This window comes from Phoenix dactylifera, chromosome 10, assembly GCF_009389715.1.
Source record: "Phoenix dactylifera cultivar Barhee BC4 chromosome 10, palm_55x_up_171113_PBpolish2nd_filt_p, whole genome shotgun sequence".
NCBI classification, from domain to species: Eukaryota; Viridiplantae; Streptophyta; class Magnoliopsida; order Arecales; family Arecaceae; genus Phoenix; species Phoenix dactylifera.
The window spans coordinates 12,673,630-12,745,718 of record NC_052401.1 but is presented as its reverse complement, the minus strand read 5'-3'; the positions used below and the strand labels follow the sequence as shown (position 1 = coordinate 12,745,718).

Sequence of the window (72,089 nt, the reverse complement as noted above, 5' to 3'; positions counted from 1 at the left end):
GACTTGCCTGCTGATTTAATAGTTATAGATATGCATGACTTTGACATAATCCTCGGTATGGACTGGTTAGCATCACAATTTGCCACCATTAATTGCCATGAGAAACGGGTAAACTTTCAGATCCCCGGAGATACCGAATTCAGCTTCGTAGGGAGTGGTGCTTATACCTCCCCTCGAGTTGTCTCCGCTATGCAAATTAAGCGGCTGCTTAGAAAGGGGAGTATGGCGTATATTGCCACAGTGGTTGACACCAGACAATCAGATCAAAGATTGGAAGATATTCGAGTAGTGAATGAATACCCTGATGTCTTTCCGGAAGACCTTCCTGGCTTGCCACCAGATAGAGAAATTGAATTTGCAATTGATTTAATTCCTAGTACCACACCAATCTCTAAGACCCCCTATAGAATGGCTCCAGCTGAAATGAAAGAATTAAAGGAGCAGTTGCAGGATCTTCTTGATAAGGGTTTCATCAGACCTAGTGTTTCACCTTAGGGAGCTCCAGTCTTATTTGTAAAGAAGAAAGATGGTAGTATGAGATTATGTATTGATTATCGAGAGATAAATAAAGCAACAATAAAGAACAAGTATCCTCTACCAAGAATTGATGACTTATTTGATCAGTTAAAGGGTGCTCAGATATTCTCTAAAATTGATCTTCGTTCTGGGTACCATCAATTAAAGATAAGGGCTGAAGATGTGCCTAAAACTGCTTTTCGTACTCGCTATGGGCACTATGAATTTTTGGTCATGCCTTTTGGACTGACAAATGCCCCTGTAGCTTTTATGGATCTGATGAACAGGGTGTTCAGACCCTTTCTGGACAAATTTGTAGTAGTCTTTATTGATGATATCTTGATCTATTCTGGGAGTCAGGCCGAGCATGAGCAACATTTGAGGTTAGTACTGGAAACCCTAAGACAAGAGCAGTTGTATGGTAAGTTGAAGAAAAGTGAATTCTGGCTAGACAGTGTGATGTTCCTAGGGCATGTAATATCTAAAGAGGGTATCTATGTGGATCCAAAGAAGATCGAGGCAGTGGTCAACTGGAGCAGACCCAATAGTGTTACTGAGATTCGCAGCTTCTTGGGCCTAGCAGGATATTATAGACGATTTGTTGAGGATTTTTCCTCTATTGCTGCATCTTTGACCCGACTAACTCGTAAAGGAGTTAAGTTTGAGTGGTCAGGTAAATGTGAACAGAGCTTCCAGGAGCTTAAGCAACGTTTGGTGTCCGCTCCCATCCTTACCCTTCCCTCTAGTGGCGAAGGTTATACCATCTACAGTGATGCCTCAAAGAAAGGATTGGGTTGTGTACTGATGCAAAATGATAAGGTTATTGCATATGCTTCCCGACAATTAAAGTCATATGAGGAGAACTACCCCGTTCATGATCTGGAACTTGCTGCTGTTGTGTTTGCATTAAAAATTTGGAGACATTATTTATATGGTGAATCTTGTAAGGTGTACACTGATCACAAAAGTTTGAAATACCTTTTTACCCAGAAAGAACTAAACATGAGACAGAGAAGATGGTTGGAGTTACTGAAGGATTATGATTTGACTATTCATTACCATCCAGGAAAAGCTAATGTAGTCGCAGATGCACTAAGCAGAAAATCCACTGGTAGTATTGCTGCCTTACTCACCTCTCAGAGGAAAATTCTGGAAGATCTGAGGAGAGCAGAAATTGAGGTATGTTGGCATGACTCCGATGCACAATTGGCAAACTTACGTGTCCAACCTACCTTGATAGAGAAGATCAGGATTGCTCAAGCAGATGACCCTCAGTTGCAAAAGCTTAGAAGTGATATTGAATCAGGTTCTCAATCAGAATTCAGACTTCATGAGGATGGATCATTGAGATACAGGAACAGAATGTGTATTCCAAATGACTCCGATTTAAAGAATGAAATTATGAAGGAAGCTCATAATACTGGATATACAGTGCATCCTGGGGGTACTAAGATGTATAAGGATTTGAAAGGTACATTTTGGTGGAATAATATGAAGAGAGAAATTGCACAATTTGTGGCTCGGTGTTTGACATGTCAGCAAGTTAAAGCAGAGCATCAAAGACCGGCAGGGTTGTTGCAGCCCCTACCACTTCCTGAATGGAAGTGGGAACACATCACTATGGACTTCGTCTCCGGGTTGCCTCGCACTCTTAAAGGTTATGATGCTATATGGGTGATTGTGGACAGATTGACAAAGTCGGCACACTTTTTGGCATTCAAAGTAGGAATGACCTTGGAAAAGTTTGCAGAGCTCTACATTGAACAAATAGTGAGGTTGCATGGAGTACCCGTATCCATTGTTTCCGATAGGGACTCGCGGTTTGTATCTCACTTTTGGAGTAGTTTGCATAAAGCCTTGAGGACCACTCTGAGCTTCAGCACAGCTTTCCACCCTCAGACTGATGGCCAATCAGAAAGAACCATTCAAACCTTGGAAGATATGCTAAGAGCTTGTGTAATGGATATGAAAGGTTCTTGGGACCGTCACTTGCCTTTGGTTGAGTTTGCATATAATAACAGTTACCAGGCAAGTATTCAAATGGCACCTTATGAGGCTCTATATGGAAGAAAGTGTAGATCACCTATCTGTTGGGATGATGTTGGTGAAAGAAAAATTATGGGCCCCGAGATTGTGCAACAAACAGTGGAGAAGATCCAGCTGATCAGGGAACGCCTTCGGATAGCTCAGAGCAGACAGAAAAGTTATGCAGATAATAGAAGAAGGAAATTGGAATTTCAGGTCGGAGATCATGTGTTTCTGAAAGTGTCTCCTACTAAAGGGGTGATGCGATTTGGAATACGCGGAAAACTTAGTCCACGCTATGTCGGCCCCTTTGAGATTCTGGAAAGAGTAGGAGCAGTGGCTTACAAATTGGCACTCCCACCGTCACTGTCTGGAGTTCACAATGTTTTTCATGTTTCCATGCTAAGAAAGTATATTCCAGATATGAGCCATGTGGTAGAAGTGGCTCCCTTGCAGCTTAGAGAAGATTTGACATATCCTGAGCAGCCTGCACGTGTGGTTGATAGAAGAGAGCAAGTGTTGAGGAGGCGCACGATTCCTTATGTTAAGATCCAGTGGAGCCATCACTCAGAACGAGAGGCCACGTGGGAGCTGGAGGACGAGATGAAGGAAAAATATCCGGACCTTTTTGCAAGCTAAGGTATGTTAAATTTCGAGGACGAAATTTTTTTTTAGGGGGGAAGAATGTGAGACACGGGGCTGAAGTCGGCAGCCCTCGCCGACTTCAGCCCCGATTCATTTGGGGAAGGAGCCGGAACAGAGGATCGCGTGGGCGATCCTCTCCGGCTCCTCCGGAAGGGCAAACAAGGCAAGGGCGCCGCGAGAGTCCCGCGGCGCCCCTCCTAGTCCATCCACGGCCGATTCACGGCCGTGGATCTCGCTTGACCGCTGCGATTTTCGCGGCGGAGAACGGTTGCGATGGGGCTATAAAGCCCCATCTACTTCTTCCCTAGGGCACCACCGAACCCCCTCCTCTTCTCCTTCTCCTCTCCCTCTCCTCCCTCTGTTCTTACCTCCCAAGTGGCCGGCGTGCCGCCCGATCAACCACCACCACCATCCGAGCCTCCCCTGTTTCGAGACCTCCTTCCTCTTCGGAAAGCACCGCCGCCGCCACCGCCGCTTGACACCGGATCGAGCTTCCCTTGGCTGAGACCCACCACCTCCGTCGACCGCCGGTGAGCATCCCTCCTCCTTGCCTTCGTTCCCATGCCAAATAACATGATGCTTTCTTTCCCTGTTTCGGCCCCAAACCGAGATCTTCCCGGTTGCTCCTTCACACCGGTCGCCGCAGCGGCCGCCGGCCACCACTGCGGTCGGCTGGCCGTCGACCGGGCGTCAGCCTCCGGCCACCCAGGCCGGCCACCCCGCCGGCCCTCCCTCTCTCCTCCGTCTCTCCTTCTCCCCCTATTCGTGGGGGGGGGTTTGGGGAAGGAGGAGGCCCATCACGGGCCAAACTGGGCCGTTGGGCCCAGTCCCCTGCAGGCCGAACTTGGGCCCAGTCCCCTGCAGGCCCAACTTCGGCCCAGTCCCCTGCAGGCCCAACTTCGGCCCAGTCCAGTCCGGTTGGGCCCAGTGGGGCAGTATCCTTGTGGGCCCAACTTGGGCCCAGTTCAGACCCAAGCCCGGAACCCGAACCCGGATCCGAAACCCGGAACCCGAAACCCGAACCCATTGGGCCGTGCCCAATATGGGCCTATCGGGCCATGCCCATTATGGGCTAACTATGGGCCCTGTTGGGCCGTGTCCAATAATATTATTTTTGAATTTTTTTTGCTTAATTCTGACATTAACAAAGAATTAATTAAACTTTAACAGGTGAACCTGATCCGTCTACCTGAAGTAGGAATCAAGCGAGAAGAGGTAAGTGACTTAATACTTCAAGTGTGATTTTCAAATAAATATATTAAATTCTGAAATATGTTTTGTATTTAGTAAAATGGGTCTGGCATTTCATTTTGCTCTGAAATCCGTAAACTATGACTGAAAAATTTATGAAATCTGTTTTTATATATATATATTCTCAGCATGGCTATGATCTGTTCTGTTCTGCTCTGGCCCCGCCAATGGGGATTATACGTTGGACCTGTCGACTTGTATTCTGTGAGGAACCGGTTTCGACACCGCGCCACCAGTGATTAGAATAGTGGTTTCTGGACACCGTTTCCACCGGTGACTAATAATAGTGGTTTCTGGCACTCTGTGCAACCCATGCCACTGGGTTACGTGGCCCTAGCCTATCATGTTGAGATTATGATATCAGAGTTTTATAAAAACAAAAAATGATATTATTTGTGATTTGTTTCAAACATTATCCTGTATTTTGATCTGATATGCTCTGACCCCACTCTGGGGTATTTTGTTGCTTACTGGGCTAGTGTAGCTCATTATTCTGTTTTCTCCATTTTTCAGATCCAGAGGCTTGATCGCACGGGATTGGGGAGTGCGTTAGAGTTTCCAATGATTCTTCAGTTATTGGCATTTTAGTTAGTTTAGTTTGGACATTTGAATTATGTTGGCATATGTTATTTTGGAGTTTTGTAAGACTACTTTTGAATGATTTTAAGTATTTTGTCAATTTTAAGCATCTGCTATTAATCCTTAAATAAAGTCTTGAACATCTGTATCTGCTTTGATGTAATCCGATGCCTTGCACGCCTGCGCGGCCCGCCGTGCGGGCGTGTGGCGTCTGCCGTGCCTCGGGCTCGGGGCGTGACATCCAGGATCAAGAAACTGGAGCTCTGATACCAGTTTGTTGGAAATATAGGAAGAGAGATTAGAGAGGAAAGGATGGAGAGGAAGAATATTTCAGATTTTTTTCTATTCACTTTGGCTCTTGCCTTGCTTACAAAACTATAAGACTTACATGTATTTATAGGACTTCTAGGTACATGAATAAACCTAAGTACATGAACCACTTAAATGCACATAGAAAATCCAAAAGATATGAACTACTTAAATACATATACATGAATCACCACTCTCAAGGTGACCCTTCACATATTCATGAATCCTCCCAAAAGTCATTCATTAAATTAAGTTTACTTTTCAACATGGCCTGCACGCATGAGATTGGCTCATGCGCGTTGCATCATGAACTTACTGAACTAATGCCAGAACTATGAAGAGCAACCAACAATTGTTAAGAGTTGCAAAAAATTACCTCTTATGAGATTTTGTACCTTAATTTCTTCATAAATTTTCTTTTGCAGCTTGGTCTGGTTATTGGAATCAAACAACAAGTGATGAAGATGGGCAATTTATCTTAGTCTGAGAGAGGACCTCAGACCATTTTACATGCACTTGATGAAGTACGTTTGAATCATTATGTCGGGGGGAACTTCAAATATTTATGAAGATTTGCTGCATTATGAAAGCTAAAATGAATGTAGTGTATTGATGCTTTCAGTCACCTTTGGCTTCCTTTTCCTTGGTCTTGTTCTTCCTGGTCTTCATGAAGAAGAATCATGAGCAACAAGGGGATTGAAACAAGAACTTACATTGTCTTGGTTTTGGCTTTCAAGCAATCAGTGGCTCAAGTTACATAGGCTAACCAATGACATGTGAGCCACTTTTCTCCGCTGCAACTTTTATAAAGAGAAGATGCCTAGAAAGTCCATGCTCCACTGTTTTGTCATCCAATCTAAATAGTTTTTTGCAGGAAATTGACATAGTGAAATAATAATTACTTGGATGTTATTAAACTCAATTTGTTGTATCTTGATTTGCTTAATTCTGAATAAATTTTCTATTCTAATTTCTATCCCGTTGAATGTTTCCTGCTTTCATTCTTCATGCCGATACTCAAACCTGTTTCTAATTATGCTGATAAACTATAGGTGAGAAAAGTATCAAATTCCATGATATTTAATGCATCATAATTTGCATATTATTTGCATGGTGAGCCAAAGTAGCTAGTATAAATTTCATGTGAGAATTATTTCAAGAGAAAGGAGCAGAAATAAGCTGCAAAAAACCCTTTTTTTTTGTCGAGTCTAGCTCTTTGGTTTATATTCTTAGATAGGGAAGAAATGCAGGAAATGCTATTTGTCCTAAGTATGAAGCATATAATTTCCTATTTAACTGTTACCACCATTTACATGACAATGTTTATAATGCAAATAAATTGAATTACACAAACAGGTTCAACCTAAATTATGTGGAGAATTTAGATGTTGGCACAGTATAATATCGTTTACTTGCCCTTGATTTAGTTTATCACTTCTTAATGCACTCAAAAATTTGTTTCTCAGGCTTCATATTCAAATTTGCATGTCACACTCATCATTGTTCCTCAGAGCCATCTTGTCTATATATTGGAGTTGTGAAGTCATCAGCTATGGCATATTGGATTTAAATCAAATCATCCTATGGCTCATCTTGAATTCTCTTTTCCATACAATACATAAAAAAAGAAATCTCTTTTACATCCAATAAATGAATTTTTTGTTCAATAAAGCTAGTATTATTTGAAGTGAAATTGTAAAGAATAGTAGTTCTACGGTGAAATCACATCTATTTGAACAATCACTTAATTGTGCTAATAATGACAATATAGTTAACAGAAGCTGTAGATTATAGGAGCATGAATAAAGAGACTCGATAATGTTGATGCTTGCGATGGTATTGACATTAAGGAAAAGAGTAAGAATAGACTATTCATGTTATACATGAATCAAGAATTGAGATACCTAAACAAGAATTTCTGATCAGGTTCATGGTAAGGACTAACATGAGAGCATGATGTATATAGGGGTGGCAATGCTTAACCATTGAACCATTTTATTTGTTTCACCCCGTTGCAAATCGGATTAGATTTTTTGTTTAATAAAATGGTCAGGTTCGGGAGTGGATTTTTGATCCATTTAGTTAATAGGTCAGATTTGGATTGACAAATTTTTTATCTATATCTTATTCAACCCAATCTGATTGCCAAAAAAAAAAAAAACTTACCATGTCTCATGTCCGTCAGTATTTTCCTGTGGATTGGGGTTGAGTGTTTAATAAAAATTTGGGCTTCAGCTTTTTCTAGGCCCGGACTTAGCCCACTAAGCTTGTTTTATAAGCCTGAGTCTAGATTGACAGCCCATATATGGACACCCTTGGCACCGACCGCACATTGGCAAGTTTGGGAAAAAAATTCTTTGCTCACTTCAACTGGGATAACATAAAAATCGCTATTACTTGCAATCTTTCTCTGAACATTGATTTTTCCCCTCTGAAATTGGAACAGGCCAAGCAAGAAGTCACCGACTCCATATCACATTGCAAATTCTCAGGAGATTCATTGTTAAATAAGTAAGAATCCTTTGAATAAAGTGATAGTAGGATTCGGAATCATATCACCATTATAGACATAGAATATCCTGTTGGCACCGGAGAGCCAGATCCTTGAACTAGGTTTTTATTCAAGATGTTTTATACAACGAAATCATAATAGGTTTCATTTTTTCCTTAAAAAGTTTTTGTTATTTTGTATATTTAGTGGGAGACTTTTTTGCAGTTAGACTTCTGTTTTTAAATAAATATTTTATGTGTAATAAGATTTTAAGTTGATTAGAAGGAGTTTCAGAACTCCCGATGTCTTTAGAAGGGACAAAGGAAGAGATGTTAGACTCTACAATTAATTATGCATTATAGTTTTTTGGAAAAAGCCACACATCCCAATTACCCGGAGGACAGGAGGGATGAAGGAGACTCGTCGCAAAATGCTCTCTTTGTAGGACACGTGCAGACTTATATTTAGTCTCCATTAATTGTACACTGAAAAAAATTTAAATACAAATATAGAATCAAAAAATCTAAATAATATATTTTGAGCAATTTTTATGAATAAGATTTTGGATTGTTACAAAAAGAACCTGAGCAAACCTATCCCATAAGCTGTATATGTGGATTAGGAGACATGGGAGTGCTAACCCTTTTTAGAGTTGATTGTGGGTCAATCATTGTGTCTGTGATTGTTTTTTATTAAATTTGAACCCTTAGTTTAATAAGAATGTTATAATATAAATTATGGAAGTATCTAAGAATTCTTAACCTAGTAAGGACACCAAGACCAAGATGGGAGGAGCATATGTAAGGATACATTGCGCACTGAAAAGGTCTTGCATACCTATACATGCCAAAAAAAATTTAAATAATACCTTCTAGTTAGCCTTTGAATATTTACATAGAGCTAAAAAATCTAAATAATAATTTATAGTTAGCCTTTTTAGATGAAATCTAAAGTTTATATGAGGATCCATGCAGGTGTACATATATTTACTCCTTAAATATTAGCTCCATAAATAATAATCGACCACAACATAAATTTTCATTCTATAAACTAGAAGTCCAATAAAAGAAACACAGAGTTTATTCCTAGGTTCTCCAGTGTACAGCCCATAAATCATTATCCAAACTATTCCTTAGCATCTAAAACGATAACAAAAAGAAAAAGAAAAGAAAAGAGCTAATAGCCCAGTAGCACCTTTAGTTGGAACAAGCATATGAATAAAATACTAAAATAAATAAAGAAATTACTTCAGATAACTATGAGTCTATAAAGAAAATCAATATAAGAGTTTCCTACTTGGCCTATGAATAATGAAATAACTTGAAGTAGGTAATCTTTTAGGAGTGAAATAGCTAGATTTTAATATAAACTATTGAGAAACCAAATACTTTTTTTATAAAAATCCAAAAATATAATTATACAGTCCCCTTCTTAATTGTTGTAACTATGCCCGTGATTAGTCTTGTGATAAAGCCCGAAAGTATATTTGGCCTTATGGTATAGGCCTGAAATCATGTTTAGCTCTGAGATGAAGGTCTAAAGGACTCTGAATATATGTTTTACCAATAACTAGCTAGGCCTAAATTGTTGCAAGACTAGAGAACAAAAATTAATTTTTCTACACTAACTCCAAAAAACAATTTTCAAACGTATGCAATTTTTATTACCATTGTGATAACATAATTCGGCAATTTTTATAAAATACTTCTATTACGATAAAATAATTCAGCAATTTTCTGTAAGATATTCTATCATGATAAATTAGTCTAACAACTTGTTTTGACGCATTTTTATACTGAAAAAAACAACTGGCCTGTGTCATTAGTATATCTCAATGCTTGACCCATATTTTAAAACTATTATTTTGTAAATTAAGCACAACATTTGTACTCATATTATAAATATTTTAAAGAAGTATTTGCATAAAATTGATTGTTCAAGAGCAATCATCATTTCCATCTACAAACTATATATTTTTAAAATTAAAATGTATAAATGACAGTCTCAATAGATGTTAGATATTGTTTGGTCTTTTTATTCCGTTCGGGTATGCTAAGAAACTTGTTAATTGACGAAAAGTGACAAGTCAAATGGCACCGAGGTAGATAAGTACACGGGTGTGCCACTGGCTTTAATGCGGTCAGAAAAGGGATGGCCGAAGGGACGATATGAAAGCAACGTAGGTCCAAATAGCTTGACCTTCAAGAACTTTTACCACCATCACACCATCATTCAAAGTAGAAGAATTTAAATGGGAATAGGGGTGTAGCTTGGGCTACGGTAGTAGAAATCTAAGTTTATACTACTCCTAAGGTAGAGCCCTACTTGTCCTTGTAACAGCCCACATCACCACTATCTTCAACAATTTCAAAGGTTCAGACCCATGATCCCGCATGTACATAACCAAGAACCAGATAATTATCCAATATCCTTCGGTCCGTGACTTATACTAGTACATCGTGGTTGATTACGGCTAGGCTCCAATCTTTTAGCCTACCTAATCATGTCATGGTTGAAGTCTACCTTTTTGGCTTGCACCTCCACACTTAGTGTGATTCACTACAGCCAAACCATATCCTATTCAGCAAGAGTCTCGTGACTTTCATCTGCTCTAACTCTATCTAACCTGGTCCATATGGTGCTCGCTCACAGTCGCCAACTGGATTGTTGAGATAAAGTGTAAACAATGCACACCCCCCTCCATCTTGTTGCCCGATAATCAAGAGGTTGACGAGATAGCTAACATCATCCATTGATGCCTATAGAACTAAAATATTGTAGTTAAGGCCTCAATCCATTGATCGGTTGTTGCACAGATGTTGAAGTAGGGCTACCACCCTTTTTGCTTCCTTGAACCTTATGCTTCCACCACACATCTTTCTTCATTGAATGTTCTTGCATACTGAATTAGCCCGCACACTGCTCAAGGGATTTTCCACATTAATCGGGATCTAACCTTATCTTTCATATTAGGGGATCTTGCTTTATCTCCCAGTAAGATGCACCTCTCCTCTAGAATTGGCCTTCGTTTCTTCTCTTTTGTGCTCATCCCTCTCTCTTCTGAATATACTTATGCCTCCCCCAAAATTCTCCTAATCATCATGGTGACTAAGACTGAGTATTGGCCAAGGCAACCCGACTGCTTTAATCAACCGACTTCTCACCGACTTACATAATCAGAATACCATCAAAATTGAGATGCACTGTCGAATTGGAATATCATTATAACCAACTTGCTGTTTGGTTAAGAGCTTCTAAATCGGCAAGTTACCATCTATTCGGTCGGCTCTCAGTTAATTCTGCACCTTCAACATCTTCCGCCTGGTTTGAGCCGATCATTATTTCCGCACCCATCAACGATGTCTATGCATAGGCCTCAAGCCCACTCCAATCATTCTACCTCCATTGCAATTGATAAAGAAGTGTTGTAGACAGAATATCTGATTATTCTGAAGCTCTGGCGGGTTGACAATGACGAAGGATGTATAAGCTTAGGTTAGGGATGATGCGAGTACCTTTAGAGTATTGGTCCAATCGGCCATGTATTCAAATTTATACAATTATCTCCAATGAAAAGTGATAAAATAGAACAGCTTTTTTCAACTTTGTGTCTCTTGCATGCCTCCTATAATGTAGGATAATACTTCTTTAAATACTTCCTATTAATGGCCCAGCCTTGAATTTCACCATCAATATTCTTAAAAATACCCCTCCAGGTTGTACTTGAATTTCAACTTTCAAGTGCTTCTATTGCTCCTCCTGGCTTTTAAAATACACTAGGATATCATTAAAAAAATCACTTCACACTGATCCAAATAGGTCTTGAACATTCTATTCAATAGATCTATAATTGATACATGGGCATCTGCTAGTCTAAAGGGCATCAGTAGGCAATAATAGCCAATCAAAATGATTGGATCATCCATTATAGATTCAATGGGAGCTACCAAGTCGGCAATCCCAAATTGAGCCATCGGCCTTAAGGGATGATGTCTAGCAAGCTATGCATGGAACTGCCTACCATAGGCTAACCGATCTATATCTTGCCCTTACCACCTCCTCCTAGCCACATATTTTGCCTTAAACTCTACCCTTAAATGAAGTTTGGCTTTTTGTCTCTGATCTCATTTACGTGTCCCATAGACCCAACATATTTAACCTCATAAAACTTTTCATATTTCCTAATCGTATCACAAAGGTCTTATATAATATCTTTATTCTCTGGAAATGTTGAAGTTGCTTCACCTGCAAGCTAAGAAACAAAAGGATCATCGGTCAAATTAGCAACAGCAAAAGATGAATCACCTCAGAGTCATCAATCCAAGCAAAGATTGGGTCACTGGCTTAGACTGAATTTGTAACACGTAGGTATCCCACTAGCCTATGAAGTCTTCATCCACAATAGGCTGAACTATAGAAGGGATGAAGGTATATTTTGTGCATGATTGTTGGTAAAAGTAAATAACTAAAGTTATTAAATCTAGATCAGAGATAAAAGGTTGATCATAAAAAGACGAGTTTAAGAAATATAAGGGTGGACATGGGATTTCCTGAATAAGGCCGAATTGATGGGCAAAGCAGCTTAGGTAGTAATGTTCAATGCATACTTCTTGTTGCTCCATTGCTCCATGGTATAACTGATATAGAGATATCTAGGAACAAGAAAATGTTTCTATAGTTCTCCTATGGCTTTTGCTTCCTCAAGAGACATGTTAGCCTAGGGAAAGATGAGCTATAAGGGGCTTGAGGCACAAAGGAAACGATAAAGAAGGGAGTTGGTGTGCTAAGTAGAGCCCTCAAAGAACTTTCTAAAATACCCATCTAAGGTAAGACTAGGTCCTACCAAATAAGTGTAATAGAGATTGAGGAGAGATGCTTCAGGGATGTTTGCGAAAGAACAAATATTTGGAAAGTAGGCACAAAGACAAAGTTGAAGAATTCAAAGAGGAACTCCACAGCTCCAGGTGCCCGAAGTAAAGTGTTTCAATCTTTGTTAAAGGAATACTAAGATCAAGGGTGCCAAGATATAGGCCGATCTTCGGCCAAAACAATGGCTAGTCGGATGTGAGCCTTTATAATTTTTACTAATCGACAAGAAATGAGAAATCTATAGATTCAGATGAGAAAGAAGGCAACATACTCGTACCTAAAGACTGGTCTATCTTGATGGCAAAAGGCTTTTGTATAAGAGGTATAGTTGGCCATTTTGCTAAAGTCGCCCTTAGGGATCTTAATTGGGAATTATGTGTTAAACACCTTACCAACGGGTCTAAGATTCAAAAGAAACCCTAAGTTTAGAAGGCTAGCTAGGGCTAAACATCACAAAATTAAGGTGTGGGGAGTTGGTCGAAGAAGAATAGAAGAAGAGAGCAGCAAAGATTAAGAGCTAGTTGGCAATAGGAGGAGACCTTGAAAAAGATAGAATGTCCAGGAGGCCATTCGCTTCCCAAATGACAGCTTTTTACTACAAGACTCAATTGAACCAAAGATCCCATGGGTGGGTCTTGGTTGACCATGGGTGTGGCAGTTCGGATTCTTCCATATCGAAGTCTTAAAACTAGTCTTTTATATAGAAAGACTACATCAAGGCAATGAGGAAAGAGAGAAGAAAGAGCATTAGGAATCGCTGAATAGAATACTGGGCCGAGAATGAGGAAAGTCGAAGGGTCCTAGATGAGTACCCATAAGTTTACTCGCTTGAGAATGCTAGAACGAGCAAAGTCCTCCCATCTCTGTTGAGCAATAGCTTGTAATGGAGCTTCAAGATTCATGATGCTTAGGTGGTTTGCGAGAGGATAGGGACATTATTAGGGATCTAAAGGCTGAAGGTTATGAAGATAGAAAGGTTGAAGAAGACAGTCAATTTATAACTAGATGGTGCCCAATGGATTCATTTTGATTACAAGATCTTTGGAGATTGGGTCATAATAGTTTTCAAGAGGTTACCTATACTACATTGGCACATGGACACTACATTGAGGGAGATGAAAGGAGTCCATGGCATGCCATACAAAGATAGAGACAAATTTAGGAGGGAAATCCTGATAGGTGAATTTATTTGAAATACCATTTGGCAATGATATTTCGCACAGGTATGGATGTGTTTGGTACATCCTATCACCCTTTTCTAACTGACAGTTGATGGGATTTAGGGGGCATTGTATACATCATGTCTTAGCTAATGATATCCAATGTGTACACATATACCCAGCCACGTGGCAGTGCTAAGGCAAGATAATAATGAAGATGCTTCAAGCCAAACATCTTACATTGATGGATTGAGATGATAACTTAGAGGCTGAAGCCTTGAAACTCTCGATTCCATCTAGGGAAATAGATCGAGTAAGCTATAGGATGGCTCGACATAGGATCTATGTAATGCCTCACAAACTAAGGAAAGCATCGACCGAGATAGACTATATAGTTGTCGAAGACACCAACCACTCAAGCTTAAGGCCGATCAAGTCAATCATAAGGGTTTCCTCCATCGACTTAGCAAGAGGATTCATGATATAGTACAAGGCATGATAGTTATCAGAACATGGAGAGTAAAGAATGGTAAGTGTCAATCACTAGAACTGTCAGAAGTGGAGGTCAAACATGGACAAGTATCGCCACTAGAAGTAGACGACTATTGGACAATTTATAACATGATGTACAAAAAGTGAAGTGATACTTTGGAGAAAAAACCCTTCGGCCAATCAAATACCTTTCATTTATCTTATTTTTATCTTTACTTTGTCCTTTCATTTATCATTAATTTACTTGCATTATTTATCCTATGTTGACCTCCTAATGGATTTTGATGAATACAAAACACTAGAGTTTAATTCCATTTATCTTAACAATTTACTTAAGAATTTTAGGTGATTAACTAAGAATATTGTTAAGAAATGTCTAGGCAAGTTCCCATATTTTTCAAGAATTTATTGAAGAATTTTTGAGTTGAAGAAAACAGATCAGGGACAGCCGAGACGTCTCCGGGTCGTCTCAGAGACGTCTCTGGCACAAACAGGAAGAATTGACACGTCTGGAGACGTCCCCGGCACCTGGCGAGGCGTCTCGCAGGGTCGGAGTCGACTTCCGACACTGCGGAGTCGACTCTCTCAGAGGCGGCAGAAAGGCCGATTTCAAGGGATGCGCGCGAGTCGTCTCCACAGGAAGCGGAGTCATCCCCGCAAGTAAAAAGCAGACTTTCTGAGTTGTCCCCAGAGAGTGCGGAGTCGACTCTCTCAGGGTATTCCAGAGGGTGTGTTTTTCGTTGACATAACTGCCGAGATGTCCCCTGAAAGAGCGGAGTCGACTCTCTCAGAGAATTCCAGAGGACATATTTTTCAGAGATAAAACAGCGGAGTCGTCCCCGAGGCAGTGGAGTCGTCCCCATGCAAAAAGCGTAAACATCCCGAGACGTCCCCGTAAAGTGCCGAGCCGACTCTCTCAGAAAAACAGAAAAACAAGAAGTCAAAGAGTCCTTCTGCGGAGTCGTCCCCGTAAAGCGCAGAGTCGACCCCAAACAACGTCAAAAGAAAGTTTATACAGCCGAGATGTCTCGCGTTGAAGCGGAGACGTCTCCGGAGCGCCTGGGACGCGACTGACACACTTTTTCAGGTTTGTTTGAATTTCAAACTTCCATATCTTTGTGTCTAACGGCTATATTTGCTTTTTGGTCTATAAAAGGGAGCTCTTGAGTGCCTTCCTACATCTTCTCACCAACCCAACACAAGATCATTCAAGAGAGAAGAAAGAAAAAAAGGTTCAAGGGAGTTAGAGCTTTCAAGAGGAGAAATCAAGTGCATTCAAGTTTTTTCAACTGATTTCGTGCTCAACCACTCACTCCCACTTGGCATTCAAAGCTCACATTCAAGCCAACGCGATCCACATCGGAAGAACCATCATTCCCCAAGCTTCCAACGGCCAAAAGGGTTCTTCCGGGTTTTAATATTTCTCATTTCTATATTCGCTTCATTAAGAGCTTTTAAATCCTTGTAAAACTTTTCATTATTGTGCTTGTTCCAGTCAAGGAACTTGGAACAAGGGAAAGGCATCCCAAGCCTAGGTGAAATTGGGAGATTGTAGGGTTCGTTGTTAGCCCGGAGTAAAACAACGAGTTGGGTAGTGCACTCGCAAAACTACCGGACTGTAATCTTGGATTATAGTGGAAATTCCCAAAGGTGCTTTGGGGAGTGGATGTAGGAGCAGTGGAAGCTCCGAACCACTATAAAACCTTGTGTTTGCAATTGACTGTTCTCATACCTCTATCTTTACTCTAGTTCATACATTTGTGTGTTTTATTTTTAATTAGACAAAAAGATTTAAAACACCCAATTCACCCCCCTCTTGGATGACCATCTCTGGGCAACAAGTGGTATCAGAGCAGGTGCTCTGTGTATTTCTTGAAGACCTAACCGTCTTAGCCAAAGATCTAGATGGAAACACCCTTCAATAATATTCCTGCTGAGGGGCAGGCAACCAATAGACCTCCACTCTTCAATGGGACAAATTATACCTATTGGAAGACTAGAATGAGGATTTTTATTCAAGCACAAGATTATGCCTTGTGGAGGGTTATAATCAAGGGACCACACGAACCATCTCACATGGTTAATGGCATTCAAGTTTCCAAACCTGAGGAGGATTGGGATGAGAATGATAATAGGATGGTTCAACTTAATGCTAGAGCCATGAACTCATTATTCTGTGCTCTAGATGTGAATGAGTTCAATAGAGTTTCCACCTGTAATTCCGCCAAGGAAATATGGGATAGGCTTGAAGTTACCCACGAGGGTATAAATCAAGTCAAAGAGTCTAAAGTGAACATTCTAGTTCACAAATATGAGTTATTTAAGATGGAACCCAATGAAACCATTTCATGCATGTTCACACGCTTCACGGACATAATAAATGGTCTAAAGAATTTAGGTAAATCTTACACTAACCCAGAACTTGTGAGTAAAATTCTCAGGTCTTTGCCAAAAGCATGAAAAGCGAAGGTCACGGCGATCGTAGAAGCCAAAGACCTCAACACATTGGGGCTTGAACAACTATTGGGCTCATTGATGACGCATGAGCTCACAATGAAGCAACATGAAGAAGATTTGCCAAAGAAGAAGACAATCGCACTCAAGGCTACTTCGAGTGTGTGTGAAGAAGAAAGTAGTGAGAGTGAAGAAGAAAGCGAAGATGAGGATTTGGGTTTAATAGTAAGGAAGTTTAAGAAATTCATGAGAAGAAAGAAACCCTTCCCAAGAAAGAAGTTTGGAGGGAGAAATGATTGGGAAAAGGAAAAAGAAAAGGAAAGAGACCCAATCATATGTTATGATTGCAAAAGACCGGGACACATCCGTTCCGAATGCCCTCAACAGAAGAAGCACTTTGGAAAGAAGAAGAAGAAGGCGTTGAAAGCAACGTGGGATGATAGTGACACATCCTCCTCCGAGGAAGAGAAGGAAGAGACCGCCAACTTGTGCTTCATGGCATTCGAAGACGATGAGGTATGTCAAAGCTCAACTACAAATTTTACATTAGAAGAGTTATATGAAGCTTTTCAAGAACTCATGAGTGATTGTAGTATGCTAGGAGCAAAGAATAAAGAATTAAAAGCCTCCAATCAAAGACTAAAGGATGATATTAAAAACCTATTGATTGAGAAGGAGAGCGTTAAAAATGTTAACACCATTGACCTAGAAAATGAAAATTCAAAACTTAGCATTGAAAATGAAACGACAAAAACACTAATTAAGGAATTGAATCTAAAAGTAAAATCCTTACTCAATTGTAATGCCTCACTTGCACAAAATGTTGAAACCCTTAAAAATGATAAGGAAGAATTGGCTAAAGAAAATTTGGTTCTTAAAAATGAGGTACATAAGTACAAACCAATTGTGGAGAAATTTACACAAAGCTCTGAAAAATTAAATCTTATTCTATCAAATCAAAGAGCTGTTTTTAATAAAGCCGGATTAGGATATAAAACTAGCAAACAACAAAAGTATCTAAAGAATTTCTTTGTGAAAGCAAAAGATGTCAAAACTGAAAAACCTACATGCTTTCATTGTGGAAAAAGTGGACATAAAGCCTATTTTTGTATTCAAAGAAAGATTCAAACTAACAAGAGTACATTTGTAAAAGGTAAAAACACAACTAAAGTTTGGGTGCCCAAGGGAACAAACTACACTAACCAAGAAGGACCCAAGAAAACTTGGGTACCTAAGAGCTTCACATGATTATTTCGCAGGTATGCCTTGCAGCCGGAAATAAAAAGAGAATGTGGTATCTTGATAGTGGTTGCTCAAGGCATATGACCGGTGACAAGAGTCTCTTCGTCACCTTGAAATCAAAAGAAGGAGGAGTAGTCACATTTGGAGACAATGCTAAAGGTCAAATCATTGGTGTTGGTAAAATCTCCATATCACCCTCCTCATTTATTGACAATGTATTGTTAGTTAATGGACTAAAACATAATTTATTAAGTATAAGTCAATTTTGTGACAAGGGCTTTAAAGTGTCATTTGAATCTTCACTATGCATAATTAGTACTCCAGTTGATAATGAGATCATACTTACAGGACATAGGCATGGAAATGTTTACATGGTAGACCTTGATGATCTCACCATGAAGGATGGCCAATGTCTTGTAGCCATGGATCCCAAAGTCAATGAGACTAGTTGGTTATGGCATCGTAGGTTAGGGCATGCTAGCATGGATTTAATTTCTAAATTGATTACAAAAGATCTAGTCAAAGGACTACCAAAAATAGACTTTGAAAAGAACAAAATTTGTGCTGCATGTCAATTAGGGAAACAAACAAGAAGTTCTTTCAAGTCTAAGAACATAGTCTCAACATCAAAACCCTTAGAACTAATTCACATGGATTTGTTTGGACCCACTAGAACTGCTAGTCTAGGGGGTAAGAAATTTGGTCTTGTAATTATTGATGATTTTTCACGTTTTACATGGATTTCATTTCTTGCACATAAAGATGAGTCCTTTTCCGCTTTTATCAAGTTTCATAATAAGGTTTCGAATGAACTCAATCTTAAACTAAAAGCAATTAGGAGTGATCATGGTACCGAGTTTGAAAATCAGCATTTTGAAAAGTTTTGTGAAGAAAACAGTATCAATCACAATTTCTCGGCACCTAGGACACCCCAACAAAATGGGGTGGTAGAAAGGAAGAATCACACACTAGCAGACATGGCTCGTACCATGTTGTGCGAATCGGATCTACCAAAGTACTTTTGGGCTGAAGCAATAAATACTGCTTGTCATATTTTAAACCGTGCTTTAGTTAGATCTATCTTAAAGAAAACGCTTTATGAGTTAATGAAAAATAAGAAGCCCAATATAAGCTATTTTCATGTTTTCGGTTGTCGCTGCATTATTTTAAACAATGGAAAGGACAATCTAAGTAAATTTAGTGCTAGATCAGATGAGGAGATCTTCTTAGGTTATTCCTCATCTAGTAGAGCATACAGGGTCTTCAACAAGAGAACTCTCGTTGTTGAAGAATCCATTCATGTTGTTTTTGATGAAGCTAATGGAGATTCTTCTAGAAAAGAAGAAGATAGTGATGCAGGTATACTTGAAGACAGAATGAAGGAGTTCTCCATACAAGACAAACAACTTGAAGATGAAGTCAAAGAAGATACAATTCAGCAAGATGAAGAAGATCAACCCCAAGCAAGAAATCAAGATCTTCCTAAGGAATGGAGGTATGCACACGGTCACCCAAGGGATCTAATCCTTGGTGATCCTTCACAAGGGGTAAGGACAAGATCCTCTCTAAGAAATACTAGTAATTATCTTGCTTTCGTTTCACAAATAGAGCCTAAATCACTAGAGGAAGCCGAAAAGGATGAAAATTGGATAAATGCTATGCAAGAGGAATTAAATCAATTTGAAAGAAATCAAGTTTGGACTCTAATGAAAAGACCCCCTAATGTTTCAATTATAGGCACCAAGTGGGTATATAGAAATAAACTAGATGAAGATGTAATAGTTATAAGAAACAAAGCTAGACTAGTTGCCAAAGGATATAATCAGGAGGAAGGAATAGATTTTGATGAAACTTTTGCTCCTGTTGCTAGGTTAGAAGCTATTAGACTACTTTTGGCATATGCATGCTTCATGGATTTTAAACTCTATCAAATGGATGTAAAAAGTGCCTTTTTAAATGGTTATATAATGGAGGAAGTTTATGTAGGACAACCTCCAGATTTTGAAAACCACTTACATCCAGATTACGTTTATAAATTGCATAAAGCATTGTATGGACTTAAGCAAGCCCCTAGGGCATGGTATGAAAGATTAAGTAATTTTCTAATTGAAAATAAATTTAAGAGAGGAAATGTAGACAAAACCCTCTTCATTAAAAGAAAAGGGAATGACTTATTGCTTGTGCAAATTTATGTGGATGATATAATTTTTGGTGCTACTAATGATAGTCTTTGTCAAGAGTTTGCCAAGCTTATGCAGGGAGAATTTGAAATGAGCATGATGGGTGAGCTCAACTTCTTCCTTGGGCTACAAATAAAACAATCAGAGGAAGGCATCTTCATCAGTCAGTCCAAATATATCAAGAAAATGTTGGAAAAATTCAAGATGAAGGATGCAAAGGAAATCAGCACACCCATGGGCTCAAGTTGCAAGCTTGACAAAGATGAAAAAGGTAAAAGTATAGACTGCAAATTGTACAGAGGTATGATAGGCTCTTTACTTTATCTTACTGCTAGTAGGCCAGATATATTATTCAGTGTTTGCATGTGTGCTAGATACCAAGCATGTCCTAAGGAATCACACTTGCATGCTGTTAAAAGAATTTTCAGATATCTAGTAGGGACATCTAATGTAGGCTTATGGTATTCTAAGCAATCTGACATAAATTTAATTGCTTATTCCGATGCTGACTTTGCCGGGTGCAAACTCGACAGAAAAAGTACAAGTGACACATGTCAATTCTTGGGTGCTAATTTAGTTTCTTGGTTTAGCAAGAAACAGAATTCAGTGGCCTTATCCACAGCTGAGGCTGAATACATTGCAGCTGGGAGCTGTTGTGCCCAAGTGCTTTGGATTAAGCAATAACTCGAAGACTTCGGTATCAAAATGGACAACATACCAGGTAGATGTGATAATACAAGTGCAATTAATTTAACAAAGAATCCTGTCCAACACTCTAAATCAAAACACATAGAAATTAGGCATCACTTTATAAGAGATCATGTGCTGAAAGATGATGTGATGATTAAGTATGTATGTACTGAAAATCAATTGGCCGATATCTTTACAAAGCCCCTTTGTAAAGATAGGTTCAACTTCTTAAGGAATGCTTTGTGCTTATTTGATCCTAGCAAATAAATTGAACTTGTAATGCAATGCTTTGCTACTCAAGCTAGTAATCCACCACAAGGTCAGAAATAGCAAACCTAGCATCTATTAAGTGAAAGCATAAATCTATCTGAGTTAAATGACGAATTATTTGACTTTTTGGAGGATGGTTACCCTCCCTTGGACTCTTCATGGAGATATTTTCAGAGCCTATTTCATAGGTATTCGAAATTTGGTCAAACATTCCTCATTTCAATATTAATAATTCAAAAATCATTATCAAACTTTTATAGGGTGTATTATTAAAGGGGAGGATCACAAACAAACTCACTCTATATTCACCAAAAGAAATCATGTTGATTAGTGTGGTTAAATAAAATAAATTGGGAAAAGATAGAAATCATTCAGAAAATTTTTAGTGCCGGAGACGTCTCTGGCAAATCACAGAGACGTCCCCCCGGCGAGACGTCTCGCGCTAGTCGTGGAGACGTCTCGGGGACCGAACGAGGGTTTTTAAAATAGGTGAAATAGCTCGAGCCAACCCGAGCTATCTTCTTTCGTCCCCGACAAAAACAAAAAAACCCTAGCCTCCGTTTGCTCTCCACCTCAAACCGAACCAAAATCTCCCCATTTCCCTAGGGTTTTCAATTCATGGCACCTAAGAGAGCTAGGAGAACGGGTGGGAGGCGTCCTAGGGTAGCGACCGACGGCGAGGAACGGAGGGAAGAGCCTTCCGCGCCATCTCCTCCGGTTGCTCCGCCAACCACGACCCTTTCCTGTGCAAATCGCACAGTAACCACTGGTAGGTACATCGACTTTCAGTTTCTAGCAAATGAGGGGTTCTCTATTGGAAAGAGACTCCGAGCCCAAGGTTGGGAATACCTTTGTACCCTAAATACATCAACCTATCCCGGCCTAGTTAGGGAAATGTTTAGCAACATGGCCTTAGGGGACTCGGGGTACACTGGATATGTCCGAGGGATATTGATAGAGATTAATGAGGATGTTCTATCTAGTGTATTACAAATTCCTAAATATGGTGAGGCTCCGACCTCACACCCTCAAAGGAAAATTGCCCTAAACTTAGTTTTAGGACGAGAGGACTGCGGCCCTCTTGATGTGGTTAACTCCCAAGACCTCAATGCCGAGATGAGATTACTCTTGAGCATTGTTAACCGGGTCCCATTCCCAAAAACCGGCCGCTTCGATTTCGTTTCGGAGCGAGATTTAGTTATCATGCACCACATCTTACTAGGGATCCCCCTAAACCTCCCTAGACTTATGTTAAACTACATCTCTATATGTCATAGGTATTCTAGGTTTAGCATACCATATGGGATGATTTTCACTTTACTATTCAAACACTTCAAAGTTCCCATTCCTGAAAATGAGCCTGCAAAACCCTTAAGAAACACCGACTACTGCAATGAAAGTACAATGCATAGAATGGAGTTTCACAAGGTAGATGGATCATGGGTTAAGGTACCAAAAAGAAAATCTCAAATCCTAGAGCCTGAGATCCCACATCAGGAGCCAGACCACCACTCTCCTCCACATAGCCATATGGGCTTTCCTGATGTACCCTCCAGCTCAGCTGGACCTTCCACATCCATGCCTCCTCCTCCTCCAGTCAGTGGATCCTTCTCCCTGTCAGATGAACAGATGCACACTCTAGCATCTGTGATATGCCAGCAGATGAGAGAGGAGATGAGATCGTTGATCACTGCTGAGTTGGCTCCTCTTCGTACCTCACATGAAGGGCTTCTACAAGAATTGAAGGAGATCAAAACTCAGGTAGAAGCTACAGCATCAGAGTTGGTTCATGTGGGTACCCTCCAAACTATACGATCAATTGAGCTACAGGAGAAATTGAAGATCATATCAGATGGTCTTCAAGAGTTGACGAGCCCTGGAGGCAATTTGGGCACCGTGGCTGCCCAACTTAAAGGAAAAATTGAAAGGGCAAGTCTCGAGTTTGAAGCACTAGTAGCAGCCTTCCATCAATCTCAAGGAGATCAGTTCAAAACTCTACTGGACTCAATAAATGCATTTATAGAGGCAGCTGCTAGGGCTATTGAACAACGTCGCCGATGAGGGACATTTTGTAAAAAATCTAGGGTTCATCTGTTTTGTAAAACCCTAGGCTCATTTTGAAACTTCTTTTGTATTAGGAATCAATACTTGTAATGATTTCCTCTCTTAACTTTGTAATGACTTCAAATGATTGCAATGATATATGAATGTCATACAATTCCTTTGAAACTTTGTGTATGTGATTCTGTGATGTGCCATAAAAATCTCATAACATACCTTAAGTGTTCAAACTTGACACAACTTATCAATGCATATAAAACAGGGGGAGCACATCTTGTAATAACTATTTTAAACAAAAAAAAAGGTCTGAAATGAATTCCAAAACAAAGGGGGAGTGAAATGAATGCTGCATTTATTAATAGACATAACTTGGACAGCGGGAGCATAACTTGAATATCCTTAAGTGAATCATGGTAACATGCTGAATTCCACTAGAAATTGTGTTTTAAGTACCTAAGAATAATTTGTCCCCTTCATTGTTGATGACAAAAAGGGGGAGTAGATATATAGAACCTATATATGGAGTATATGAAGTATATGGAGTAGAACCTAAATATGGAATGCAAAATTTACACTCATACTTAAAAGTTGAATTAGAAAAGACAAAATTGAAGAATATTGGCTGTAAGATAATTGCCCTTCTGGAAAAGAAAGGGGGAGTCAAAAAGTACTTAGCCTTCAATTGTCTTTAGCATCAATACTTCATTAATTTACATTTTAACTTGATTCAAATTCAGTTGATATACCAAAATTGCTCAAGAGCTACTAAGACCAATACTTATGCATAAGGGAAAAACTGAAAATTGACTATTTTGAATTATGCACACTGTATCTAGCTCTAACCAAAACACAATACTTGTACATCTGATCAAATACTGTGTATATGTTTAAATTTCGAATTTTGCATATACTCAGTGTTTTGTCATCATCAAAAAGGGGGAGATTGTTGACCCCCTAATGGATTTTGATGAATACAAAACACTAGAGTTTAATTCCATTTATCTTAACAATTTACTTGAGGATTTCAGGTGATTAACTAAGAATATTGTTAAGAAATGTCTAGGCAAGTTTCCATATTTTTCAAGAATTTATTGAAGAATTTTTGAGTTGAAGAAAATAGATCAGGGACAGCCGAGACGTCTCCGGGTCGTCTCAGAGACGTCTCTGGCACAAACAGGAAGAATTGGCACGTCTGGAGACGTCCCCGGCACCTGGCGAGGCGTCTCGCAGGGTCGGAGTCGACTCCCGATACTGCGGAGTCGACTCTCTCAGAGGCGGCAGAAAGGTCGATTTCAAGGGATGCGCGCGAGTCGTCTCCACAGGAAGCGGAGTCGTCCCCGCAAGTAAAAAGCAGACTTCTCGAGTCGTCCCCAGAGAGTGCGGAGTCGACTCTCTCAGGGTATTCCAGAGGGTGTGTTTTTCGTTGACAGAACTGCCGAGACGTCCCCTGAAAGAGCGGAGTCGACTCTCTCAGAGAATTCCAGAGGACATATTTTTCAGAGATAAAACAGCGGAGTCGTCCCCGAGGCAGCGGAGTCGTCCCCATGCAAAAAGCGTAAACATCCCGAGACGTCCCCGTAAAGTGCCGAGCCGACTCTCTCAGAAAAACAGAAAAACAAGAAGTCAAAGAGTCCTTCTGCGGAGTCGTCCCCGTAAAGCGCAGAGTCGACCCCAAACAACGTCAAAAGAAAGTTTATACAGCCGAGACGTCTCGCGTTGAAGCGGAGACGTCTCCGGAGCGCTTGGGACGCGACTGACAAACTTTTTCAGGTTTGTTTGAATTTCAAACTTCCATATCTTTGTGTCTAACGGCTATATTTGCTTTTTGGTCTATAAAAGGGAGCTCTTGAGTGCCTTCCTACATCTTCTCACCAACCCAACACAAGATCATTCAAGAGAGAAGAAAGAAAAAGAGGTTCAAGGGAGTTAGAGCTTTCAAGAGGAGAAATCAAGTGCATTCAAGTTTTTCCAACTGATTTCGTGCTCAACCACTCACTCCCACTTGGCATTCAAAGCTCACATTCAAGCCAACGCGATCCACATCGGAAGAACCATCATTCCCTAAGCTTCCAACGGCCAAAAGGGTTCTTCCGGGTTTTAATATTTCTCATTTCTATATTCGCTTCATTAAGAGCTTTTAAATCCTTGTAAAACTTTTCATTATTGTGCTTGTTCCAGTCAAGGGACTTGGAACAAGGGAAAGGCATCCCAAGCCTAGGTGAAATTGGGGGATTGTAGGGTTCGTTGTTAGCCCGGAGTAAAACAACGAGTTGGGTAGTGCACTCGCAAAACTATCGGACTGTAATCTTAGATTATAGTGGAAATTCCCAAAGGTGCTTTGGGGAGTGGATGTAGGAGCAGTGGAAGCTCCGAACCACTATAAAACCTTGTGTTTGCGATTGACTGTTCTCATACCTCTATCTTTACTCTAGTTCATACATTTGTGTGTTTTATTTTTAATTAGACAAAAAGATTTAAAACACCCAATTCACCCCCCTCTTGGGTGACCATCTCTGGGCAACATCCTACTTTATCCTAATTTATTTCTAGCTATTAGAGTAGAATTATAGCCCTAACTATAACCTATCTCTTCCTCTTTTGAGTAGGCGGTATTATGATAGTGAAAGTTTTTGAAGGTTAAAGCATCAGGACCCATACTGCCAATATTTTTACTCTCTCTTCTTTTCAATTTTTGACACTGATAGTACACCCATGCACTTACACAATCTAGCTAGGGATGCATGCACCCTCCTAGTGGGGAACCCAGCATGCAACAACTGAAAATACTATGCAATGTTCTTTGTTATTATTTTCTCATACTAAAATTACTTTCTCAGTTTGGTTATAAAACTTATATCAAAATTTTATAGTACCTTAAAAATATAGTTACTAAACAGCAAACAACTTCTTGTTAAAAGCTCTAATAGTAAAAGCTTTATTTCCGAAAGCTCTACTACCAACAGTAATCCTAAATAAAGCCTAATTTTGAAGAGACCAAAAGTGCTTTTTGAAGCCCAAAAAGCACTTCTGGGCAATGTATGAGTATTTGAGAAAAAATATGAAACAGCTTTTTAGTCCTTCTAAAAGCTGAAAATCTCTACTTGGCAAAAGATTCAATTTGGAGCTTCTCCCCAAAAGCACTTTCTCAAATCCATCATGAAACTATTTTTGCGACCAAAATACCCATAACTTTGTAGCTATTACATTTTTTATTAGAATATTACAATTAAAATAAAATATATAAATATAGGTTAATAATAATTTAACTATATTATATTAATTTAAAAATAATATTATAATATAAATACTATTGCAATATTGTACTAAAATAATAATATTACATTCATATAAGATAGTAATATTATACTATATAATAATATATTAATATATAATCATAATAATTGTAATACTTTATATCAAAATATTTTATTATAACTATTAATTACTAATAAATACATTATGTTATATTATGTTATATTATATCATATAATATTATAGTAATATATTATATTATTATAATAAAATGTTATATTGTCATATAATTATATTATTATGTTATTATACTATTGTATATTATGTTATATTATTTTATTATACTGTACTATACAATATTATATTATATTATGTTATGTTATATTACATTGTATAAATGCATGACAATACTAGATTGCTATCATTATTATACCATAATAATCATATTGTAATAGTCTAACATAATTATATTCCTATAATATTATACTATTATATTAACATATTATACTATTCTAATATAATACTATTTAAAATAAATAATTTGTAAATTAAGAATACTTTATTTTAATATTTGTGATAGTATACAGAATTAAAAAATTAAAAATGCTATACAATATCTTTTATTTTCATTTTTTCATACTAAAATCATTTTCTTAGTTTGTAACCAAATAATTGTTAAAGTTCCATGGCACTTTAGAAAAGGGATGGCAACGAGCCAGTTCTGGGTTTTTATTTTTGTCTGTGAAACGAGATTTATAAAAAGTTATACATATCCAGATCGAGTTCACGACAGGTTTTGCTATTACCCATATATGCTCGGAACCCACTACGGGTTGGGTAAAACCCGCTTTGTTAGGGTTGGAGTGGGTTGGGTAAAACCCACTTCATTAGGGTCGAAATAAATTGCCACCCCTACCTTAGAATTATAGTTAGCAAACAATAAATATATTTTGGTTACAAGCTATTCTAGCAAAAACTCTACTTTCAAAAGCTATCCTTCATTTCTTACGGAAATTGGTGCTTTATAGACCCTCAATGGTTGCTTTATTAGCAACAAGAATTATTGGCTTCGGTTCTCTTTGTAGCCAATGTAATCTGAAGGATGAGATGCAGAATCACTTATTCTTTTTGTGCCAGAAGTCTGGTGAGGTCTAGGCAATGGTTGGTGACCCTCTAAATCCCAAATTTTCAATAATGCCCGCCAACAATTGAGTTCTTATACGCGAAAGCCACATCAGACCAGATGAGCTTCTCTCAAACTCTACTGGGTGACATCCTTTGGCTGATTTGGAAATCTAGGAATGAGAAGTTTCAATGGCATGTAACACATCTTACTAGCATAGTTTTTAATGTTTATTATCTTGCTGCTGAAATAACATATCTACTAACATAGCTTTTAATGTTTACCATCTTGCTGCTGAATTTTGCAGATCCATGGAGGTTTCGTGCGGGATTTGTCTAAACTGCGAAGTCCCCAACCCCCCCCCCCCCCGGCGGTGCGCCGCGAAAATCGGTCTAAACTGGATGGTTTGGAGCATAACCGGTGAGAACCATCCGGTTCACATCGGCTCGAACTGGTCCAGGTCCCCTCCTCCTTTTTTTAAGCGATCGGGTGGTTTGTATTGGCTTGAACAAGTTTGGGTCCCTTCTTCCTTTTTTAAATGATGGAAAGGCCCGAGAAGCCTTTCCGAGCCTTCTTAGGCCATTCCTTTTCATTTTTTTAAAATCTCCCTACTAGAAGCACGCCATTTTTGATGATTTAAGAAGAATCCAATCCAAAATAAGATACGGTGCTCTTCTCTACCTCATATCCTCCTCTTTTTTAATACTGAAAAATACCAAAAAAATTTTAAAATAAGGGGAGGTCATACCAAAATTAAAATTTATATAAATCTATAGATGATATATATAATCCTACTAAAATATTTAATTTTTATTAAATATATAACTTTAATTTTAAAAATATATTTTTGGATTAAAAATAAAAAATAATAAAATTTAAAAAATATCTGAAAAACTAAAAACTTATTTAGAGATATGGAAATTACTCTCGACCTAAATTTAGTATTTATTTATTCAAGATTTAACGTGATAATGCGTATAGTAGCCTATATCTAAATTTTAAAAAATTAAAAAATAAATAGTCTTTGATGTATGCCCACCCCGACTCCTCTGAGGCTAGAGTCAGCTCCTCCCCCTTTGTAAATTCTGAAATGATTTATTTGCATCTCCAACCTTTGAAATTGATTTCCCAATGCTTCTTTATGCACTTAATAAAACAAGCTTTCTGAAAGAAGAAATTTATCTTTCCAAAATACAAAATCATTAGTATCATACTCAAATATTTTATAATTATCAAAATCAATCATTTGGGTCAACAACACGAGACTTTTAATATGCACTGATGTATGAAGATCTAATTGATGCGCTCATTCACTCAGCTCAGTCGGCCATGCATATGCTTGCGGCAAGGTGAGGCATGGCATGCATGTGAGCGTGGCGTGGGCGTGTGATGGGGACATCAAATTCCTTCATTTCGATGATCGCGCCTTCAGAGCCACTCGCTCGCGTTCGCACCAGAGATTGGCATCATGATGGCTGGAAGATGCTCTTGAGCCACAAGATTGATTCAGGCTCTGGATTGGATCCATTCAAGTCTGCATCATATTTCTTTTATTGCCTTATTAGTTGCTTTGTTTGAGTCAATTTGGTTGTGTTTCTGTTATTTTGGATTCGATTTGATTGTTGAGTCGAGTAATTGGATCAATTGATCGATATAAGACCAAACTATAAAGGTCCAATTTTGGGTGTGATCAATTGGTTTAATGGTCTAATATTAGTAAGGTTTAATTTGGTAATTGACTTAATCAGTTAATTGAAGGTCCAAGTTTGGTTAGTTGTTAATTGTTTGACTTGGTCAATTCATGATGTAAGGCTTATATAAGGGCCACCCCGCTCATGAATTAGGAGACTTGAATGATTGAATAAACCCTAGCCTCCTTTCTTCTTCTTCTCTTCCTCCTACTTTTTTCTTCTTTCTGTGTCTCTATAACCTCTTTCTTTCTGCATCTCTATGACCTCTTCTTCCATCTTCTTTCCTTCTCCTTCCTCTTTCTCTCTTTCCCTGCAGTGATCCGCCATCCAGCGTGTGCATGCGCGATGCGTACACACTTGTCGCCGGCATGTTTGCCTTACGCCCAACAATTTATAATTATTTTACTTTGCTTCTATAACGTAAGCATTATAGATTTCAAATTTCTAGAGGTGGTTGATGTTAAATTTAAATTTAAATTTGAATTTGAATTGGAGTTTGCCACTCTCGTCTGACTTGCCCACCACAAGCACACATTATGGGTCTCATCATAACACATGCTATTGGGCTTTTATGAGGTGGCAATACAACCAAGCCATTAAGTATTTATTGAGAGAGTCGTTGAGGCCTTATGGGCTCCTCAGGCTTTACCTGGACTGGCTCTAAAAAAGGGCTCCAGGTCAAAGAAAGTCTTTTGATAGTGAACCTCCGAGTTAGAGAGACCTTCTTTGTGCTCTTCTTCCCATCCAATTTTTCTCTTCCATTTTTCATATTTTCCTCCCTTCTCTTCCTCCCTAGGCAACCAAAGGAGCCTTTGAGTCAAATCTCCACAAAATAATGTTTGTCATAGGAGGCTTCTAGCTGAGTTGGGTTCATTCTGCCTTAGGGACAATCTTGTCAAATGCTTGCATGAGAAAGGCAAAATTTAATCTAGGACAGTATCTTTACATGCCTCGTGCCAAGCATGCCTTCCTTCCAAATTTCTTTTATAATATCTTTTATTATTGAGTTTAAAATCTCTTATAAATTTTGTGTTATGCATTATTAGCAATTTTTAAGGAAATAGCACAAGGATCAACTGACTCCAATCTTCATCGGCCAGAGAGAACATCTAGAGCCCAAGCCCCATTCCCTCTTTTGAATATCCAAAGTTAGGATCGTGTCCCATAAGAAAACCTTCACCATGGCTGGGGCAACCGGCTTTCGATACATGGCGTGCAAAAGGACAATTGCTGACAAAATGATAAAAGCTCAACAGAGTGACAAATGACCTCTAGATGCATGAGTTAATGATCTCCAAAATCATATAAGTTTTTTTAGTATATAAGTACTTAAAAATAGTAAATCATATTCAATGGCTCGAATCTTTAATATAGGATCCATCATCCAATTTTAAAAAGGTGTAACTCTATAAAAGTTATACTTGTATAAAATAAGCGTAAACACCCACAAAATATAAGAGAGAGAGAGAGAGAGACTAGGATTTGGTTACACACTGGAAATCATGTGATTCAAAACTCCTAATCCATACATTGATAGTCAAAATACATATATAGTTTTATATTATTTAAATTGTCCAATTTTTTACCACTTAGTGCAGAGTCTCAAATCAAATGATTTTTGTTATGTAGCAGTTTTAGAAGCCGTAAATCACATCCAATATCTCGAATAAACAATATGAGGCCTTTATCATTCAATTAAGAAAGATGTAACTGTATAAAAGTTACAACATGTATATCTTGAACTATATATATATATATATATATATATACACACACATTCTTCATGTCAATGTATTTTATATGTTATTTTCAGAATTTGAAATAAAATATGAATTTAACAATCATAAAATTTGAATTTGCATAAAAGGTCATAATCATTTGTTCCTATCAGTGAATCTATCCGCAGTTACAAAGAAGAAAAAGAAAAAGATATAAAAATGAACATGTTATCTACCAATCTAATTACCCAATTGTTGTAGATATCTGGAGACTTGGGTTTAGGCCTATTCTCACCCTAATTTTGGTATGCTTCATATTATCGTAATTCTAGAAAAGAAACATCCAAATAAAAATTAAATTAAATAATAAAAATCAGAACTTGAATCCAAACTTGCTTGAGCTTCATTTTTTGTGGAAGAAAACCCTGAGTTTTATCAGCACTCCCTCGTTCTTCTTAACTTTTTTAATATTCCAGTTTCTCTAGCATTAGCCAATCTCTATCTAAAGTTAAATCGCTCATTATGTTGATCATATGACAACTTGATAGATCTGGACCTTACATTGATGATAAGGACTAAGGTTCCACCGTTGGATTATTTTTTAGGTGACTTTGGAATTAATCTCGGAAGTAAGGAGCGTAATCATCGACCTGACAAAATAAAAGAGAATGTTATGTCATTAACTCCTGGTAACGGGCATGAATTCAAAAAAAAGAAGAACAGAAAAGGAAATCATTAGAATTTAATATGAGACTAATTAGAGGCAACGATCAAGAAGAAAATAAATTATTTTTGGAAAGTCAATAAACATCTTCATCTCTTTCATGCCTCCAATTCTTAGATAAAAAGGTTATTAGCCATGGCATGGTGCTCTTCTAATCTCCTTCTGAAAAGAAAGTAGCAAAGTAGAGAAAATGGAGGGTTGGGAGGAAAAAATTTTGTATACCCGGTGGTGGAATGATCAAAGTAGCATCTACCAATCTTCATGGATTCAGTCGATACTCTTAGGTTTGTATTTCCTGCGACTTCGTTATTTTTTCTTTAAAAAACCTACCACTTTTTTGCTTCCCCTTCATTTAAAATGGTAGTCATATTTTTTATATAAAAAAACTACATTTTGATGTTTTGAAAAAGAAAAAACTATATTTCTATTGCATGAAAATGTGTTACATATGATCCTTGACAATAGTTTACATCATACTACTTGGTTGAGAGTTCCACTTTCCACACCTCTAAGGCTTGCATGTTCTTGAATGTTGATTGGACTTTGAATATATGCATGGAGACATTAAGATGGTATTAGGTACTGCATCAGAATCTTAATCATAGCTATATGAGCCCTCTTGAATGCATTTGTTGCAATGTCTTGAATGATTCAGTCTTTAGTATTATTTTCTTTCGGGAGATCCATTTGAATTCATCCATTAACTAAATTCATGAAGGTCAAAGAGTCAGAAATCTCATAAATCTCATATTGGTTTTTGAGAAAGAAAAAAAGGAAGTCCTCTAAATAGCTTGATTGATTTGTTTAGAAATTGAGATCGCGGATACATGACAATAGTGTTTTGCAGAGCTTGAAGAAAACATGCAAGAGATGCCTCACATTGATACAAAAGGGGATGGAAATTCTTCCGCTCAGAAAGCTGAAATGTTTTGTCAGAAGAAACTGGAGCTTGTGAAGAAGGTTGAAGATTTCCGAGATTATATCATTCAGTAGTAGAATATTACAGCCAGCTATCTCATCGGTCATCGCTCTCATCAACTTCCACACAACAGCTTGAGAATTTTCATGGTGTGGAAAAAGTCACCCAGTTGGAATCATCTGACTCAAATCCAGAGTCCGGGGTGGAAGATCCTGAACACGAAACAAATGTGAACAATGTCATTAGAGAAACTGCAGATGGCTTTGCTCCAGATGCCACAGATGAAATGAGTTCAGAAAATTCTGAGAGAATGATACTAACTAAAGAACCAGCTGACTGCTATAGCAGAAAAGGGTGCTCAAAAGAGACATGGTTTCACTTTTCAGTGCAAATACTGTCCAAGGTTCTGCTATATTCCATTCTCTAGAGGCAGCGGTTCGTCGTGCTTCTGAACAGTACTGGGACTAATAGAAGAGAATTGGACACACCTGAATGAGCTGACAAAAAGGAATGAGGAGAAAAGAGAAGCCAATTAGAGAGCTATGGAGTCAGATTGAAAAGCTTATGAAAGAGAACCAAAATACTCCAAGAGCAGCATAGCAAGTTGATGGATGAGAATGGAGCTCTCCATGGAGATCCGAACCTAGCAAGTTTACACAGGTCCAGTGCCATGAACAAGCAAATACATCTCATATTCTAGGCTGAGACCCTACTCCTGAGTGCATTTCGCACAGGTGGATTGCATAATGTTCGCCGCATTCTTCAGATATGCAGATGGGTAATTGTTCTATCTTTCCTTTTTGTCAGTATCTTTTTCTTGTTTGTTCAACTTAGTCATAGATTTTCAAGCTGGAGGCAACGGAACCACCTGTCCTATTATTTCTTCCTGAATATGGTAGTGAGTCCTGATGCTCTGAATTGATTTTGACGATTACTTTGTGATATGATTTATTTCTTCAGCTTTTCTATAATTCTAACAATGTAGGTAATATGACTATATATTTGAACCACAATTTATGTTTGTAACTGAAAATCTGCATGAGTACACGTTGAGAATGCTGGCTTACTTCTCAGAGTCATATATAGATGGATTCTACGATTTAGTGACATAAATTTAGATTTTTTATGAGAAGAAATGGTTACGCTTTGTTATCAAATAGAAAAATAGGGAGAACCAGATATGCGACATTAGTGTAATGGTACATGGCACTGACTGTATATTTTATCAACAAGGTGCCTGTTGCACCCATTTTTGCTGCTATTGTCCTGACTGGAAGAAACTATGCCCATAATAGCATTGGATTCATCACATGAAAGAAACAAGTTTAATATTCTTTAAGAGAGAGAAAAAGGCAACTTGTATGAAAGACAGGAAGTTGAGTGCATGACTTTGCTGGTGTTTCTCAGTGATCATTTTATTTGATTTTGCTACTTTTCTGCATTGATTTTTCCATGCTTCTGGTTTCTAGCATTTCAATCCGACGAGAATTCCTAGCAAGGTCACCTCTATTGAGAGGCAGCTAACTTATGTCTATGTATCAGATGTCTCGAACATTTGTGCTGGTATTCTAATTAATAGGCTATAAGATTTATAGCTTGTATAGATTTTGATATTTGAAGTGACATTACTGTGGTCAGAACTAAATCAACATACTTTCCCAATTTGTCCAAAATGTTGTGTCTATGGGATGTTACTTGATGGATGGATCTCTCCGGTGAAGTTGAGGCAGCAAATGTCCTAAAATTTCCATGACCTTGGGATCACGATATCTCTTTCTATATTGCAATGTTACCGGTAATCATCACAAAGTGTTTACCAAAAAACTAATATAAAAAAAACGCCTAAGAGCAGACCTATTTCTATACGTGACATATGCTTAGTTGGGGAGAGTTGGACTCTGAATAGGAGTTTTATTCATGTTCATTTTAGGAAGATAGAAATGCTCCAATCTCTCAAACCTATTCCTACTCTTTTATGTATTGATTCCATTTTGATTCTATTCCGGTCGAACCAAATACTTTGGAAGATATGGCCATTCTAATCCATTTTGATTCCGATTTCGGTCACAAACCAAACACGTCTTGGGTATTTTGGATATCAATTCTGATTCCTAGCTTAGAAATCAACTTAGTTTATTCTATATTGCTGGCGTGTTCATATCACCACCGAGATGCGGTGTTCTATTCAGGATCAACCTATTGCAAAATGGTGGCTTTGTTCCTTGGTTCCGAATCACCTCCATTCTATTCACTCTGACAATGCGGGTATTGACAACATGAGGAAAATTTTATAGAGCCTCTTTCCGTTCCTGTTTTGAGAAGAATATAAAGATGTTAATATTTGCTTGTTTATTATCTAGAGCCTAATCTGACTTATTTACGGCCACTTTATTCGAGCTTAAATTTTTGGCCATGGTCAATCCAAAAAATGTTTAGAACCATGGCAGTTTTAATCTCATTCACCATCGAAGTGACTAACGACTGTTTATTATCAAAACAAAGATTGAATTAAATTCATTCATACTTAAGTTATTGATCAAAAATTGGGACATGACAGGACAACAATGACACTAAACTCCATCCTAGGCTTTTGGAGCTGGTGATGAAATTAAAGACATTACAAAATGATCTCTTTAGCTGCCTCACTCACGCCCAGACTTCTTATTCCAATTCAACTTTCCAATGTCCATCAGTTATGTTGAAACCAATTTATGAACATTGCAATTGGTATCCACAGCCAACCATTTCAGATGAACTGATATTTCCAGCAGACAACATAAATGACTTGTCATTATACAAATCCAGGTTCACACCATCAAAAGGAGAATATATCCAAAATTTTTACTTCTCCCCGTTGTTAACTTATGATCCAACAAGGCTTCTCCTTTTGTTGCTGTCTAAAGAAGCCTGAGATGTGCAGTATCATTCAGTTTCTTGATTTGCCATCCTGTTCTCTGTGAGTGCTGCAGCAGCGTCACTGAAGAATATCTATACATATCTTATGGGACATCACGCGACTACAGTCCAGCAGGCCAGTGAGAAGACATTTTATTGGGACTGCATGAGTGAAGATCCAATGCAGGTCTTGAGGTTTCTGGTATTTGCTTCATTAAGAAGTTCCCTGTGTGCGGGTTCCCTAGGGAGAACTCGTCTTCTGTTTCATTATCTCCAGTTGTCACAAACTGAAGTTACTTTTACCAATTTCTTCCTTTGAAGGCCTGGCCGATTATGCCTGTAAAGCAAATCCCAGTGAGGCCCATCTCGCTCTTGACTGAATTGGTAAAGCTGTTGCAGGAGAATTCCTTTGTCTCATTTTGATGAGCTGATGTAGCTCCAATAGCCAGTTTCTCAGGCAATCTTAGGACTGTTCTGTTAAAGAATTCAATCATCCGAATTCCACCTGCCTGAGTGATTCTCCTGAAGGTGCAGAGAAATCAGGCTGAGTTTTGTCCATTAAGCTGACAATTTCTGGAGTGTAAACTTCTGATTGCAGGCAGCCTTCCACTGACCCTGACTTATTTCAACTAATGATCTGAAGATTGTATCTGCACCTCCGCAAAACCAAGTTCCTGTGGAATTGAATCACATATCAATCCGGCAACAGGAAAAGATTCAAGCTTTATGCACTCGTAAGTATCAGAAATAGTACAACAGAAAGAAGACCCTCTTACATTATTAGCAATTAAAATTGTTTGACAGATGGCAATAACAAGAATACCTTTCAACAATATTTTTAAAGCCTATAGAGAATCAGATAATTAAATGATAGATAAGGAACAAGCAAGAAGGCTCTTCAAAATGCAACTTGAAAGAGTGCATAGTCAAGGTAAGAGCCTATATATAGCAATCAACACTTGTAAGTTTAATAGAAGTTCTAATAACTATGACTTTTTCTAATAAGTGACCAGAATTTTGGTCAACCTTAATAGATGAGGGCTCAGAGAAGGAGAAGAAAGTCATAGATGCTGATCCGATATCTAAAGTAATCATGAATGCCCCTCTCGAACATTACAGCAGAAATGCTCAAAGAATAAACAACAAATATTCTATCTCAGAATTTCCCAGCACTGGTTCAGTATAGCTTCAAACTACTGACAATTCCTTAGAGAGAATGGCAGCCAGAGATTGAGGTATCACATATTGGAGCGATGAAGGCAAACATTCTATCTGAGAATGGTATCATGTGAATATCAAGCCAAGTGTGCAAGTTCTGGCGCACACACAAGCACAAAGGGAACTAGCACGCAGCGGTGCATGGTGCTGGTAAAGCATTAACATGGTAATTGCCAGTTTCATGCCAGACAGCTAGCACTTTAAAGCTTAATACCAGCCCATATATATGTGAACTTCTAATAGCAATGACTTTTTCATTCTTATGAACAACTTCGGCCCTTTTTGCCACAGTTGCAAGCATGCTGTATTCCTGAAACTTCTCCTTTAGTCTTCTCTTCAATTATTAGATATTTCTAGTGAAGATACATTATGGCAGCAAGGTCTGCTAAACCAGTACCAAGACCCATACTGGTTTGGTACCATACCGATATACAGCACACTTGGGTGTACCGGTTTTTCTTTTTTTGAGTTTTTCAGTTTAAATTAATTTGTAATCAATCTTTTCAACTTTTTAATGATTCTAACTCTAATTTGATTTTTTTTGATATTTTTTATATTTCTATGATTCCGGTTTAACCTAAATGATGCATGTTCTTTAAAGTAATACAAAGCATAAAATGATTAATGAGATGTTGCATGTTATAAGAAACAACATGAAATATCTTAAAATCTACTAGTGAGGTGAAAAATATAAATAATATTATTAATTACATATATTTAAAGTACAATATACATACCGATACGTAAAATCTCGTTAAGTGGCGATGTCTCTCGTAAATATCCGGATCATTAGCATAGTCTGTAGGCATGTCGACCCACTCCTCTAAGTAAGCAGCGCTGTAGTCCTTGTATGTTCATCGCATAACGAACGCGCTCAGGATTATAAGCACTCTCGGATCTCTCAACGAAGCTCTGGCTCTGAAAGGTATCATTTAGCTGATAAAACAGCTACGAAGGGCCATCCGAATAAGTCGGCAACAAAATCCGATCCTTAAGATGCTTCGAGCTGCATGAGGTAACAGCCACCAAAATATCCATATCTGTATTCGTATGGGTTACATAAGTTGTTTATGAATGCAGGTAATAGGATCCAATATGTGACTTGAAACCTAATACATTTATGGATCCTACTCCACGTGCAAGGACATCAGCAGTTACATCATGTCCCTTGAATAACTTTGAGGAGTCCATCTTCTATATGCAATAGTATCCTCTGGGTTCTATCAGATCATGCCACTGTTAGGGCTGGAAGTGGGCTCGGGCACGGCCCGAAGCCCATCGGGTCGGGCCGCCCTCGGGGCCGAGCTATGGGCTAGGCTCAATGTATTTCGGGTCGGGCTCGGGCTGAATGATTAAGCCCATATCTATTTCGGCCGGCTCGATTATTTCATTCGCCCGGCCCGGGCCCGTCCAAACCCGAGCCCACACCCAGCCCCGACTCGCAGGCTCGAATCGCAGCTAAACGCGTAAAGGCCCTAAACGGCTAAAGCTGCTAAACCCAGTCAGTTGCCCTTGCCCACTTGCCCCGACAGGCGACAGCGGTAGAGGCGACGACCGACGAGGCGTGGAGCTATGGTTTCTCCGGTCGTCGACGACAGGCGACAGCTCGAATCGAGGGATTTGCAGAGGCGGAGCCGCGGAGCGGACGAGCGGTGGAGGCGATGAGGCGTGGAGCTAGGGTTTCTCCGGTGTCGTCCATCGTCGACCGTCCAAGCTCGGCGAAGTGGTGAAGAGGAGTCCCAACCACCCTATCGTCGGCGAAAGCTAGGTTTTGAGGTACGATTACGAATGATATTTCTTCGTTCTGGTTGAGATTTGCAAAGACGCAGAAGCGGACGAGCGGCGGAGGCGTGGAGCTAGGGTTTCTCCGCTTCTTCTTGTCGGCTCGTCACCGGTCGCCAGCCGTCGTCGTCGACCTTCCAAGCTCGGCGAAGTGGTGAAACCCTAGATCTGAGGGCTCTTCGACCGTACTCGACCGTTCTCAGTTCTCACCCCCATCGTGATCTGAGGGCTTTCACCCCCATCGTGATCTGAGGCTTTCACCCCCCTCTGGTATCTATGTGATCTCTGCTTTGCTTTCCATCAAAAAAAATTCTGCTTTGCTTTCTGCCCGAAGATGTATGTGTCTTTTTTTTTGGCTTGTTTAGCAGCTGCAAATTAAGAGATTGGTTGGGCTTGTCTTTGTACCCATGCAGGACATGCCTTCAATTATGTGCATGATGATCCTTTTCAAGCTAAAATAGTAGTTGATGTCTTGAAACTGGCTAAAGTGACTTAATACCATCTCCAGTAGCAATATATAATCAACAGTGTGTCAATTCACCCCAAAAACCACACCCTTGTGCCCCTTGTTTTTCAATATGCAATCCCCAAATTCCCTGATACTGTCTTGATCTTGAAGATATGCACAATCGGGCTGGCCCAAAAGAAATTCCCCAATCGGGCGGGCCCAAACGGGCTCGGGCCGAGCTCGGGCCTCGTTCCTGTAAAATTGTTCGGGCCTCGGCCCGGCCCGAAGCCCGGAAAAAAATTTCGAGCCGGGTTTGGGTAGGGGTGTGGCCCGGCCCGGCCCGGCCCACTTCCAGCCCTATGCACTGTGGTCCCTATCCTGCGTAGCTTGCGTAAACTAGAACTCATCGGTAAATTGAAAACCATCTTATGGCGTCTTATAAACGATGGTCTTATGTCCTCCACTCTCTGTGGCCAATAGATCCATGACCACCAGAAAATACTGTTCTTAATCTATGAATCTGAGTGAACTTGCTCCTCCACACACTACATAGGGGGATACAGGTGCCTTTTATTTTTATTTTTTGGAGTACTGAGCAGCTGCTTGCTTACCCTTTGTGCCACTTGCTGTCTACTTACCCTTCGTGCCACTCGCTACCTGCTTACTCTTCGTGCCACTCTTTGTTTCTTGCCCTTCATGCCCCTCTTTGCCTGGCTACGTTAGGAGGATGGATGTCGCCCTCCTAACCGAGTCGACTGGGTAGCGTAGTGGCCTCGTTTAAGTATCTTTCGATCATATCTCTGAGAGGATGTCTCGGACAAGGAGTCATATGGTGATCGGCCCCCAATAATGCCTATGGTTGGAGTTGATCAACTGAAAGGACGCGCAGAATATTGCTCTTTGCCCATTGCCATGCATCAACCCTAACCTTATTAGCTACAAAACTGGCCGATCATAGAAGCGATCCTCGCTCATCGAACTCTGGCTCCTGCTGCTGGCTCATCATCCATCTGATCTTAGAATCATCCTCATCATCAACAAAAACACTATAGATTAAGTATGTGTATTTTAGCTTCACTTTCTCTTGAATGTACTTCAGCTTTAATCTCAGATTGTAGTAAACACATACAAAGTCGTTGAGGCCGCTTTTATGTCAAACGATTCCTCTGCTTGCTGTGAACGAGGGCAAAGGTGGACCAGTTGCGCTCATTAGGCCTGTTAACGAGCCGAGCGGAGCCCGAGCCGAGCGGACTCGGGCTCGAGCTTAGTGTCGAGCTCTGCATGGGCTCGAGCTTGGACTTGCTTGGCAAAGCAAAGGCTCGGGCTTGAGCTCGTAAAGCTCATTTCAATTACGAGCTCAAGCCCGAGACCAAGCTCGGGCCACGTAACCCCTTCGTTTTTTTTGGGAACTGTAATTGCCTTGTTCTAAAGGCAACAGAGCGAGAAGAGATGACTGCATTGCCTCGAGCGACAGCTTGAGCTCGGTGGCAGCGGCGGCGGCCGGCTGGGGAGGCAAGTCGATGGAAGAGGGAGAGGAGGAGATGGGCCGCCTTCTATCCTGCACCGAGGACGGGGAGCTTTCGGCCGGCCGGTGCAGTGGTGGTGTCTGCGGCAACGGAGGAAGAGGAGCGCAGGGAGGTGAGCCTGAGGGAGTGGCTGGACTGGCCAGGGAGACCGGCAGACCTCCTCGAGCGCCTCCACGTCTTCCGGCAGATTGTCGAGGCGGTGAAGCCTCGCCCACTCACAGGGTGTCGTCATCTGCAATGTTTGCCCCTCCTGCTTCGTTCTATCATCCTTCAAACCGCATCTCCTTCATCGAGTTCGCCTCCTGCTCCACCTCCGGCTCCGACTCCTATGAGGACACTGGCGGCGCTCCGACGATAAGCCCACAGGGCGTCGGCTCATAGACCAAGAGAGGACTCCCGAGGACACCTCCGAGAAGGTGTCGGACACCAGCTGCCTGCGCTCGGGCTCGGTGTATGCCGAGCAGGTGGGCGGCGGTGGAAGGGAGGTGGCGGTGGTGGAGGAGAAAAAGGCATTTTCTTTGAAGCAGATGCTGCTTATGGAGTTAAATTGGTATATGAGCCCACAGGAACCAGCGGCAGTCCAAGTATACACGGTTTAGGGGAGACTCAAAAAGAGTCCAAGCAGTGTTAAGTCACAAGCCCAAACAGGCTCATGAGTTGCTCGGGCTCGAGTTCGGATTTAAACGGGCCTCATTTTGAGCTCGAGCTCGTTTGACTTACAAGCCGAGCTTTTACCGGGCCGAGCCCGAGCAGCTCGGCTCGTTAACAGGCCCCAGCGGCTCACAGCCACTCGAACAGACCATCTGGAAGAGAATCAAAATAGCTGGCCGCTTAAAATTTTTACGGACAAACCAAATGAATCCACCATTTAGCTGCAAAAATATTGAAAAGAATTACATATAAGATAGTATCATATTAGTAACCATTTTTTCTTACTTTAGTAACCAAAATAAATCCACCATTCAGGTAAATGTCCTCCTAATATATAATATATCTGAATTTATACCTTTCTTACTTACGACGGCTGCTGAGACTCCAAAGCTGTTAATGCCCACTCTAAATATTTTGGTCTACAAAAAAACTATTGTAATATGTTAACTGAAGATACCAGTTAACTTACATATATCACTTCAGTTAACTTACCTCTTCTAGACATAGAGCCACGACTTCTAGATCAAGCTCCATCTTATAAATCACATTACGCAGAACAATCAAAAGTTCGTCATCTATATCGATTCCAACTACGGTGTACTGAACCTCAGATTTAGGTAGTATACTGCAGATAGAGTTCGTTATTGTCTTAGTAAAATTATACAAGTACAAGAGCAGTCTAATTTTCAATGTTCTTACTTACCTACTAGATGCAAGCCTCCTACCCATCTAGTAGTCTCACCGCCACTCAACGATGTTGATATACTTCTGGGCATACATCGTTTTTGCCTCCTTGATCTGAATCTTTTTCTTTCATCATATAATACAAAAAATCCAAATGGGGTACCTCTCGCTGTCCACGGCTCGAAGCACTTCATACAATGGGCTGATAAGCCTTCGTTATCTTCTCGGCCTGCTGCCAGAATGTCTTCCTCGTCACCAACTCTTCGACAATGCTGGCCCTTGCAATTTTACTTTTCTGCTACTCGGCAGTGACAAACATCTAATCTATGGCTGCTTTTTCTCTCAAGAAGGCTATCAAGTGCAACGTAGTTGGTTGCAAACTGTGTGAGTTTCAAAATCTCTTCTCCTACATATCTTCTTATCAGTAAAAGGACCCATATATGATAAATATATCTAGAGATAGTTTGGGCTATCTCTACTGTCTGTTGCACCCCTATGAATCTTCGCAATGTCCATCAATATGAGGTCAGTACAATATACAGCACATGAGGTCCAAAAATGTGATCACTGCTCCATTAAGATCTCCTCGGCAACCTTATATTATAGCCCATTATCAGTGATGACCTGCACGATATTCTCCTCTCCTACCTAATCAATCACCTCTTCCATCAATCTGAAGATGCACATGGCGTTGTGCGCTTGATCAAAAGTATCAACCTTATGAAAGAAAATCTTCGTATCACAATACATCAATAAATTGATAATGCTCCACCTGGTATGACCGATCCAATCATCACACATTACCGTCAGTCCATATATGCGCCATTTGCTCTTGTATGAGGCAATCTACTTCTCTAACTCCTCATTATTGTTAAGAAATTCGTCGTAGATGTCTTTCAGTCCTAAAAAATCTACACCGGGATCGATAGTTTGCATAAAGAAAATGACAGACCTATAATACGTATTGTCTACCACATTCGCTAAAATATGGCTGAAGTAGAACCAAAATCTAAAAATTAATTATATAATATGTATTAATTATATATTTTTAATTATTTGTTAAATAAAAAAATAATTTTTAAATATAAATATTTTAAAAATATATTTCAGCTCAGATCCATGTAGATCTCAATAATGGATACTACATATATTTTTCTAGGCCCGTGGGCATACATTAAAGACGACTTATTTCTCTTTTTTTCAAATAAAGGCTTAGGCCACTATGCGCATGATCGTATCAAAACTTGAATAAATGAAGACCAAATTTTGATAAAGAGTAGCTTGCATGCCCCTAAATATGCTTCTGATTTTATCTTTTTTTAATTTTATTTCTTATATTTTTTTATTTTTAATCCGAAAATATATTTTTTATGTATTTTTACCGAACAATTCGCACTAAGTTCGAATGAAACCAGCCGGTTTCAAATGGTTCCGGCTGGTTCGAGACCAGTCCCAGCCGGTTCGGGGACCGGTCCCAATTTTAACAGCCAAACCGACCTGGTTCTCCACCTGGTAGGCTCGATACAAACCAAATCGGAATAAATCGGTCCAATTCGGCCTACTTTGGTTGGCAGTCATTTAATTCAGGAGAGCCACCCCAAAATTACCAATGTTCTTCATGGCCTCCACCCAACTTGATTAACAAAATAATGTTTTGTTCCATAAACACATAATTAGGGATCCAATTCTAGTTAAAGCTAGCCTAACCAGATCTAAACGACTCCAAAATGCCCAGAAGAGCATGCAAGTATCAGACCTCCACCATGCCACAAAGGTTGCAAACTGCATGAACAAAACTGGTCTAAATTTATACGCCTAATGAAAAAGTATTCCATAAAATTGCGCAGAAGTTGTTTAAATGGATATTAAATGATCTCTGTAGGAAATTGCTTGAGATTTGTCCTTGAAGATGGTCAAGGTTCTTGTCTTCAGTCTAGTGGGCTGCTAAGTTTCTGGTGTCGCATGATTAAATAGATGGCAAGTTTTTTTGATTCTTCTGCTTTCTTAAATGGGCATCACGGCCTGGCTGATTGCTGAAGCTCTTGCCCCCACCATATTGCTGCCTCGTGGTGCCTCAAGTTGTTGATATGGCTATGCTGATTTTGCAGTGGAATTTTTGCATTCCATATGCTTCACATGGAAATCTGAACTACTTTTGATAGGTAAGAAATATGTAAGTAAACATGAGCGCCCAAAATTGGCCCTTCATCTCAGGAGGAAGAGAAGTGGATGGAAAGCAAAGGAGCAAAAATAGCACATAACAAGGCAACAAAAATACTTCAAAATTCACATATACCAAAGCTATAAATTGGGCCGGCAAAACTTATTTCGAGATAGAAGGCACTGTCCTTTTTTATGGTTGCAACAAGGTAGTGGGCAACAGACAAACAATAAAAGGAGGAAGTTATTATTTATAGAAGATAATCTGCAGTGCATGTTACATTTTGTTCAGGTTATCAGTCATGCCTTTAAAGGAAATATGGCTTGAGAGCTGAGAAGGAAAGGTAAAAGAACTTGGAACCCTACTTGGAACCCTACATGGAACCAATAGATGATCAATTTTTTCTCAATCAGTCAAGGCTTCCAGTATATGGTGTGAACTCCAAAAATTATGTAAACACTGGGTATAATATAATATACTATATATGTAACTAGTTGTGATAACCATACTGTAATTTCTTCACATATGACTTGTGCTATAAGAATGGCAAACATCTTAACAAAGCAGATGATATTTGGTTTAAAAATGTCTGCAAAGTTAATGTCATTCAAACCAACAATAGTTGCTTCCAGAGAATGCATTCGTCACATTTATATAGACCGATAAATACAAGAAAGAGAACCAGTCTTCAAATAAGCAAGTTAACAAGGTTTCTTGACATTGTGAAAAAAGCACCCATCCATTTCCCATAGGGTAAAAAGGTTGGCAAGGCAATTTTTATCTCAATGACATGTCTAATATTAAAATGAAGGACTGTTTCTGCAGCATTCTTTTCTATGCAAAATTTCTTCACATAATTCAAAGAATCATCATGTTGACAGTAGATCATGGACATTTTTAAAGCTAATATAATTATACAAGATAGGCAGCAATTTAGATCAAGAAGACGATAGTTGGTTATAAAACAAAAGGATCACTTCGTTTATAGTGATGAAAAATGCATGAAATTATCTTTGTACTAGTGAATATTTATCCTGGACAAGATGTACAGGGTTCATGCCTATCTGCTTACTGCCAATTCCAGTTAATAGACTATCACGGTTCCATGGCATGCAATAGAAATGAATGCATCAGGATCACTCTTAGATATGTTCATGATGTCTACCGTGATTAATAACAATTACACAGCTATAGAAGATAATACCAGCGAAGACATCGAAATGATACATCCATAAATCCTAACAACTTTTTTGTTAAATAAAATTCTAAACCAAAAGATATTCACAATGCTCCAAAATAATCAGGAAAAGAGCCAAAAAAAAAAAATCACAACAAATTAAGCTCAGCAATTTAGATAACAATTATATTTGCATTCAAATACCCAATATGCATTAAAAATCAAATTTTAGTCAAAATTTAAATAAAAAGTTCTATAAATTTAATCGGTAATGCATTCTAAAGTAGCCAAGGAATACAAGAATAGTACTCGGAAATGCAGCAGTATGGTTGAGTAATTCCGGTAATTGAACCACACTGGAGTGATAAATGATCACAGAAAGGAGCATTTAATCCATATTACCTGACAAACAGAGGCCGCAGTGGCCCTCGCCCGATCCAACGGCGACGTGTACACGGAAGTTAACCTCACACCTTGAGATTTGAGGAACACGGCCAAAGCCCTGGCCTGGCGCTCCCCTTTCGAGGTCAGCCCCGCCGCTGGCCACCGTCCGCCGACCAGATCCGGCCGCAGGCCAGCCTCGCACTCTCCATGGGCAATAAGGAGCACCTCCGTGGCCCAGTCCATGGGGCCTCCGGACGAGATCGCAGGCGCAGGCAGAGGAGGGGGCAGGAGGACGTTGCAGGGGTCCCAGACCCGGACGGAGGGGCCGAGGAGGCGCGGGGTGCCAGCGGCGGAGAGCTGGGGGGAGAGCGGGGATGCGGCGGCGCGGCAGGGGAGGACCTCGGGTTCTTGCTCGAGGACCTTCCCCTTGGAGGTCGTGGGGCTCGCGAGAAGGCCCCGCTCCTCTTCGTCGTCGTCACCGTCGTCGCCGTCTACGCGGCTGAGGGAGGAATGGGAGGAGCCCATTGGGATCTGGGGGGTATGGGGAGGCGGCGGCGGGGCTAGCCTCCGCCGGCGGCGCCACCACGGTCGGGGAGATCTGGGGCCGCGGAGGGCGGGGAGATCGGGAAGCGCATCGGAGCGCGGGGGACGAGATCTAACGAAGGATGGGGCGAATATTTTGCATTATTTTATTCATTATATTTTATTTTAATTTTTTAGGGAAAAAAATGGGAGGGCGAGGAAAAAAAACTTAGAAGGAGCAATATATATGACAAACATTCTTGTGTTTTTTAAAATTATTTTTAAATTTTATATTTTTATAGGCAGATACAAATTTTTACTGTCAAAACAAAAATTAAAGCAACATCTTTTACTAATTTATAAAGAAACAAAAACATAAAAGCAGCTTGGATAGGCCCTGATTTTTCAATACTAAATATATTTATATGATAGGGTGGTTATTTTTGCTTGACATGAGTTTTGCATAAAAAAAATTATTTTATGATTGATTTTCTAAAAATATCCAATTTATGTTATTTTTACAAAATAATACTCATTTATAGAATGATTTGGTAATAATTTTACCCTTCGGTCCAAATACAAAAATGAGTAATGCACACATTTGAAATATTTAATTTGCATTAATATATAATTTGAATATTCAATATATTTGCTTAGGCTACCATCCATTTCATACTCAGCATCAAGAGCAAAATGATTGAGAGATCTCACGGCCATGTTTGGATTTTTGGATAGTGTGTCCATGAAATAAATCAATACATGGTTGGAATGTTGAGATCTTGAGAAGCTGTGTGGTGGAGGGAATATGTGTGTGTGTTCGTGTGTCCGTGTTTTATCAATATAGAAAAATATGGGTGATACAACTTGGTACTATGTAAAACAAACAAAAGATCCGGGCAAAATCTCACAAAGGAATAAGTCTAAACCCAATATCTCCTTGAGGAAACCGAAAAAAAAAAAGGAGAGAACATTAAGAAAAGAGACTAGAACTTATATTTTTTGAAGATTTTATCTTATTTATTCTCTATAAACGAATCCGTCACGAACTATAGATTATTCTTGAAACATACATGTGATTTTAGATTTTTAGTAACCTTTCTACTAATGATGCATATTTTATCATCAAATCTGGAGGGTTGCACATATAAATTACACTCACTAAGATTTTATTCAAAACCATACAAATCTTATCACCAAGATCAAATCAGCAAGCTTCAAATATTTTGTACAGCGATAACAGGCCCGAGCTAAGCTATATTAGAATTGGTCCAAACCATTCAAGCTAAACTATAGGAATTTGAAATAGTGGTCTTTGGAAGCCCTATTACAAATTATGACATAGGGATCCACCTAGATCCCTATGTCATCGCTTTCAATCAGTTTGTATTCAGCACATCTTTAGGGAAGCTAAGTGGCAGTTTTGGCCACCAGTAAGGGAGTTTATCAAATTTGTGCTTGGCCAACTGACATATTATGATATCTATGGTGGGTACATCTAGGGGACTTTGTAACTAATCTTCAATCATTTTGACCACTATCACTTTAACTGAAGGAAAAAAAAAAACACTAGTAGTCTTTGACTGGATCGAGGGCTGAGCCAATAATTTATAGGCTGAATTTGGGCTCGAAAAAGAAACCTGGATTGCACACCGAGTAGGGCTTGGCCATATTATTTTTTTTCCAGGTTAATTCAGGCTTTTGGTGGGCGATCCAAGCCCAATTTATTAGCAGCCCTAAATGGTAGTATTTATTTCTACCATGGTGAGTATTTTAAACAATGGCCTATCAAATCTTGACCCTTGAAGTTTTCCTTTCTTATTATTTATTTGAATTCTCAAAGTGTAACTAAATTTTCTGCTACATTTTCTTAGTATTTTGTTGAATTCTGTAAAGGTTGTTTGGAGTCATGTCAGTGGAGCCTCATGCAATTCAAGTTACATTTTCTTAGTATCTAAATTTTCAGGTGATTAACACAACCATAAGCGTCGTTGTAGAGCAGGTCATCACATAACTCCTTATCTAAGATATCCACTCAAAGATATGATCGAGAGTTGCTTAGATGAGGCCACCACACTATCCGGTTGATTCAGTCAGGAAGACGACATCCATCCTCCCAGCATAGCCAAGCGAGAGGTACTTCTAGATAGACTTTTTGTATTATATAACGGAGAAGACAAAGAATCATATTAGAGAGGCAGGTCTGACACATGTTTAGGAATATATTGACATCATTGAGCAGTGGTGGGACTAATAGAAAGGTAGGAACTTGCATCTAGCTGGTAAGCAAGAATATTAAAAATTAGACTGCTCCTTTACTAGTACAATTTTACTAAAATAGTTACAAACTCTATATATAGCTTACTACCTGAACTTGAGATTCTAGTACATCGTATCCGGAATTGATATAGATGACGAACTTTTGCCGCTCTGCGTGATATAATTTATAAGACAAAGCTTTATCCAAAAGTTGTGGTCCTATGTTTAGAAGAGCTAAGTTAACTTAAGTGACATGCATAAGTGAACTCGTATCTTCAATAATTAATTACAACAAGATTCATTTTCAAAGATTCAAATATTTGGAGAGGGCACTACCAGCTTTGGAGTCTCAGTAGCTATCGTAAGTAAGAAAAATATGAATTCAGATATATAATATATCAACGATAACTATTATCTAACGTTAAACGGTTACTAATATGATACTATTTTATATATAATTTTCTTCAATATTTTGGCAGCTGAATGGTGGATTTATTTTGGTTTGTTCATAAAAAATCTTAAACAGCTAGCCATCTAGATCCTCTCTCAGACAGTCTTCTCGTGTGGTTGTGAATGCAACTAGTTCACCTTCACCCTCATCCATAACAAGTAGAAGAACCGTCTAACATAGAACTGCCTCAACGATTTTGTATATATTCACTACAATCTGAGGTTAAGGCTATAATTCATTCAGAAGAAAATGGAGCTAAAGTACATAGATCCATTCCATAATGCTTTTGTTGATGATGATGATGCTCCTATGATCGGATGGCTTATGGGCCAGCAGTAAAAGCTGAAGCTTGATGAGTCAGGATCGCCTCTATGATCGGCTAGTTTTGTAGCAAGAGAGACTAGAGTCGATGCAAGCCAATGGGTAGATCACAATATTCCACGCATTTTTGCAGCTGAGCAACACAGCCACAAGGGTTATTGGAGAGCCAGTCATCACATGACTCCTTGTATGAGACATCCTCTCCGAGATATAATCGAGAGTTGCTTAGATGAGTCCACCACACTACCCAATTGACTCAGTCAAGAGGATGACATCCCTACTCCCAGCATAGCCAAGCAAAGAGGAGCACGAAGGATAAGCAGGAAGCTTCTCATTATAGCAAAAAAAGAATTAAAAAAAACAGTTGCAAGCCCAATGGAGAGTATAGAGGAGGAGTCAATTCACTCTGATTCAGAGCCTAGCAATAGCAGCGATAACAGTTCCGGTAGTCATTGATTTGCTGGACAGAGAGGGAGTAGAGGATATAAGACCACTGTTTATGAGACATAGCCGCAGGGTGGTTTTGATTCACTAGTCAATCTTAGTTTATACATCCTATACATAATAGAAACCATGGTTCACGATCTGGTAGAGCCCATAAGGATATGATTGCATATAGAAGAAGGGCTCCTTGAGGTTATTCAGATGACACGATGTAGCTACAGATTACGTCACACGTAGAATAGGATCTATAAATATATCAGGTTTCGAGTCGTATGCTGGATCCTATTACTACAGCCATAGACAGCTTATGACCCATATAGATATATATATAGATATAATATGTTTGAGGCATCATCTTTTAGTAGCTACTATCCTACGCAGCCTAGAACATCTTACAGATCGGATTTTACTGCCGATATATTTGGATGGCCCCCTCCACAGCCGTATTATCAACTAGCGAAAACTTTTTAAAGCTAGAGCTTTAGTGAGAGATCCAAAAGTTGTTATAATCCAGAGTATGTTTATTATGGTATAAGCATTGCCGAACACAAAGCTAAGGAAGAGCCTTCAAGTCAGTGTAAGTCATATAACTATAACCACGGGAAGTACTATTATTAATATCACTATTTATGTAAAAATAAATATGACACTCATTTATTTGACTTTCATTTTTATTAAATATGAAATAGGTGATGGTGATTCAAATTGAAGAAATAAACTTGTTCGAGATTTGAGTTATAAAACTGGAGAAGGCAACATAGGAAGCATGCTTTCTCTTGAGATGGGCTTAAGTGAACTTTCTTCACTGAAGGCCTGCTTTCTTCTTCGTCTTCTTGTTTCTCTGTTTAATTTTTCATATCTCCCTGGACATATATCTTGGTTCTTCGATAAGTGATTACCATGAGTGCTAGCTTCTTTTGAACTTTAGTATAGATCTGTTGTTGCTATTATTGCAGTCTATTTCATCTTCTCTTGCACTTGCATGCCTTCTCAAGTGCCAGACATGGCAGCCTCCAAAAATTTAGGCACAGGGACATGACATATAATGCACACATATAAATACAGATACAGATAATGTTATCCTTTATTCTGTTTTAGTTAAATTGATACTTAGGCTATTTAAGTTATTCCCTGAGTACATTGAACATCTCTTCGGTTGTGTTAATATAGTTGAAGTTAATGAATAATCATGATAACTCCGTGTTAGAAGTACAAAAACATATGCTTTAAATGTCCAACACTTGGAACTGTCTCCTGCATGACACTCAAGAACAGTGCAAAGTAGCAAACACTTCTTGCTGGTGTAAACAGGACACTTCAAAGTTTAGCGTTCAGGTTTATTGTGCCATGTCGTGCCCTGTCGTGGTGTTAAGTGTCCAAAAATTTGGATACCTCCAGAAACCTGAAAAATAAATTGTCTGGGCAACAAAGATTCTCTCGCTTTCTGCTGATACTGATTACAAGTTGAGAATGCTGTTGTTTTCACAACGGCTCAGCTTCGACGTCCTAATTTTCTTCAACAATCTTCATCAGGTTTGTTCTTACAGCATGTATGCTCGTGCATGTTATCTTTGGAAAAAAAAAAGAATCATTTTTCTCATTTGATTCAGTACATCTACCATGCTAATTCTAGTACTCTTGGCTTTATATAACAGGCTATTAATTGCTCTCTCTCTCTATATATACCTTGTTCAGTCAATTTAGTGAGAATATTGTAATTCATCAAACATGGGTCTTAGTTTTTTTATCATTTTTTAACTCATAATATTTAGAATTTGTTGGTTTTGATACCAAAAATGATCACCCATGCATTCTTGGTTTCTTAAGGGACTGTTTGGTTGTGAGATTTTACTAGAATTTCCTCATATGTAGTCTATATAGAATGATTTTATAAAAAATATCTGTTTTGTTGCTTCCATGAAACTTGCTAATTGGCAGGTCATAAATGTTAATTATAAATAATAATAACATGCTAAGATTTAGAATCACAATAATACCGTATTCAAGTTTGAGAGATATACCTGCGAAAGACATATTGAATACGATCTTCAATCACCTGGAATAATAGCGCTGGATCTTCCCTTCCTTGCTCCTCACAAAAGATAGCCGTCAATGAGGCAAGCTATCAACCACTCGGAGAGGAGAGGGGGACCTAGCCTATATATAGGAAACATAGAGGAGCCTTCCCATTAAAGGCTCCAAAACCCTAATTGGGTTTTCTGGCCTACATACTAAAAGTACCACAATAAATAGGACTCAATCCTATACATCCAAGGTGCACCAAAGCCCATAAAACAAAATGATCACACATCATATTGGGCTTAACCATAGTACCATTTTGAGCCACACGTCTAACCCGTTTTATAAAACAAAAATACGCAATCAGTGTAAGCCTATATTTTGAAATTATTCTAACATTCTTCCACTTGGGCGAACATGGATTGTCATATTAATTTAAAAAACTTTGTTTTGAAAACGACTCTCGGGTTAGACTATAAAAGTGGCCACACATATAGCTCAAATGATAATCACCTTGGATACATGATCCGGTCCAACAAGAACATCAACATTGAGCATGGAAGTCGTTACACCATTTAATCGATGTAAGACCACTCCACAGCTACAAATGCTAACATCCTTATCGATATGGATCCCCATCCTCCAACCAATGTGATAGTATGTAGTATGAACTTAGCATCACAATGTGATCAAAGGTGTGCTAGTTCATGTCGATCCTCAGAAATGCTTCCAAAGAAGCCACATGTCTCAAAAAAGACTCACATCATGTCTTTATGCATTATATCTCGAGATCAAAATGATATCATAATAAAAGACGTATGTGAAATGCATGCTCAAACATAATTATAATTTCTGTGCACAAAATACAGAATTATAAATAGAAAGATAAATATTATTATTATTGGAAGAGGCTGTACCCGAAGCATATGGGTTGCCTACGTACCTCGTAAAGGGGATTAAGCCAAAACGTAGTTCTTTTACATAAACAACTCCCACTAACCAAAAATATCAAAGATTTCCACAATGCCCATATTAGCTATATGTGTCTTAAAGACTTTCGGTGCGAGTCCTTTAGTCAATGGATCCGCAATCATTGCCTCTGTATTTATATGCTCTATTTTTGTCTGTCCTTCTTTAACTTTATCTCTAACTACCAAGTACTTGATGTCTATATGCTTAGAGCCACCAGAACTCTTGTTATTCTTTGAAAAGAACACCGTTGCACTATTATCATAGTAGATGGTAATTGGTCTCGAGATGGAATCAACAACTTTTAGTCCAGAAAAAAATTTCTTAACCAAATGGCTTGGACAGTAGCTCCATAACATGCCACAAATTCAGCCTGCATAGTAGAAGAAGCCACTAGAGTTTGCTTAACGCTTTTCCAAGAAATAGCACCACCAGCCATCATAAAAACATAACCTGAAGTTGACTTCAAATCATCTTGACATCCTGCAAAATCAGAATCTGAGTAGCCTACCACCTCAAGATGATCTGTACGCTGAAAGGTAAGCATATAACCTTCAGTCTTTTTCAAATATCTCATAACTTTCTTAGCTGCTTTCTAATGCTCTTGTCCTGGATTCGATTGAAATCTACAAAGGACGCTTACTGCATAGGCTATGTCAGGTCTAGTGCAAACTTGAGCATACATCAAGCTCCCTACAGCACTTGCATAGGGTATGTTCTTCAAAGATTCTCTTTCAAGTTCATTTCTTGGACACTGGGCTTTGCTAAACTTATCCCCTTTTACTATAGGTACATCACCGGGTGCACAGTTTTGCATATTGAACCTCTCTAGGATGCGTCGTATCTCATGAAGTAACCTTAGGTCACTGCTGACAAGTAAAATATCATCCACATACAAAACAAGAAAAATGAATTTTCTCCCACTGATCTTGAGATAAATGCATTGGTCCACTGTATTTTCAACAAAACCAAGAGAAGTCACAACTTCATCAAATTTCAAATACCATTGTCGAGATGCTTGCTTGAGCCCATATATGGATTGTTCAATTTACACATCAAATTTTTCTTTTCCTCTACGACAAAACCTCCAGGTTGCCTCATATAAACTTCTTCATAGAGATCTTCATTTAAAAATGCTGTCTTAACATCCATTTGATGAAGCTCCAAATTATAGTGTGCTACAAGTGCCATGATAATTCTAAAGGAATCCTTGGATGAAACCGGTGAAAAAGTCTCATTATAGTCAATGCCCTCTCGCTGAGTGAACCCTTTGGCAACCAGTTTAGTTTTGTCGTTCAATATCCCCTTTTGAGTCTAACTTGGATTTGTAAACCCATTTGCAACTTATGGCCTTAACATGTGGTGGAAGTTCAACAAGTTTTCAAACTCTATTTCTCTTCATATAAAGCATTTCATCTTCCATGGCATTCAACCATTTTTCTGAGTCAGGTCTAGTTAATGCTTCTTTAAAAGAAACAGGATCAATATTATGCCCAATATTAAAATCACTCTCCAGTAAGTAGACAATATAGTCATTAGGCAAGGCAGATCTTCTTTTCCTTTATGATCTCCTAACTTGTGGTTCAAAAAATGACTCAACTATAGTTGGAGGAGGAATGTGATGCTCTTCTTGATGCCCAGGTTCTTCATTAATCGTTGCAATCGGCTGAGAAATAACTCTTTCTTGTACAACGGAAATTAGAACCACAACTTGATCCGGTACAGCAAAAGTTTTCTTGAACACAGAACTCTCACTATTACCAATATCATTTTCCAAAAATTTCGCCATAATGGACTCAACAATTCTAGTACCACGATTAGGACAATAGAACTTATAGCCCTTTGATCTATAAATTCTGGTGTAGATATGGGGTCTAATTTCTTTTCAGTAGGATTACAAATCCTAACCTCAACTGAGCAGCCCTAAACTCTAAAATGGACTAAAATGGGTTTACAACTTGTCCACAATTCAAAAGAAATTTTCTTAACAGCTTTACTAGGAATCCTGTTCAGAATGTAAATGACATATTTCAATGCTTCACCCGATAAAAATTCTAGCAAATTTGTTCTACTCATCGTACTCCTGACCATATCCTTTAAAGTCCAATTACGCCTTTCAGAAACACCATTTTGTTAAGGTGATTCTGGCATTGTATATTAAGGAACTATCCCACATTCTTGTAAAAAAAAAAACTTGTAAATCACCCATGTTCTGACCGGATTTGTCATACTTACCATAGTATTCACCACCACGGTCAAATCTTACAACTTTAATACTTTTCCCACATTGTTTTTTTTATTTTATTTTATTTTAAATATTTTGAATTTCTCAAGAGCAAGGGATTTATCATTAATTAAGCAAACATAACCATAACACGAAAAATCATCAATGAAGATTATGAAGTATTTGTTCCCATATATAGTAGAAAGTAACAGTCCACTAATATCAGTGTGAGTAAGATCCAAAAGGTCATTGCTTCTAATGGATCTCTTCCTTATAGTTTTAGTCATTATTAAAAATGGGCCAATGGGCTTTGACAGAAGGTGCGGTGGGACCACATTTTTTTTTTTTTTTGCAATTGAGCTTTTTCAATGGAGGACTTCAGTCTATCTATTTCTTTGCTAGCTTATCGGCCGGGATATTGGGCTAGTGACAAAAGAGATTGGATGATCTTTCCGTCGCAAAACATTCTAGCTTCTCCTTGTCATTTTTCCTCCATAATTATATTGTTTCATTTAGTCTCTTTTTGTCGTTCAAAGCATGACTGGGCCGAGTGAGCTAATTGTAGTAACTAAAACTTTGGTAGGCTGTATTTGGGCTGCTTAAGGCTACCATCTTGAGAGCCCAAGGTGATGTGTTCATAGATATTTAAAAGAGTGTTGCTTTTCCAACACCGCTCCATTCTTTCATGGGCTTATGTGGGTGATAGGCAAAGCTCCTATTACGCTCTCATATAAGGAACACCAGAAACATCAGCAGATGCAAACTGAGACGCTAGAGGTGGAAAGACATCAATCCAAATAGTGAGTTTTTCGGCTTATGAACCCAAATTGGCTACGAGACTTGGCACTTGATTCCCTCTCAATAATGTGGGTAGTCTGGTCTTCAACCTTAAGACACCAATGATCCAGGGCACAATTGTCGTTGAATCTTCCTCTAACCAGACTTGAATTGCATGTAGATGGTTAATTACATAAACAACGCCGGAGAATGGTTGTATTTTCCGTGTGAATCCACAATTGAATGGATCACATACCACATAGATCTTAAAGCACTTGAATTGCCTGGTAGCTCTTTCTCACTTGACATACTCAGCCTTATATTCGACAGTGCTCTTATTTGTTAGTTTTGAAGGCTGCTCTTTCAAAGCAAAATCTAAACCCAACAGATCCAGTACTATTTCTATGTCTCGTTTGCATCTCACATAATTATTTCCAGTCAAAATTTCAATAGCAGACAATTGGCTTGAAAAGGGAAGAGGCATTCAAAATTGTGGAAACAACATATTTTATTTAATATCATCCAAAAATGATGCATGCAGTCAATGGATGATAATATATCTATCTAATCAACTTGGGCTATTAATTAGATAGTCCGTAATCAACTTGAAAAACATATAAGTCTAATTACGGTAAGAGCCTTGGTGCATCATTGTAAAGTCACCTTTGGGCTAACAATACAACACGCTATAAAGTACTCTTAAGACATATCATGAAGCTAATTAACAAAATCACATCAGCTTTCGAAACACCATCGCCTTTGGGCAAAAGAATGATTCTAGGCTAATGCAATCCCATTAATCACTTCATGCCATTTTTCTAAATCATCATACATAATAACACCTTCGGGCAAGATATTGCATGCAATAATCTAGAAAAATGCAATGCTACCCTTTTTTTTTTGAGAAAATCAGATAAATATCAGTGAATGTGCCACTTTGGTGGCTACCACCCACTTCAATTTCAAAATATTCTCTTAATAGGAAAATAAGGACAGTCGTTATGCCCCACAAATTTTAATCACAAAATGATAGTTATGTGACAAAATCATAACCATTAAACATGCTATAATTATAATCAAAATCACATGTGATTTAAACAAAAAATGTTAATCACAAAATTCAAGGCATATATCACAGCAAGATATGTCCAAAATAACACTTCAATAATTAATATGCATGAGGGCCTAATTCAAATTATTCAGTATTTAAACAATAATTAAATAGGTTGCTAACTCTTAGCCCCAGGCCCAAAACCTATTATGGTCCATTAAATAAAATTGGGCTGGTTACATAAAAGAGCCCAACTTGCAATTATGACGTATTCAGATTTAGCTTAGTAGACCCAAGCCCGATCAAAAAGGAAAAACCCTAAATCTATTTTTTTTATTATTATTTTCATTTTCTCTATCTTCTTCCTCTAACCGCCGCCTCCCCTGTTTTTTTTTTTTTTTGTTTTGTTTGGGATGGAAGCAACCCGTGGCTGCCACCCATGGCCGCCACCCATGCCGGCCACTGCGAGTGGCCGGCGACGCTCCCCGGGCCGCCGCGACGCCCCACGGCCGGCCGTGGGGTGGCTCGGGAAACGCCCCGGCCCGCAGCGGCGGCGGCGTCCGCCTGCTGTGGCGCCGTGGGGCGGCCGTCCGCCCGCGGTGGTGGCGGGCGAGCCTCCTTCCGCCGGCCGTCGCACGGCACAGAGGCGTCGGCCAGCGGAGAGGAAGGCCCTCCTCCTTTTTTTTTTTTTTTTTTTTAAAACAACCTGTGGTCGACACCATGCCGGCCACTGCGAGTGGCCGGTGACGTCCCCAGGCCCGCCGCGGCACCAGGAGGCGCGCGGAGACCGTGCGGCGGCCGGAAGCAGCCTCCCCAGCCGCGGGACAGCGGCTCCCGGCCGCAAGAGAAGGGGAGGTAAGGCCTCTGCGGGAGAAAAAAAAGCAGAGGGCTCTTCTCCTCTTGTCTTTTTTTTTTTTTTGTTTCATCATCCTCCATGTTTAGATCTATAAGGGGATTTGAAACGGGAAGATGGAAGCAGATGAAGTAGGGAGGAAGATGAAGTCTGCGGGAGAAGGAAACAGGGAGGTTTTTTTTTTTTTAATCCGAAAATAATATACAATCATGTTCTGGCAAATTTAAATTTAAATTAAATCTGATATTTAATTATCAAGGAAAAATCTGTGCATGCAGATTTCCGCAGAAGATTCATTCGCCAATGCATAAAATTAATCCATAAATTCAGATAAAATAATAATTGTATATGAAGGATTCTAATCCTAGCATGGAGGCTCTGATACCAACTGTTAATTATCAATAATAATAACATGCTAAGATTTAGAATCACAATAATACCGTATTCAAGTTTGAGAGATATACCTGCGGAAGACATATTGAATACGCTCTTCAATTACCTGGAATAATAGCGCTGGATCTTCCCTTCCTTGCTCCTCACAAAAGATAGCCGTCAATGGGGCAAGCTATCAACCACTCGGAGAGGAGACGGGGACCTGGCCTATATATAGGAAACATAGAGAAGCCTTCCCATTAAAGACTCCAAAACCCTAATTGGGTTTTCTGGCCTACATACCAAACGTACCACAATAAATAGGACTCAATCCTATACATCCAAGGTGCACCAAAGCCCATAAAACAAAATGATCACACATCATATTGGGCTTAACCATAGTACCATTTTGAGCCATACGTCTAACCCGTTTTATAAAACAAAAATACGCAATCAGTGTAAGCCCATATTTTGAAATTATTCTAACAATAAAATATGAGAAAAATATGCTTCATGAAAAACAGCCTCCCTTTGTTTTCCATGAAGACTGTTTTACAGAAAATTAGTTTTCATGATTATCTGTTCTAAGAAACCTTACAGACAAGCAAACAGCCTGTAAGTTATTTTGAACTTCTACATATGGTGCCTCCTCTGCTTAGAATTTGTTCCCCATCAACCTGAATTTTGAGTAGGAGATCTGTATCCCAATGATTTCTAATCAAAATTATGATAGAGACTTTCCACAAGCTCTCACTTGCCCCTATCCAATATTCATCTCTGCAACATCTAAATTAATTCCCAGCCAGAAATCTCAAATTTCTTTTCTTGTGTTATGAAAGATGAAAATGACCTCATATACCTTCCACACCTGCAACATCAAATGATGTCTTAGCAAATTTGTTACTGCAAATAGATGATTAAGAGTATTTACAAAATTAAGTGTGGGTTCCTAACCACTTCAGAGGAAGAGGTGGAATTAAAGAAGAGGCTGGCTACAGCATGCTCATAAAATATAGCAGATGAAATTCATTGTCCAAGGGAAAAAAATTGCTGCAGTCTTTTCCTAGGAGTGGTTGCCTGGATCCATGGCTCTATCAAGGTTCCACATTTCTCCTAGGAAGTGCAATGGTCATGTGGGGCCACAGCTCAACCCTCTGCCAATTATTTAAATTTTTAACTGATAACGACTTATTTTAAAAGATTATGGCTTGTATATATTTAGTTGCTTTATGCTAATTCCATACATCCAATCGGCAAATCTCTTTTTAGTGTAATAGATCATGTTATCTACTTTTTTTTCTTCTTCTTTTTGAATGTTGTTTCTACTTCACTTATCCAAATTAAATGGTAATTGCATGTACATCCTTCCAAATCGGTCTTAGCTAGAACTATTGCTCTGGTAAAATTATCATTCAAGAACTTTTGTAAACAATCTTCCCATCACTAACTTTTGCAATACATCCAAAATCACCTTCTTTTTTTTGAATGAAAAATTCAAAAGTACTTATAATACATGTGTCATGCCCCAAATCCGAGATCGTGAGCCAGAGTCGTGGCAACCGCCGCACACTCGTTGAAACTTTCCCCACGAGCATGCAAGGCATCTCACCATTATGATATCAAAATCAGACAGCAAAAATAATTTAACTAATAATATGTAATCTTTATTTCATTAACTAACTCAACTTACAATGTCTCACAATTCTAACATTAGTTTAAGATAATACATAATTTAAATAAACTCTAATATAAGATAACTTGTGCCACAGTTCTTCTAGCCACTCTTCCATATTGAATAATCCAAATAGGCTAGTTCTTTAAATATATAAAAAAAATAAAAAATCGTATAATGAGCTAGACAGCCCAATGAGCAATGAACATTTCATCTAGATAAATCAAATAATAAAACAATATTATACTGAAATCAAGTATGCAAAATACATCGATTCAAAGCCAAATCGATATGCTATCAATCACTTCAAAATTTCAAAACTTGTTTCATAAATTAATTATCTTTTAAATCCTTAAGTTTATCTCAATAGCTCAGAACTATGATCATATCAAAGTACCACCGCATAACCTCCACCGGCAAGGTACCGATATACCAACATATAACCCCTATTGGAAGGGTGTCGATATCCAACTTATAAAACCCTCGCTTTGGCAAGGTGGTCCGGTGACTCCTTTCGATGACAAATCGAGGAAGACAATCGGAGGAGAAGCTCAAAATCGGTGGCTCAATCTCGGATGAACTCGAAGGAGGAGGAAAGGGGTATTTAAATAGATTTTCCTAGCCGTATCCGGCTAGTCTCCAGATCAGGAGTCCTTATTGCGATTGGAAGGGAGAAAGAAGACACCAACTAGAGTCTTCCTTCTGTTGGGAATTGTATCCTAAATGTCAATCGTCAACATGTTGATGATTGAATTTTGTAAATGAATTGACAAATTAATAAAGTATTATTTGGCATTATTCATCGTTTCATTGTACATCTTCAAATGAACTTTTATATGATGAATTCCTTAGGATTTGTTTTATGATAAAAGAGGATTTATCTTCAAATCCTTAAAACTGTTCGCGATCAAATGATATACTGTTACTAGGACGACAACATTATCAAGATCAGATCGTTGTGTGACATATACGTTGGTTGTCCTCTTAACCAAAGAGTGTGGAGACACTGATATGTCACACAGGTGAAGTGTAGGAGTACATTTCACTGAACGTGACCAATTCCGGAACGCTCTACTGTCAAGAGATATTCCGAGTGGATATGGGTATAAGTTTGGCCCTCTGACCTGAGACCGCAATCTGTGACTAGCAAGCAACTCACTGTACTTTCGTACCGGACTACCTGAATTTCTAATTCAATGATGGAAGGTCATTGGGTACAGTCAAGTACTTGCATAGTCAGTTGTGAGTCAAGATGGAATTGACCCCTCCTGAAAACAGGAGATAATGCCTTATGTTCAATTTAGCAAAACCTTGGCCAAGATAATTCTTATGAGGAGTCAAAGAATTTCTAAAGTTGAATCACATCATGGATGCACTTATTACAGAGTTGACAAAACTCTGAAGTCATCCTAGCATTTAGGAGTCATAGGGATAAATTATACGATAACCATAGTCCAAGGGCTCTTGAATGTTGCTTTGCAATCATTCAGCCTATCCGGACGTCGGGTACCATTGCTAGATTATCATTTCGATTAGTACAAGAAGTTACCTTGTGCTACTGACTTAGGTTCGAACCTATGGGGTCACAAGCATAAAAGTTTATATGTTGATCAAATGGCTGATTGATAATTAAGAATCATTTAGGGATAATTTGGTCAATTCGATTGACAGATTATCCTAAGCAAAAGTTACATTAAAATAATTATTGAATTATTGGAGGTTAATTAGTAATTGGATTACTAATAAATTCAATTTGATTGAATTATTGGACTTTAATTAAGCCAAATTGAATTATATTCAATTTGGGCTAAATTAGGATTTGACCTAATTCGATCGGATTCGATCCGAGCCGATTGGGCATAACCTAATTGATCGGAGTTGACCCAATTGGATTGGGATTGACTCAAGTCAATTAAGAGTCCTTATTTGATGAGGATTAAGAGTCCAAATAATCAGAATTTATTATAGAGAAGAATTCCTAAAATTTAGAATCCTAGCTTTCTTTTTTGGAGAAGAAAGACACCTCATCCTTATCCTCTTTATTTTTGGCCAATTTTTGGCGTGAGGAAAGAGGAGGCATGGGGCTATTTTTTAGAAAAATATGGCACCTCAAATATTCCTAAAAAGATAGGAATCAAATCCCTAATTGTAGGGACTACATGATGCATCAAGCAGGGTGGCGTGCAGCTGAAGTTTGGGGCGCAATAACCTTCTGATTTTTAGGGATTCTTGGCACAAGATTAAAGATAATTTGTTCATCTCTTAGATTCCGATTCACCAGATTTTTTTGAGAATTTTATCAGCCAAATTCATTGGCCAAAAGATGTGTGAGGCGTGGGGGGTCTTTTGGCTATAAAAGGACCCCCACACTTAGGGTTTGTTGAGATGGTCTTTAAAAAGGGTTCTAAATTCTGAAAAAATTCTGAGAGCCAGCCACCTTCTCTCCTCCTTCTTCTCCTTCATCTCCATCCCTCATCCTCTCAAAGAAGAATCAAAAGTTGAGTGCTTCGAGGGAGAAAAGTTCAGCTACTGCAGCACCTCTGCACAAGCTAGCACTCCTGCAGTTGTGGATCTTCCTAGAGCTTCGCGTGGACTATCCGTAGAGGCCGTACACGTGTGCGGCTATACAAGGTGATCAAGGCATCATCAAAGTTCTCAAAGCAAAAAGGTATGAGATCTGATCTCATTAAAAATTAAAATTAGAAATCAACTAGGTTGTTGAAATTATGCATGACTACATGTTAGACATAGAATCATGCCTACTTATTTAGGATAAATGTTTAAAGTTCTGGATCTATTTTTATTGTAGAGATATGATCTCTAGCATGCATAGGAATTAAATAGTTTAATTCATGCTTCCGCTGTAAATTTTTTAAAAATATATGCATGCGACCACCTGGGTAACCAACAATGGTATCAGAGCCAGGTTCAAAGTAGTTTAAACATTTATGCCTAAAATAAGTTTTCTAATCCTAGTAGTCAAGTAATCTGATTGGAATGATCACTAGGCCATCCGGTCATAGGAGAAAGAACGGTTCATAACCCTCTTTTGCCATTCAATGGGATCTTTTATGGCATATAGGGGTGCCACTATGATTCAATCCTTGAAGATGAACCACAAAAAGAAGATTAAAAGTAGTTTTAATCTTTGTAATTAAATCTAAAATCATAGATATGTTTAGATCAGATTTAAAAGATATTTATGATTGATTTAGTTGCTGTTTTTACATGATTAATTAGATCTGAAAAATAGAATGCATGTGATGCATGAGATCTAAGTAAATTCATGTTGATGTATATATGATATAAAGAATATGAATAAATCTGAAATCATAAACTTGTTTAGATTAGATCTAAATAAAATCTATAATTTATTTATTTTTTGATTTTATATGACAAATCAAATCTAAAAATAAATGCATATGATGTATGTTGTTTAAGTTAATTCATATGAGTTTGTATATGTGATATATGGACATAAATCATCTAAGATTTAAACATGAATTAAATCTGAATTTTAACATGATTAATTATAAATCTCAGATCTGAAAAATAAATTTTAAGAACTGAAACTTTGTAGATAGTATGTAATTAAGAATAATGCAATGATCTGAATTTTCATAAACTTACACTTAATTGAGAATTAAGTGATGATGAAAACCTAGATCTAGAATTGTGAACTCAATTCAATGACATTGTATAATTCATGGGGCATTTGGGTTAGCTCAAATCAAGTTTTTAAGATTGGGTTAGACCTAGGGTTAGAATCAAACATGGTCCAATTAGAGTTAATTGATCAAATCTAATTAAGTAGTAACTAGATTAGGTCAAGAAAACTCTAGCTCAAATACAATAGTTGTAGATTGATCAATTCTATGTCTTTGATCAGACCAAGATGGAACTTGATTTAGGCTCCGTGGTTGAGCCCGAGTCATTAGGATGGTCAAAATCAAAATTGATTAACCAATCAGTATCTCAGGTATGTTTGGCAAACTCGACCGGTGGTTTTAATTGGGAGCTACTCGCACTGATGCGTCTTTTCGAGTTAATGGCATATCCCTTCCACCGATCTCACTTACCTGGCCGATTTGGTCAATCATTTTTTATTGGATCATTTAATGATTCGAGTTAACCCATGCCTATAAGAAAAATCAGTTTGACTGATTTAGGTGCCTCCTTAACCGGTTTGAATCTAATTCTTTATAATCTGACTTGGTGAAGTCAGTGGAAGAATTTAGGTTAACCGGATCTTCCTATCTATCCTAATTTAATCCTCTAAAATTGTTAGGTCTTTAAAATGAAATAGTTATGGGGATAACTAGGTCATAGCCTCCCATTAAGTTAGATGATAATAAGTCCAATTTTTCGATAATCATTGGAGGCGCCACACGCTTGGTGCTTATTGGGCATTGGAATTGTCATTTGATATATGATGAGTCAAGTATACCTTCAATAGGTGATCAGGTGGACCGAGCCACACTCGGACTTGGTCATCTATTAGTAGATTATACAGAATCCTATCTGTTGCTGGGGGTTCAAACCGAGAACGATTGGCACAGCGGTGTGAACGGGGTTCCCTTGGAATTGCTTCGGTTGCGTTCCACCTTCCGCCGGAAAACCTGCAAGCAAGCCTCGCACCACCACCGGGGTAGTGGGGGCCCTCCGACGATCAAGTTAGGGAAGATCGAAGGAGAAGGAGAGGTAGCAGGTAAGATGATACTCTGGAAAATCTTGCTTACCCTCCCCCTTCCCCCCCAGCCGCATATATACCAGGCTGGGGGGTTCTTTTGGGGATTGGTCATCGTGTGGCGCGATGGGGTTGCCACTGACATGGCCGTTACAGGGCGTCGTGGGGCAGCGCTGGGTATGGCTATGGCAGGGCGTAGTGGAGTTCCGCTTTGTACGGCTGTTACAGGGGATCGTGAAACAGCGTCGGATACGGCCGTTGCAGGGAGTAGTGGAGCAGGGGGCCGCGGCGTGCCTCAGGGGAACAGTCTGTTGTTGTCAGAGATTGCCGACTCGGGGTCGGATTGCTGGATCAAGGGGCAGCCGACTCGGGGTCGGGCTGCGGAGCCGAAGATATCCGATCCGAGGTCGGATTGCTGGATCAAGGGGCAGCCGACTCGGGGTCGGGCTGCGGAGCCGAAGATATCCGACCCGAGGTCGGATTGCTGGATCAAGGGGCAGCCGCAGTCTTTTCGGGCGCGCGTGCCGGTCACGTGGGGCATGGTGGCTAAGTTCCCCCGTAACAGTAGCCCCCCACTTCCGAGCCTGGAACCAGGAGGGGAACGGGTGAAGGGAGTGATGCTTCGAGATTGCCGCCATCCCTCGGAAAGGCGCGCGCGCTTCGAGCTCCCCGCCTTCTTTACGGTGTATGGCGGTTGTCGCTGATCTGGCGGTCTGCGGATTTCAGCGGACATCCTTCCTTAATGGCGTCGATTCGCCTTTGGGGCGCGAACGAACCTTCGGCAGCCAGGCGTCCTCTGGCGTCACCGAGGCGTCACCCGCTTTTCCGCCTATTTAGCCGGGGGCCCTCCCCTGTCCGCCTTTCTCTTTACAGGCATCCTCGAGTTTCTCCCTTGTGCTGCTGCCGTTGCCGTCGGACTGTTCGTTCGCTCCTCCTTTGGCGCTCTCGGAGCCGTTCTTCCTTCCCTTCCGGTGAGTTGCCCCACTCTGCAATTTAGGGCCCTCCGTACTTTCTCCTTTCGTATTAGTGTACCCCAGTCGTTCCGGTCCCTTCTCCCCTCTTGACCCCGTCCTGACCGTAGATTCACTGGCCGTTAGGGATGGACGAAGTAAGAGCAGACCGCATTCAGTCGGAGCTGGTCCCCGAAGACCTAGATAGGTTCGTGGCCCGGTACCACCTTCCCGAAACCTGCAACGTTACGCTCCCGGGGCCTGAGGAGAGGATGTCCCATCCTCCTCCAGGGAAGGTCGCCATCAATGAGGACATCCTTCGGGCTGGGTTCCGCCTTCCCCTCTCGGACTTAGTCGTGCAGGTGCTTCGAGGTTTAAGAGTGGCGCCGACGCAACTGGTGCCGAACTCATGGCGTACCCTGACGGCCTTCCAGGTTCTCTGCCGCATGCACGAGGTTCCCGCCACCCTGAACGTCTTTTGGGAATGCTATGGCCTGAACGGCCACCCCCGGGACAGAGGGTGGTGGTGCTTTGCGGCGCGGCGAGGGTGCGGCCTCGTCAAGGAAGCTCCTTCCTCCATTCATGGCTGGAAGGAGCGTTTCTTTTTCATCGACGTAGATCCCTCTTGGGGAATCGGGACAACCTGGGAGACGCCGATGAAGTCCCCGATTGGCCTATCGAGGTTGTCGAGGGAGGAGTCCGATGGCGTCGCCGTCTTGAGGGGGTTGGTTGCCGAGGGCCGGCTCCCCCCGGTGGCTAGCCTTATTTCCGAGGATGCCTTGGTGAACGTCGGTCTGAGCTCGGTCCCCGCCGACCGTGAGCCCGCCACCACTTCTTCTTTTTTAGCTCTTTTCTCCTCTTTCCTTTCTTCTTTCCATCGGTTTCTTAGTTTCTAACCATCTCGTCCTTTTTGCAGAAATCGACGACGTCATGCAGTCGGACAAGGCAATGGCTGTTAGTAGGGCGTCCCTACTGGAAGCGGTCCGGAGGAAGAAACGGACTCCTCCGAGCGGGGTCCCACCGGCGAAGAAGCCCCGCCAGCAGGCGACTCCGACGCCGACAGACGGGTCCGGGCCCATCGATCAGGGGGACGCCGCGGGCTCGGACCGACAGTTGACGCCGTATCAGCCCTCCAGTGATGAGACTATCGTTTTTCCGGAGGTGTCATCCGAGCGCGCCCGGGGCGGCCGCAGTCGGTCCCCAGCCCGATCTTCGACTCGGTCGGCTTCGGATGATACGAGAAGGGGGGGCGCGCCGAGGCCCCGGCCGAGCGGGACCCTGTCGATCTCTGGCGTGGCCCCTGCCCCGCGCACGGTTGGCATGACTCTCTCCCAAGCGATGGGTAAGGGTAAGGCTGCAGAACCACCGTCCGGCTCCGGGGCGAAGTCGGGGTCGGCCTTCACTTTCGCCGGCGCCCGAAACCTCGTCGAGACGGTGCTGCTGGAGAGGGACCGTAGGCAGGTCCGGCAGATGAGCATCCCTGAAGTCGGAGCTGCCAGCTGCGTCTGTCTCATGTCGGTGAGTGTTCTTTTGGTCGCTTTCGTCGTTTATAGGCTCTGTTGATCCCCGTCTGACGCTCTCATTTTTCCTATCTCTTAGCTCGCCCAGTACATGATCCGCCTGGAGGAGAGCCACGAGGAACAGGCGAGGCTTCTGGCGAGGACCGAGAGCCGACTGAAAGCTGTAGAGGAGGGAGGCCAGGCTGCGGCGGGGAGGACGACCAGGGACCTCGAAACGAGGCTCCAGGTGGCCGAAGAGCGGGCACTCGGCTTCGCCGTCCTCGAGAGGCAACTGTTGGATGCTCAGGAGCAACTCAAGGTTGCCTCGGGTCTCGAAAGCGAGATCAGGAAGGCGGAGGAGCGGGCCGAAAAGCAGTCCCGGAAGGCTGCCGACTTCCGGGAGAGGTGGGAGAAGGCCCAGCAGTCGGCCGACAACGCCCGCAACCGAACCCGATCTCTTGAAGCCAAGCTGGCCGAATTGAAGTCGGCCTTGGAGGGGACTCGTGCGAGCAACCAGGAGCTTCATTCGCGCCTGGAGGAGGCTGAGGCTGCTCGCGTCGCTGCCGAGGCGAGGCACATGGAGGCTCGGGCCGATCTGCTGAGGGTCTCCTCCGAGGCGGACGACCGGATTGTGGCGAAGGTCATGGAAGCGAAAGCTCAGATTACGGAGCGAGCGGAGGCTGCGCTGGCCGAGAAGAGCGCGGAGATCGGGCGTCAGGCGGTACAGGCCTATCGTCAGTCCGCCGAGTTCATCCGTGACATGTCGGACGCGGGGTCCGACTCCTTTGCCTTAGGCTTCGATGAAGGCCTGGCAAGGGTGTCCGCTAAATACCCCGGAATTGACCTGAGTGGGGTCTCCCTCCTCGACTCCCCTCCGATGCCATTGCCTGCCGATTCTCCAACCGTCTTCCCACCCTTCGTGGACGTGCTCGCCGTTCCCGACTCAGGGGTTCCTCCAAACTGACTCTCTGTACTTTTCTTTATTCTTTTCTTTGTATGTTGGCGTTTTGCCATGTTGTATGGGTCTCGGCCCTGATGCAACGAAAGTTAATGCAAACAGAGTGTTTCCTCATTTCACTTTCGTCCTTCCTCTTCTTAACTCTTGGTAGCGTCTCGCCGACTCCTGACTCTTGAAGTTCTTCCGGCGCTAGGCCAGGCATCCGAGGGTTAGGCCTCAGGAAATTCTTCCGGTGCTAGACCAGGCATCCGAAGGTTAGGCCTCAGGAAATTCTCCCGGCGCTAGGCCAGGCATCCGGGGGTTAGGCCTCAGGAAATTCTTCCGGCGCTAGGCCAGGCATCCGAAGGTTGGGCCTCAGGAAATTCTTCCGGCGCTAGGCCAGGCATCCGAGGGTTGGGCCTCAGGAAATTCTTCCGGCGCTAGGCCAGGCATCCGAGGGTTGGGCCTCAGGAAATTCTTCCGGCGCTAGGCCAGGCATCCGAGGGTTAGGCCTCAGGAAATTCTTCCGGCGCTAGGCCAGGCATCCGAGGGTTAGGCCTCAGAAAATTCTTCCGCTGGTCGGCCAAGGCTGGCGCAAGCCGAGGCGACCGGTCGGGGCTTCAGGCTAGTCTGCTCCCGGGATGATCATCGGGTTAGCCTGGCATCCAAGGGCCGAGCCTCGGGGAATTCCGCTCGTTGGTCGGCCAAGGCTGGCGCAAGCCGAGGCGACCGGTCGGGGCTTCAGGCTAGTCTGCTTTCGGGATGATCATCGGGTTAGCCTGGCATCCGAGGGCCGAGCATCGGAGAATTCCGCTCGTTGGTCGGCCAAGGCTGGCGCAAGCCGAGGCGACCGGTCGGGGCTTCAGGCTAGTCTGCTCCCGGGATGATCATCGGGTTAGCCTGGCATCCGAGGGCCGAGCCTCGGGGAATTCCGCTCGTTGGTCGGCCAAGGCTGGCGCAAGCCGAGGCGACCGGTCGGAGCTTCAGGCTAGTCTGCTCCCGGGATGATCATCGGGTTAGCCTGGCATCCGAGGGCCGAGCCTCGGGGAATTCCGCTCGTTGGTCGGCCAAGACTGGCGCAAGCCGAGGCGACCGGTCGGGGCTTCAGGCTAGTCTGCTCCCGGGATGATCATCGGGTTAGCCTGGCATCCGAGGGCCGAGCCTCGGGGAATTCCGCTCGTTGGTCGGCCAAGGCTGGCGCAAGCCGAGGCGACCGGTCGGGGCTTCAGGCTAGTCTGCTCCCGGGATGATCATCGGGTTAGCCTGGCATCCGAGGGCCGAGCCTCGGAGAATTCCGCTCGTTGGTCGGCCAAGGCTGGCGCAAGCCGAGGCGACCGGTCGGGGCTTCAGGCTAGTCTGCTTCCGGGATGATCATCGGGTTAGCCTGGCATCCGAGGGCCGAGCCTCGGAGAATTCCGCTCGTTGGTCGGCCAAGGCTGGCGCAAGCCGAGGCGACCGGTCGGGGCTTCAGGCTAGTCTGCTCCCGGGATGATCATCGGGTTAGCCTGGCATCCGAGGGCCGAGCCTCGGAGAATTCCGCTCGTTGGTCGCGCGCCTGTCACTTGCCGCTCGACGGGGTTTCTCCGTGGCCAGCTGCGATCGTGTTTCTCCCCCTCTCGAAGCGTCGCCTGGGGAACACTAGAAGGCCATTAAATGCTAATTGAGGCGTTACCTGGGAAATCGGACCGGCCAGTTGCTGCTTGCGAGGAGTGCCAGTTAAGCGGCCGCGATACGCGCGTTCTTCGAGGCGGATGCGGCCTGGGCGCGTGCGGAGATACGTGGGCCGCGGGATACACGCCGTCCGGAGTGTCCTGCACGAAGAATGCAATTAAGGAGAATGATGCCTAGGAGATCGTGGGGGGATAAACCTCGAGAGCCGGAACGGCTCCGGATTCGATGTGCCCGCATTTATTGGAGCCACCCGCATCGGAACGACCGGGGGGCCACAGTTTGGCTATAAATATAAGCGCAGGTGCGGTGGAGCCTGCCAAGCCGGAGCTGTTCAGGTTGCCATGGATCGTGGACCTCCTCTCCGGCGCGTGGCTGGGAAATCCCAGCCGGAGGAACGGGAGGCACGCCCCTCGCGACTTCCACCAACTAGCCGTTTCATCTGGGATCAACGGGAGGATTCTCCCCGGCGGAACTCCGCTCTAGGCGTTTCATCCGGGATCACGCCTCTTCGCGCTCTTCTCCCTTATATTCCTTTCCTCCCCTTCTCCTGGGGAGGACCGGAATATCCCTTGGAGGTGGCGTTCCTCTAGAAGCAGTGTGAACTTCTTCTTCGTCCGCGCCGGCTCTTCGTCTTTTGCGTGAGGCGTCGATGGCGCCTCCGGGGGGAAGCACCCACGGCCAGTGGGATTGCAGCTGCTTCGGGCGGAGGGTTCGGGATCCCAGATCTTCAGCTCCACGGAGTCCCCACCTCTTCCTTAGTTTCTTTACTCCCCAATCCCCCTCTGGGAATTCTTTGTAATCACACGAACACGCCATTGTAACCAGGAATTATTGAAATGAAAAGAACTATATATTTTTTGAGCTGTCTTTCTGGCTTTGTCTTTCTACTGGTAATATACCCGCAGGTTAGCGGAATTCCAGCTCCTTGGAATTTCTCGACCATCTAGTGCCTCCAACTGGTAGGAGCCAGGTCGGTTTACCCAGCAAACCCTATACGGGCCTTCCCAATTTGGCGCCAGCTTCCCACCTTCCGCGGGCTGAGATGCTTTGGCCCGCCTTAGCACCAGATCTCCGATTCTGAAAAATTTTGGTCGGACCTTGGAGTTATAATACCGGGCCACCCTCCGCTGATACATCGCCATCCGGACCTGCGCCATTTCCCTCGCTTCTTCCAAGAGGTCCAGGTTCCCTCGGAGCTGCTCCGAATTGGCCTCGGGTCGGTGCGCGGCCACCCGGGGCGAGGGGAGTCCGAGCTCCACGGGGACGACCGCTTCCGTGCCATAGGTTAGGCCGAAAGGCGTCTCCCCGGTAGGGGTCCGATGCGTGGTCCGATACGCCCAAAGGACGTTCTCGAGTTCTTCGACCCAAGCTTGCCTCGTCCGACCGATTCGCGCCTTAATTCCTTGGAGGATTGTCCGATTTGTCACTTCGGCCTCACCGTTGGTTTGGGGATGCGACACAGATGTGAACCGATGCTCGATCCCGAACTCCTCGCAGAAGTCACGGAAATGCTTGTTGTCGAACTGTCGACCATTATCCGAGATGAGGACCCGGGGTACCCCAAATCGGACAATGATGTTTTTCTTTACGAACTTCCGGACTTGCGCCTCCGTGATAGTGGCCAGCGGCTCCGCCTCCACCCACTTGGTGAAGTAGTCGATTGCAACAATCAAGAATTTCCGCTGGGCGGAAGCGACGGAGAACGGTCCGAGGATATCCATTCCCCACTGTGAGAAGGGCCAGGGTGCGGTGATTGGTGCCAAGGGGACAGAAGGGACTCTCTGGACGTTGGCGTGGCGCTGGCAGGCGTCGCATTTCCGTACGTGATCCTTTGAGTCCTCCAACAAGGTAGGCCAATAATAGCCTTGCCTCATGATCTTGTGCGCCAAGGACCTAGCCCCCGAGTGCGATCCGCAGACGCCCTCGTGGACTTCGCCGAGGACGTAGGCCGCCTCCAAGGGGCGGAGGCACCTTAAGAGGGGGGCGGTGAACGAGGTCCGATACAGCCTCCCTTCATAGAGTACGTAGTGGGCGGACTTTCTGACAAGTCGCCGAGCTTGATCTTCGTCTTCAGGGAGGATCCCTTCGGCGAGGTAGGCGACGAGCGGGTCCATCCAAGACGGCTCCGGGTCAATCGCCATCACCGCCCCAGCCTCGCCGATGCTCGGGGCATCCAGGGTCTCCAGGTAGATTGCCCTCGCAGGTTGCGCGCCTCTGCGCCCACCAAGCGGGACAACCTGTCGGCCCTGGCATTTTCGCTTCTGGGGACCTGCTGGAGGTCGACGCTGCCGAGGTCGGGAATGAGTGCTTGCACCTTCCGGACGTAGTTCTGCATGGTCGGGCTCCGGGCCTCGAACTCCCCACGGACCTGCCCGACCACCAGCTGGGAGTCGGTGAAGACCTTCAAACGCCGGATGCCGAGCTCCCCGGCGAGTTTGAGTCCCGCGACTAGGGCCTCGTACTCCGCCTCGTTGTTGGTCACTGAAAATCCAAACCTCAAGGCATACTCGGCTATCACTCCATCAGGACTGGTAAGGACCAGCCCGGCCCCTCCACCCTCGGGGTTCGACGACCCATCGATGTGAAGCGTCCAGGTCGGGAGGTCGAGGCTGGGCGTTTCCGGCGGTCTAGGTTCCGCCACCTGCATCGTGCACTCAGCGAGGAAGTCCGCGAGCACCTGGGCCTTGATGGCGGGCCGAGGCTGGTAGCGGATGTCGAACTCACCGAGTTCTATTGCCCACTTCACCAGCCATCCCGCATTCTCGGGGTTGCTGAGGATTTGTCGTAGTGGTTGATCAGTTAAGAGGGTGACAGAATGGGCCTGGAA

The 72,089-nt window shown here is 41.2% G+C and overlaps 1 pseudogene; it reads right to left on the bottom strand.

Annotated features, from left to right (window-relative positions):
- Window positions 1-35,291: 35,291 nt before the first annotated feature.
- Window positions 35,292-46,277, bottom strand: LOC103697355 (annotated as a pseudogene).
- Window positions 46,278-72,089: the final 25,812 nt, after the last annotated feature.